The sequence below is a fragment of the Chiloscyllium plagiosum genome, unplaced genomic scaffold (genome assembly GCF_037043375.1).
Source record: "Chiloscyllium plagiosum isolate Xiang-an unplaced genomic scaffold, Cpla_swu_hap1 HiC_scaffold_41, whole genome shotgun sequence".
Lineage (NCBI taxonomy): Eukaryota > Metazoa > Chordata > Chondrichthyes > Orectolobiformes > Hemiscylliidae > Chiloscyllium > Chiloscyllium plagiosum.
The window spans coordinates 7509404-7581492 of record NW_028270179.1 but is presented as its reverse complement, the minus strand read 5'-3'; positions in this window follow the sequence as shown (position 1 = coordinate 7581492).

Genomic DNA, 72089 nt, shown 5'->3' with positions numbered 1-72089 from the left:
CCACATCACTGTCTGAGAACGAGGGTCAGGCAATGCAGGAAAGATGACAGAATGCACTTCTACACTAAAACAGTTCTGGAGGTTTGGAACTCACACCCTAAAATGCTTAGCGATGCTAATTCAATTGTTACATTTAAATGTGAGATTGATCATTTTCATTGAGGCAGAGGAGCAAGGGATATGGTCCCAAGCCTTGCATATGGAGTTGTCTTACAAATTAGACACGATCTTCCTGAGTAGCTGAACAGACGCAATGTGCCAAATCGCCTATTCCTATACCTACATAATTGTGAAAAATTGACTTCACTCCTCGACATTTCACTCATTAATCGGGCCGTTAACTCTGCTCGCTTTATGATGTAAGCGTTAAGGAGATATTTCCAATTTTTCATTACAATTATTGCCCGTCTGAGTGAGTGATCTACACCTTATTAGAACGTAATGTGCAGCCAGTCGCCATTGTATCAATAATTCATACCACCAGTGTAAGCTGTGAACCCATAAAGAAAGGATGATCGTTTCTTCTCTCATAACCACAACGATGATGTTGGCGACACTGTTATTCCTACTTGGAACCCTGGTATATATGGAAGCCACCACAATTGGTAAGTTTTAATGTTTGTCTTAGTTGTAGAGGTTTTTTTAATCTCCGCTTTGGCAAACATGGGAAGCATGGCTTGGAACAGTAACTGATGAGTTCTTCCGATGTATGCTGCCATCTGTGATGTCTCATGTGTGTCTATTCCGTCAGCACATACTGTTTTTGTCATCTTGGAAGAGAAAGAAATTTTGCTAAGACTGAACAAGTCACTCATCAAAGCACTGGTGGAATACTATAAGTAACGGTGGGCATCTTATCTGAGGAAAGACCATAAGATCGGAAGACCACAGAAATTGGGCCATTTCGCCCAGCGAGTGTGCTCTGCCATTCAAACACGGCTGGTAGAGTTTTCAACCCCATTTCCACGCTTTCTTCCAGTAAATTTTGATCACCTTCGCAACCAAGAAACTAACTATATCAATCTTATATGTACGAAATGACCTGACTCCATGAACTTCTGTGGCAATGCATCCCATAGATTCAACACTCCTTATCTCGAAATGTTTATGTTTATCTCCATAGGAAGAGTTCTTCCCTCCACTCAAAGGCTGACTCCTCGATTCCTCGTTTTTTTCTGCCAATGGAAAATCCTTCCAAATTCCACTTTGTCCAGGACTTTCAGTCTTCTGAAAATTTCAATCAGGTATAAGTGATTGTTCTGAACTCCATCGAGTTCAGTCCCAGAGTACGCAAATCCTCCTTAAATGTTAAGTCTTTCATTCCTCGAATGACTCTTGTGAACACCTTCCAGACCTCTGCAGAGCCAATACATCATTACTGAGGTATGAGGTCCAAACCTGTCCACAATAATCCAACTGTGGAATGACCAGATTTACAGTGCCTCAGATGTTCATCCGTGCGTCTTTGTTCTCGTCTTCGAGATGTTTGACAACATTCTATTTGTGTTTCTGATTACCGACTCAACTTGCACGTTTACCTGCAGAGGATCATAGACCAGGACTCTAAGTCCCTTTGAACGTCAGATTTCTGAATTTTCTCCCCATTTATAAAATAGTCCATACTTCTACCTGCTCTCCTAATCTCTAAACCTGTTTGAAGCCCCCATGTCTTCTCAATTTTCCCAGCCCCTCTATTTATCATTGTCTCATTTGCAAACTTCGCCAGAATGGTCTTAGTTGTTTCATATTGATCCCTAATATATGAAGTGAAAAGCTGTGGTCCCAACACTGAGCTTTGTGGAAAGCCACTGGCCACGGGTTTCTTTTCTGTTTTTATCCCACTCTCTGCATTCTGCCAGACAGTCAATCTTCTCTCCATGCTAGTACTGGCGTTTGACAACATCCGGCAGTTTCCTACTGTGTTGTTCCCTTCGGCATCTTATCAAGAACCTTCTGGAAGTGGAGATAGACAACATCGATTGGCTCTCCTTGGTCGAACCTTCTCTATGCCCCCTCAAAAAATTTAAAAATCCCCTTGATAAAACAATACTGAGTTTGCCCTGTTTTACGATGCATTTCTAAATATTCAGAATTCCCGTCCTTCACAATAGATTCTAAAATCTGACCATTGACTGAAGTCAGGCTTTTCATTCTGTAATTTTCTGTCTTGCTCCCTATTCCCTTATGAAGCAGGGGTTTAACATTAGTAAGCTTCCAGTATTCTAGGAATCTCCCGGAATTTAGTGACACCACGAAGATCACTATTGAAGGCTCCACTATCTCTTCACATATCTGCTTCAGAACCGTGGGACGTAGCCCATCTATATCAGGTATTTTGCACATTTCCAGATGTTCCTTTTTTTGCAGCACCTTCTCCTTGTTGCTGACTACCGTCCTAATTTCTGCTGTCCACCCCCACCACCAACAATGTTAGTCGTCCTTTCCACAGCAAAGACTGATGCAAATTACTCATTCAGCTCCTCAACCACTTCTTTGTTTCCAGTCGGAGCAGAATTTGAGGCAATCCAGAGAAGATCACGGAACTGACATCAGCTATGGAGAGATTGAGTAGGACAGGATAATATTGGTGGGAGTTGAGAAGAATGAGATCTCAGCTTGCTGAAACATGAAAGACTCTTAGAAAAAATATTCAGTGGAGAATAGGAGATGTTGTTTACCATTGTGCAAGAATTGTGGACCAGAGTGCATCAGCTCTGGATAAAGTGTAGCCCATTTAAGTCGGCATCGAAGAAGGTCATCTTCTTTTGAAGGGCATTGAAACGGTGAAATTCTTCATCATAGAGTGCATTTTCATTCAGTCCGTTTATGGGTGAGGTTGACAGATTTCCAGTCAGGATGGGAATCGAGCAATTATCCGGGAGTTGTAGGAAAGGGAAGTGGAGATGATCAGCTCATTCATGACACCAGATGCACACACCGTTTTACATTCGAACATACTTACACAGTCCTTTTTGCAGATACACACGCTTTATCAGACACACATTTGCAGATACAGAGATGTACACACACTCCCCCTCTCTCCCACCCACACATACATGCACAGACAGTCTCTCTCTCTCACGACCTCGCTCCCTCACTTGCACACAGAAACACACAAAAATCGATGGGATGACTTCTTTCTTAAATACAACCTTTAATTTTCTCGGGAATACAACTTGAAAGAAGTTCTGGGATTTACATATTAAGGAATCTGAACCTGCAGCCCCATTCTAAAAGACAAAAGACTGAACAGCAATCTCTGTTTGTTTAATATACTGCATATGTGTATGACATCTTGATATATTGCTCTAAATGCTTCTGTGTCCTATAATCCTACTCGATGAGATATGCAACAAAGGAGCAGCGCTCCCCGGTTGCACTTTCGAATAAACCTGTTGTACTATAAATTGATTTCGTGCGATTTTATCTAAAAAAATGTCCACCCCAGTCAAATATCAGCACTGACATATCATCAAATCGAAGAGCAAGTTTGATTGACGAAACGGCCGCCTTCTGCACATCCAATTTCTTGTCCAGTGTCTGCAAATGGATGCAGGTTGAAAAACGTCGTGGAATCTGAGTTTCTCCAAATGGGAATTCTGTTCTCGACGCTTTATTAGTGAGCTGGCATTATAGATCATGACTCAAGACGTCTGTTCTCTGAGGTCGTGTACCTACTCACAGATACCAATCTCATTTAATCCCGGTCTTGAAGCATCCTTCCTTATCGAGACCTGTTGAGTTCTCTATCACATAATCATCATAGAATTGTACAGTTCAAATAGGACATTCTTACAATCGTGTATGTCCTGATGCTGGAAAGTGCTGTCCATCTAGTCCCATTCGCCAGTATTATTTTGATACCCCATCTAAATTCATTACATTGAACTCCACATCCAGCTCACTTTTGAAACCTACTGTGGAATCAGCCTCTGCCACTCTCCAAGGCAACGCATACCAAATCCCAGCACCTCTCTGGGTAAATAAGTTACAGAGTTATTGACTTTGGGATCAGGACATACACGATTGTAAGAATCGTTCCATTCTTACGCTCGCCAAAATTGTCGATGCATTTTCACTCCCTGAAGGCAAGCTGCTTGAGTACATCACAATTCCTCACCCCAATGCCTCACAGTGAGAACGCACTTCTCAGTTGTCAATAGACTGTAACAATATGAGTCTGCATGTGGAGAACTGCACACAGTTCTGGCCTGTTCGAACAATTCACTGGAGGAGGAGGCTCCAGTTCCTCAAACAACCATCACTCGTTATAGATGTGATCGCTATGAACTACAACACAGTCCATTAGCTCCGACATTATGCAGTTACACTGCAATGCCTGGCTCTGTTTCTGTGGCTTGGAGGTCCCGGTGTTGGGCTGGTGTGGATAATGTTAAAATTCACACAACACGAGGTTATAGTCCAACAGGTTTATTTGAAAGCACGATCAGTACGTAAGACTAAGATGATGTGCCCACTGCAGAGACTTGGTTGAGAGAGGAACTGGAAAGGCTCCAGGATTTCGTTGGTTTAGACGAGATAGAGAAGAAGGTAAAAAATATGGACGAGTTGTATTACTAATCAGACAGAATGTTACGGAATCAGTCTGAGAGTAAATGCAGAAGGGCACATCCATTGAGGCAAGAGGGCTCGAGCTGAAAAATGAGATGGGTGCAAACAATCTGCCAGTATTTTAACGTAGGAACTCCAACAACAAATGGGAACAAATATGTGGCCGATTATGGAAAGATTCGATAACAAAAGAATTTTCATAACGGGTGACTTTAACTTCCCCAATGTTCATTGGAACTCCCTTACAGCAAGAGAGGGAAACAGAGTAGACTTCCTTAAATGCATGTAAGTGTATTTCTTGAAACAGTATGTGGATAGCCCAACTGGCAGATGGGCCACAGTGTAACATGTATTGGCTAATGAGCCTGGTCAAGTGAATGACATTTCAGTGGGAGAGTCTTTTGAAAACAGTCATCACAGCTCGTTCTGTTTTAAGATAGCTATGAACAGGAAGAAGTCAGGAGTTTCGGTTAGGTAAAAAAGAAATGGTGGAAGTCAATTTACATCAGCATGACACAGGAGCTAAGGAGCTTTAATTGGGAGACGGAGTTATCGGACAAGGCAATATTTAAACATGTGGGAATTTGTGAAGATCTGATGTGGAGAGCTCCAGAACGACATGTTCCAGGAAGCTGGACGGACAAAGGTAGCAAGGTAAGCGACATATGAAAATGAGGGTGGCTGTGAATTTATTTAAAAGAGAAAAAGATGCATGTGTAAGTTTTAGGAAGCTAAAATAGTACGGGCCAGTGAATAATTTTTGGAAAGCAGGTAAGTACTCAAGCGGGGAACAAGAGAGCAAGAAGGGGCCATGAAATGTCCTTGACAATTCAAGTTAAAGAGAATCAGAAAGTGTTCTATACATATATTAAGAACAGAAATATAACGCGAGAGAAAGTAGGACCACTCAAGAATACAGGATGGCACTAATGTTTGGAGGCAGAGGACGTTTGAGTTCCTAAGTGAATAATTTGCATCACCATTCTCTCCGTAAAACGTCATGGAGGATAGGGAGATATGTGTGGAGCATGCTTATAGGCTAGAACATTAAAGAACAAGAAAGTGGTAGCATTGGATCCATTGAAGAGTATTAATGCAGATAGCTTCCCAAGGCCTGATGATAGCAACTCCAGTTTATTGAGGGAGGTAAGTGAGGCGATTGCTCATGCATTGACAAAGAAAGTGGTCCTCTTGAACCACTTAAGAGATCCGGGAGAATTGGTGAGTAGGCTATATTTTCCCCTATTCAAGAAGAGAAGTAGGGATAATCCAGGAAACTATCAGCCAATAAATCTCACATCACTGGTCGGAAACTATTGGAGTGAAATCATACGAATAGGATTTACGCACGTATGGAAAAGCATGATATAATTAGGCGCAGTCAACATAACTTTGTGCATTGCAGGTCATGTCTCACTAACTTAATTGATCTATCTGACGAGGGCTCAAAGGTGATTGACAAGGGTAAATCAGAGGATTTGCTTACATGGATTTTAGTAAGGCTTTTGACAAGAACCCACATGGAAAACTCATTCGGATAATTAAGATGAATGGAATCCACGGGGACTTGGCCGTTTGGATTGACAATTGGGTTGTCCGTAGAAGGCAGAAAGTAATGGTGGAATGTTGCCTTTCCGGCTGGAGGTCCGTGACTAATGATTTTCTCAAAAGATCCGTACAAGGACCGCTATTTTATGTTGTATGTAAATGAATTAGATTAAAATGTACATGAGTCGGTGAGTACATTTGCAGTCGATACAAAGATCGGTAGAGTTGTGGATAGTACAGAATTTTGTCAAAGGATACAGGGGATATATATCAGTTGCATATATTGGCAGAGTAATGGCAGACATAGTTTCATCTGGATGAGTATGAGGTGCGGCAATTTGGGAGATCAAACCTTATGGAAAAGCATGCAGTTAATATCAGCACTCAGAACAGCATTGGTGTATAGAAGGAACTTAGGATTCAAGATCTTTGCTCCCTGAAAGTGGCCATGCAAGTAGATAGGTGGTAAATTAGCCATATGGTGTGCTTGCCTTGATTGGACAGGGAAATGAGTTCAAAGTTCAATATGTCATGTTGCAGCTTTCTTGGACTTTGGTGAGTCCACACTTAGAATGCCACGTTCAATTGTGGCCGCCACATTACACGAAGGATTTCGTTGCTTTGGCGAGATGCTGCTTGGATTACAGCGTTTGATCGATAAGGAGAGGTGAGCAAAGTCTCAGATTGTTTTCTCCTGAAGAGAAGAGACTGAGAAGGGACTAGGTAGATATCTGTAAAAATATGAGATGACGAGATGGGGTTAACACACAGAATCTTTTCCCCAGAATAGAAAAGCTCTATGCTAAGAAGCAGAAGGTGAGGGTGAACGTTCACAGGAGACGAGGTGGTCATGTTTGTAAAACAGAATGTGGTAGGATTCTGAAATGTACTGGCAGGGATGGTGGTGGAGGCAGTAGTGGTTAGCGTACTTAGGGGACGTTTAGACAAGGACATGAATATGTAAGGAATTGATAGCTATGAAGCAAGGACAGACATAAGGGATTAGTTCCGCTTAATGTTTGGCACAACATTATGGGCTGATGAGCCCATTAGTGTGCTGTGCAGTTCTGTGTCAGTGGTAACAACAGTGCAGCGGATAGAATCAAATTTACAGAGAGAGCAGATCAGAGCAACACTCAGTCGTGTTGGTCTGGAGTCACATGAAATGACGAGCAGGTCGGGGAAAATACGGTGGTTTTCTTCTGGAGTCAGATGTAGAGACAGAGTATGCCATTGGTTCTCACAGTGCTGTGGGTCGAGCGTCATAGAATGATACAGTTAAAAAACAGAACCTTTGCTCCAACTCGACAATGCCGAAAAGACATCCGAAATTTATCGAACCACATTTGGCAGCATTTGACCCATAAATGCTTCCGATTCAAATCCACAACCAGATGCCTTTTAAATTTTATAATTTTTGCAATCTTTTACAAATCCTCCGGCAGTTCATTTCGCGCATGCCCCATCCTCGAGGCGAAAGGAATTTGCCCCTCAAATCTCGTTTAAAACGTTTCCCCTCAGCCTGAAACAAAGACTTTGGTCTCACCTATCGTGGAGAAAAGGCAAACACTTTGCACCCTATCCATGCCCATCATGATATTTTAAACTTTTATAAGGTCACCCATCAGCTCCAGGGAACAGGAAGAATCGGCCTCTTGAGACTGATGCTCAACGGCAAACACGCCAAAAGTGACGATGTACTTATAATTTTTTGTGGTACCCACAGGGCTGTGGGTTTGGAGTGTTATACAGAGACAGATCAGACGAGTAGGAACTGCAGTTCTGTGGACTGGAGTCACGTGTAGAATCACAGTGGATCAATGATAGCCACAGTGCTATGAGTCTGGAGTCACGTATGGAGACAACTTAAGTTGGTGGTAATCACCGTGTTCAGCTTCTGGAGTCACGTGCAGAAGCAGAGTAGATCATTTCGAAGCAATTGTTTCCCACTGTTTTACTTACTGAGACAGAGTTGGTCAATAGTGCACTCACTGCTATTGCCCTGTAGTCCCAGAGCAGGTCAGTCACAACCACAGTGCTGTCATTCTGAAGTAAACTGTGCAGACAGCGCGGGTGGGTACTGACCACATTACTGTGGGTCTGAGTCAAATGCAGGTACAATGCAGATGAGTGGTAACCAAAGCACTATGTGTTGGGACTTATACGGAGAGAAGGAGCAGGTCATTGGAAATCACATTGTGGTGTGGCTTGGCTGACATTTATAGACACAGCAGTTCAGAAATAACAATTATGCTCTCCTTCTGGTGTCACATGTAGAGCCAGAGTCGAACAGTGGTACCCACAGTGCTGTGAGTTCAGATACACAGAGACAAAGCACACAGTGGTAACGATGATGCCGTGGGTCTGGAGACACGTACTGAGCAGTTCAGTGGTAGTCACCGGGCTGTGGGTCTGGAGTCACATTAAGAGATAGGGAAGATCAGTATATTGACAGAGCTGTTGGTCTGAATTCAGATTAGTGATAGAGCAGATTAGTGATAAACAGAGTGTAATGGATCTGGAGTTACATATAGATTGTGCAGTTGACTGATAACCACAATGCTTTTGGTTTTGAGTCAAATGCAGAGTGAAAACAGGTCAGGGGAAATCATTGTGCCGTTGTTCTGGAAGGAGATGTTGAGACAGAGTAGATCAGTAGTACCCATAGTGACGTGGATCTGCAGTCATCATTCATAGAAATGTACAACATAGAAACAGAACCTTTCGTCACCCATGACGACCAGATCGCCTAAATCTATCGGATCACATGTGCCAATATCCTTCCAAACCCCTCTTATTTAAAATCTCACTCAGATGTCTTTTAAATGTTATAATTGTAGCAGACTCTAACACTTGCTCCACCAATTCATTTCATGGTCGCACCACACTGTGAGTGAAAAACATGCCATACAGGTTTCAACTCCTATAACCTGGGATAAAGACATTGTCTATTCACCATACCCATGCCTCTCATGTTTTTGTAAGCTTCTGTAAGCTTCCCCCGAAGCCTCTGACACTCTAGAAAACAAAGCAAAATCAGTGCCGCTATGTGTCTGGAGTCATATGCCATTCGAATCTACATCTCATAAGGTTTTCAGTGAAACGTCTGGAGGAGCTCAGCACTTTTTGTTTGTTCCCTACGTCATAATATTACAAGAAGACGTGTCACTCTTTTTCACACCAGAGATTTTAGACCAATAACACAGATTCTACAAGGGAGAGAATGAATGTAAACTAGATTGATTGGGGGTATTTTGCAGAAAATAATCAAAGCAGCAAAAGCAATGCTGGCTTCAAATCTTGGGACTAGAAAATGAGGGCACAGAAGTTCTGGTTCGATTTCACAAAGCTCTGCTGACGCACGATTTGGACTACTGTGAGCAGATATGTGAACCGGATCTCCAGAAATGTGATATTGACATTAGAGCAAGTAAATTGCATGCGACAAGAATGACGTCTGCACTTCATGGGTTACGTTATCAGGAGGCCTGCATTCTCTTGAATTTAGAAGGTTAAGGGGTGACATAATTGATGTGTTCAATGGGTGATCACTAAACGGCAATGTATACAAAAATATTGTGATGTAGGTCCATCGAGTCGATTACGACCCTCTGAAGTACATCCGGACCAGACGACATCTTCAAACTCCCTCTTTACACTTGGATTCCCCATGGTTAATCCAACAATGCAGCCCATCTCCAAAATGTGGGAGGGAACCAGAGAAATCAGAGTAAAGCAATCAGTCATGAGGTGAATGCGAAAACGCCATACAGCCAGTTGTGCATTCGTGAAATCAAGTCTGTGTCCTGGTGGTGTGAGACAGTAATGCTAACTGCTGAGCTATTGTGCTGCGTAATGAACGAATTTGAGGTGACGTCAATATTCTTGCGGCTGACATGATATAATATAATACAATAACAAAATATAATGATATAATATGGATGTCGGTTTGCTCGCTGAGCTGGAAGGATCGTATCCAGATGTTTCGTCACCATACTAGGTAATATCTTCAGTGAGCCTCTGAATGATTCTTCATTCGGAGGCTCTCTGAAGATGTTGCCTAGCATGGTGACGAAACGTCTGAAAAGAACCTTCCAGCTCAGCGAATAAACCTATACTCAGAATGTCAACCTGAGCTACAAATGTTCTCAAGACTCGCCCTGATACAATTTAATGATATGATACAGTATAATGTAATATGACATGACATAATGTAAGACAAGGTAATATAGTATGACATAATGTTACCTTCTTTATTTCTCCAGTTTTGACCTCCTCATCTGAGGAAGAATGTTCATGGAGACAGTTCATTAAAGGTGCGCCAAACTGATTCCTGAGTTGGTGGGACTGTTCTATGAAGAACGATGTGATCAGTTTGGATAATCTTCTCTGTGGCTCGGACTTAAGCGGCAGAAAGTGGGAATTCTCAGAAAATCAGGTCATGACCTCATTGGATAGCAGATCGAGTCTCGAGGGGGCTCAATGTCCTGAATCTAATACATTTTAATAAGACTATGTTGGTTGAAAGCAGAAAAGGATGTTCCCGATAACCAAAGGACTTCTGAACCAAATGGGGTCTCAGTCTAAGACAAAAAAGTAAGGCCATTTTCGACCTACGCACGGGAACTTTCCTGGCCAAGTGAGTGGGGAGACTGTGGAATTATCTACTGCTGAAAGCAGTGAAGGTGAAAACATTGAACTTTTTGTTTGAAAATAGTTTGATATGGTTCTTGGAGCTCAATTGATCAAAGTGTACGGGGATAAAGCAGTAACAGGGATTGTGTTTAACGATCAGCCAAGGTCACATTGAATGGTGTAGCAGTCTCGAATGATTTATTCCTGCTCATAGTTTCTATGTTTCTCTGTGAAACGAATAATGCTTTGATTCATTCGTGAAAAGCTGAATAACTTAGTTCCAAGCAGACAGAATGGCAACCGACAATCAATCTGTTCCGTGAAATTGGTAAATATTTGACAAGATGAAATAACATACTGGCAACATAAGGTGAAAGTTTCAGAAACTAATAAAAAGTGATATAGCATGTGGACAGCTTTGACTAGGTACATCATTTAATGTCTGTTAACGGAGCAAGGAACAATATTCCGATTCATCTTGTTAGAATGTCAGCAAGAAGGGATTGACACGTTTAAGATTGTCAGCAAGAGAGGTGGGAGTGAGAAGAAAAAAGCAGGGATGCATTTTTGAGGCTTGAAAAGACTCCAGTCAAATTAGTCCACATTTTGACTATTGTGAGCAATTTTGGTCCCGTATGTCAAGAACACTTGTCTCAGGAATGAAAGGATTCACATGTGGGGAACGTGTTGGGACTGTAGTTCTACATAGTGTAGTGTGATGCTGGGGGTTGTGGGGGTGGGAGGGGCGATCTCATTGAAACATATAGAATACTGAATGGCCGAAAACGAGTGCATTTTGGGAGATGTTTTCATTTGCAGGAGAGACCAGAGTCGGAGTGTACAGGCTTTGAGTGAAGTGAAGACCCTTTACCGCGGAGATAATAAAAGATTTCATTCGCCACATCATTGTGAATCTGTGGAATTCATTGCAACAGGAGCCTGCGAAGTTCAGGTCATTGAATATATTTAAGAAAGAGATTGATAGGTTCGCCATTGTTAATGCGATCAAGAATTACTGGGAGAAGGCGAGAGATTTTTTGAGAACCTTACCAACCATGATTGAATGGCAGAGCAGTCTCGATGGTCTCAATTTCTTATGGTCTTATGTTCCTTATGATCCATTTCTTCCAGAACATTGGAAAAATTACATTATATGAGAGGATACGGACACAAATATAACACAACTCTAGTTAGCTTAAATTCTGTCATTTTTAACATGTTAAATTCTATTACAAAGAAAGTAACAGCAAATACTTTAAACATTGACAATATAATCCAATACACTCAGCACAAATTTAGAGTACATTTATTGGTAATGGCAAATGTATTGTTATACAGTGAAAAGTGTTGGTTTCCATGCCATACAGAAAGGTCATACCATCAAAGAAAAGTACAGTAACATAACAGAGTGCAGATTTCAAAGTTACAGCTTCAGACAAGCAGCAGAGGAAACTTGGCATGAGAATTTCAGAGGCCTGCTTAGAGGTCTGTTAGTAAAGTGTAAAACGTTGTTCTTGAATCTGTTGCACGTGAATTAAACAGTTAAATATTCTGACCGTCAGAATAGGATGGAACGCAGTATAACCTGGGCAATAGAGTCAAAATATTTGGGTGTTTATATTGCCAAGTTATTACAGAATAATCGACTGAACAGGAAAACAGACTATTGCTCAGATTCTTCAAAGTCGATCTCTGCCGGGGTACTGCAGTCATGTGTGGCCCAGACTGCGTGATGACTGCAGACGTCATTCAATAACGTGAGCAAGATGGACATTATTTGATAAAGACCCATTATGAACAGGTTTGAGCAGCTATTATTTCCAATTTGCTTAAAATTCAAATATGTCACGAATCAATCGAATGGTGGAGAATACCCAGTGGGCTAATGACCTGATTCTGAACCTACCTTTTCTGCTCTAACTTCCTGCCTGCCTGAGACTTGATCCGATTCTTGTACCCAAAGTGTCTGCCTGCACAACTGGGAGAGTAACGTTGACACGGTGCCACAACCTTCTGAAGGCAGTACGTATCAATGAGTACTGGACACACACAAAACCGTGTCAGGAGTCGAGTGCTGCTGCCGTTGTCCGGGATTTCCCCTGTGCCGTAAAGAAACTGGAAGAGCTCCAACGGTAATCGTGGAAGCAACGATAGCATCTTGAGAGGGTTAAAGAGCAATACATAATATACAGCAGAGACCCTTTGGCACATTGTCCTTCCAAAACAAAATACGAACTCCAGCAAACCCCCTTTCCCACTTGACCTCGAGCCATTACTGTTCAGACGTTCCAGGTGGCTCATCCAAGTGCACTTTCTGGTAATGAAGCTTCCCTTCCCAATTGTCAACCCAGGCAGGGCATTGCAGACTCACCACCAGCCTGTGTTTGAAAACAGTATTTTGAACTCCCCTCTGAACCCCTGCCTTTCACTTTAAAATGGTGGCCTAATGCTATTAAACGTTCGGCTAAGGAGACCAGCTGTCTTCTCATCTTGTCCATGCCACTCATGTATCTCTCTCTTGCCCTCACTCGACCTTCTCTGCGTCTCACAAAACAAACTAAGCTTCTCCAGCACTCTGCATTGCAGAACCTGATCACGCTGGAAAATTTTCTCTACTGATGGGCAGGACATGATTTCTCTGGTGATATCATATCCTGCCCATAACAAGTGAAAAATAACAAATGGCAAAGAAGATGGCACTTGAATCCGGAGTGGATATATTGGAGGGGGGGGGGGGGGGGGAGTGTTGCAGGTAGGCTTTTAACACTTCTTTTCAAGGTACTTGGGTTCACCGCACTGAGCCTAACCATTGCCCATTGATGCGAATTCGCCTGTTTTCTGTTTGTGAACTGTCATTTAACAAGTCGAGAGCTCGCAGAGAAGTGCGATGGTGCTGTTCCTTGCCGAAAATTTCAGAGATTATTCACTACAGAGTCTCTGAACCGCTGAATGTAACTCCTGTTTTTCATCGATCTCACTGGGATATTGCGGACGTTTTGTAGGTGTTAATGAATGCTGTGCTCTTGCTCCCCGTAACGTGGCCTTTTGAGGAGGCGAACACTGATAGCAGGAGGCTGAAAGGTAAGTAAATAGCCACAGGTGGATGCATCCATCAGGAACTGATGTGAACGATTCTTGACAAAGTGAAGACAGCATTCATCATTTCCAGCCAGGCCTGCTGCTGATTCCGATCCTGCTGGGCTTGGAGATACACACTGCACCGCAAAGTAGAACCAAAGAGGAAAGTGAAGACATCCAGAAGAAGGGATAAAAGACAGAGTGAGAGTGCGAAATAAAGGTAGAGTGAGTAATGAGGGAGTAAGAGAGAAGGATAATGGAGATTGAGAAAGGAAGAGGAGAGAAGGGAAGCGACAAGAAATGCAATAAATAAATGTATTACAGAGAAAAATGGAGATGGAGACAGGAATGATGGACAAAGAGACAGACAGTTAAGGTGTTAGAGAGAGAGTAATGAGGAAGGCAGAATGTAGATAAAAGGGGTTAGAAAGCGAAATAGACATGGTAGAATAATGAAAAGCTGAGAGAAAACAGAGATAGGCGTTGCAGTATAATGGACAACAGAGAGAGAATTGTGGTTGAGAAAGAGAATAATGAGGTACAGAGAAAGAAGGTGAAAAGGTTTGAGAGATTAAAAAAACAGGCAGAGATGAATTGGAGAGAGGGAAACCTGCATGGAAAAAAAGAATTGTAAAAAAAATGATATTGAGTAATGATTGTGAGTGTTTGAATACAAACGTCAGAAAAAGACGAAAACAGGTATTGAATGGCAACAGCGAGGGAACAAAAATAGCGGCTGCGATAGTAATTGAGACTGAGAGATTGATGGGGAGAGAGAGAGAGACAGAGATAAGAATAAAATGTGAATAGAAAATCAACTCACAGATAAAGAGAGGGAGAGAACCTTCATGTGATCTGTTTGTTGATTTACGTTCTTCTGCCATCGTCAGGATCCTTGCTTCTTACAGTCATGTCTAAATACTTGCATAAAGTTTGCAGTTTCACTGACAGTTCTCGAGATTGGAGCAAGACAAAGTCGGGGAGGGCAGAAGGACATCCAACGTACAGGTCCGTCTGAAAACACAGCACCATTGTATTCACTCACCCTTCATAACATTTCTTTCGCGGGATATTGGTCTGCGATATTGGCCGTTCCGCCGTTTGTTGCCAATCCCCAATTGTACCCCTTGAGGAGAGTGGGGCTGAACTCCTTCTCAAACTGCCTCAGTCGGTGTACCACAGACAGACCAGCAATCAAATGGCAGGGAGGCAGGTACGGGATTTTGTCTGAGTGACAGCGAATGAACAATCGATATATTTCACTTACACTTCATCCGATTCATTCATGGGATTTGGAAGGCGTTGTCAGACAGCAGTTATTGCTCTCTGTACTTGGCCCCGTGAGAAAGTGGCAGTGAGCTGCTTTCTTGAAATAATGCAGCCGATGTGCTCAGTGCAGATCAGTGATTCCATCAGGGAAGGACTTCCACAATTTTAATCGAGCGGCACTGAATAAATGGTGATATACTTCAGGTCAATATGGTGAGTGTCTTGATGGGGAAAGTGCAGGGGTTAGTGCTCAAATCCATCTGCTGCCCTTGTGCTTCTCGATGGAAATGAACGTGGGTTTCGAAGATGCTAACTAAGGAATTTTAGTAAATTTTTAGAGTGCGTCTTGTAGATTGTACACATTGCTATTGAGCATTGCTGGCCGAGAGAGTGGATATGTGTAGATGTTTTGCGAATCAAGTGGGCTTTATTGTCATGGATTCAGTCAAGATTCTTTAGTTTAATTGCAGCTTCAATAATCCAGACAGGTGGGTTTGGCACTATTCACTTGTGCCTTGTCGATGATGAATCAATTTTGTGGGGAGTGGAGGTGGAGATGAGGAGCAGGACAGTAAGGAGCTGAGAAAGGCGCAGCAGGATTCCTAGACTCTGACTCGCTATTTCGCCAGTATATTGAGCTAGCTGCTCTAATTTAGTTTTTGGTTCAGTTTGAAGGAACTCAATGTAAATAGATGACGCCTGGGGGTCGGGGGGATGGGGCGAGCGAGGTGTACAATAATGATGCCTCGATTGAACATCAAGGCACAATGTTTAGATTCTCTCGTAATGTTAACCTTGAGAACTTTGAAGGTTGGCAGGGAATAAATCAGTTATGGTAACACCAATGAAGTTCAAGCAGCGACAATTACTGAAGGAGTGAGAAGGAGGCCAACTCGGAAGATTATGAGTGGGCATAAGTTGTGAAGGCATGAAAGGATAACCTGAAAGGTAATTGGGTTGATGAAAACCTCTGTATGAATGAGTGAGGGTGGGGGAGTTGAGTAGATGGGCAGTGTCAGCAGTGCGTCAGCATCACCTCCTACTTTTGACTCCAAGTAAAGACAACAAAGCTACATGTTTCCACTTTATTCCGAATCTGCAAAGCATTTGTGCACGACCTGGCTGTGTCCGTGACTGTCTGTGTGTGTGAACGTCCATGTGTGTCTGAATGTGTGTGTGTGTGTGTGTTTGGAATTCCTTAGGTGTTATTTGTTATTGTAAATGTTGATAAGTATGCCTAGCTGTCCCTGTGTGCTTGTGTTGTGTAAGTTTGCATTTGTGGCTGTTTCCGTGAACTTTCCATTTCACGTGCGTGTCTGGGGCGTGTGGTGTGTTTTTTTGTGTGTTTGTGTTTCAGTCTCTGTGTTTATCTTTCTGTGTGCATTTATGATTGTATGCATGTGTCTTTGTCTGTGTTTCTGTGTGCCTCGATGCCTGTGATTCAGTCTCTGTATCTTAGTGCATTCCTGTGTGTATCGATGATTTTGTTTTGTTGTGCACCTCTATTCAATGGGTTTTCTGTAATCGAGTCATAGAGTCCTAAAGCATGCAGACATGCCCTTTGATCCAAACGGATCCATGCCGAACCAAATGTCAATCCACGCTAACCCCATTTCCTTCAAATCAGGCCCATATACTCCTAATCCTTTTCCATCCATGTATTTGTACAAATGACTTTTAAACATTGTTAATGTATCCAATCACGTCCACTGACAGCTCATTCCATATGCAACCAATTCTATGTGTAAAAACGGTTTACCTCAGTTTCCATTTTATTATTTCCCATCTAACATTAAATTTAAGTCTTCCTTTCCTCGATTCTCAAACCCTGAGAGAAGGACTGTTTGCATTCACGCGATCCATTTATCACATGACCTATTAGACACCCACTCAGTCTCCTAAACGCGAATAAAAAAAGACGTTGCTTGTCCAAGCTCTCCCAATAACATAGACTACTGAGACCTGGCAGCATCCTTGTAAAATTTGATGCAGTCTTAACAAAATAATTACATCCTTCCTGCAGCAAGGTGACCAAAACCGAGCACAATACTCCAAGTCCATCTTCACCAATGTCCTGTAAAACAAAACTTCTCAACTTCAATAATCAATGTCCTGGATTAGTGTTGCTGGAAGAGCACAGCAGTTCAGGCAGCATCCGAGGTGCAGTAAAATCGACGTTTCGGGCAAAACTATTCCTGATGAAGGCCTTTTGCCCGAAAAGTAGATTTTACTGCTCCTCGGATGCTGCCTGAACTGCTGTGCTCTTCCAGCAACACTAATCCAGAATCTGGTTTCCAGCATCTGCAGTCATTGTTTTTACCTAGTTCAATAATCAATGCCCTGTATAATGAAGGCGAGTGTTCCAAAAGCCCTCTGTACTGCCCTGGCTACCTGTGACTCCACTTTCAGAGAACTGTGCACCTGAAATCCAAAGTCCCTCTGTGGCAATCCGCTCCTTAAAGCCCGACTATTCACCATGAAACACAGACCATGATTTGACTTTCCAAAATGCAAGATCATACACTTATCTATATTAACTATCATTTGCTATTTCTCGGCTCACTTCCCATGATATCAAAGTTCTGCTTCCATTTCTGACAATCATCTTCACCTTCCACCATATTTTTTTTTTGATTTTAGTGCCGTAGAACTTTGAACATGAAACAGTACAGGCCTTCCGTCCGTCAATGTTATGCTGACCTGTGAAACCCACCTGAAGCCCAATCAAACTCCACCATTCCAGTTTCGTCCATATGAAAACGCAATGACAATTTTAATGCCCTTAAATTTGGCGAGTCCACTACTGTTGCAGGCAGTGCATTCCACGCCCCTGCTGCTATCGGAGTAAAGAAACTATCTCGGGCATCTGTCCTATATCTGTCAACCTTTAATTTAAAGCAATGCCCCCTCGTGCTAGCCAACACCGTATGAGGAAAATTAAAGCACTCGCTGTGCACCCGATCCAACCCTCTGGTCATCTTATAAGTCTCTACCAAGTCCCCTCAATTCTGCTCACCAACGAAAACAGCCTCAAGTCCCTCAGACTTTTCTCGTGAGACCTTCCCTCCATACGAGGCAGCATCCTTGGAAATCTCATCTGAAACCGTTCCCAAGCTTCTATACCTTTCCAATAATGCAGTGACCAGAACTAACCATAATAATCCAAGTGCGGCTGCAAAGGGATTTTGTACCACTGCAGCACGACCTCATGGTTCTGAAACTCAATCCCCTACTAATAAAAGCTAACAATCCATATACCTTCTAAACAACTGCATCAACGTGTGTGTCGACTTTCACGGATCTATGTACATGGACTCCGAGATGTCGTTGCTCATTCACACTACCATAAGCTGAGAACTCTGCATTGCCGGTGGTCCTTCCGAACTTAAACACCCGACACTTTTCCGCATTAAAATGCATTTGCAACTCTCAGCCCAGCTCGGCAGCGGACCTTAGAGCTTCTTAAACCAACAACATTTTCTCCACTATCCACAAATCTACGGAAGGTAGAGCATTAGCAGTTTTAACAACCCATTCTTCTGGGCCGTAATGCAGGTCGTTTATAAAATGACAAGCTGCAGTGGACATAAAACAGATCCTTGATGTATAGCTTAGTAAGAGAACTCCAGGATGAACAATTCCCATGAACCTCCACCCTCTGTCTTCTTTCAGTCAGCCAATTTCAGATCCAGACCGCGAAATCACTCCCAATCAACAGACCTCTGTATTTTGCACAATAGCCTACGGTGGGGCACTTGATTAAATTATTTTTTTAAAGTCATATGCGCCACACTAACCGCTTTCCCCTCATGCACCTATTTTGTTGCCTTCTCAAAGAATTCAATCAGGTTTGTGAGGCACGGCCTATCTTTCACAAAGCCGTGTTGACTATCCCTATTCAGCTTATTCCTTTCCAGATGATTATGGATCCTCTCTCTTCTAACCTTTTCCAACACATTAACTAGGGAACAGGAGAATCGACGTTTCGGGCATTAGCTATTCCTGAAGAAGGGCTAATGCCCGAAACGTCGATTCTCCTGTTCCCTAGATGCTGCCTGACCTGCTGCGCTTTTCCAGCAACACATTTCCATCTCTGATCTCCAGCATCTGCAGACCTCACTTTCTCCGAAACACATTTACCACAACCGAAGTCAGGTTCCCTGGTCTCTCATTCCCAGACTAGTCTCTACTCCCCTTCTTGTACAGGGGAAAAACATTTTCTATCCTCCAATCTGCTGGCACTGTTCCTGTGGAAAATGATGACGTAAAGATTAAAGCCAATCTCCTTCCTGCCTTCCCAATGATTCCTATGATAAATCTCATCCGGCCCAAAGAGCTTATCTATTTTTACATTTGCGAGAATTGCTAACACCTCCGCCTTGTGAACCTTCATTTATCCATACTCGTAGACTCTGTAGCAGTATTTTCCTCAGTAACATCATCTTTGTCTGGTGTGAATACTGTAAAACAAATATTCATTTAGCGCTTCCCCTATCTCCTTGGAATTCACGCCGAACTTCCCAGTACTATTCTTGTTTGGCCCGAGACTGACACTCATCATTCTTTTATTCCTCGGATAATGAGAGATAGCTTTAGGTTTATCCTTGATAATATCTGCCAACGACATCTCGTGTCTCCTCCTGGTTCTGCTAAACTATTCCTTTTGTTCTTTCTTTGCTAATTTGGAAATCACAAACCTAACTGAGCATTCACATCACATTGCAACGTAAGTCTTTTTCTTCCTCTGGATAAGACAGTCATGAGCGAACTTATTAATCATGTCGTATACATTCACATCCAAATCATTGATATTGTTAACAAAGGGTAATGGGCCCAGCACCGATCTCTGATGCACCTCACTGTTGTTTTGAGAATTAATCCATTGGCGTATGGGTCCAAGTCTCTCTCTCTCTTGCTCTCTCCCTCTCTCTCTCTGTTTGTCACTGTTGTATTGGAAGCCAAGCAATGATGCCCTCTGCTGAGCCCACATGACATTTTGCACGATAAGAATAATTCAACAAAGAGTGGGACATTCTAAGTTTTCGATAGAGTTTCTGTAATTCGACAAACTTGTCAATCTTGGTGTAGTAAGCCTGAAAAGGTGCAGACAGGAATTAAAGCGAAATCACTTAACACAGAGAACTGCTCCCTGTCAGCCTTCCAGACTCATTCCGAGAGAACTGAAGTGTGTCCGCAGCCCCTCAGTCCAACAGGTCATGTCATATTCCTGAAGAGACTTGACCACACCTTAATTTCCAAGTAGGCGATTCGATATGTGACCTAAACGCCAGCATTGAAAAGAATGCTTCCCGTTCTTATAGTGGTTAGTAACCCAATCTGTAAGGTGGTAATCTAAGATTCAATTCCCTGAACAGGCAAGTGAAATGATTTCATTTAAACAATGAAAACATCGACATTGGAATTAAATTTTGATCAGGAAATCTTGCCCACAACGCCCATTGGCGACAGACACTGGAAGTTTCTGTTTGAATCAGACAGAGCAGGCCGATACAGTAGCCTGAGAGGAAGGGTACGCCGCTTCAAATTCCAGAGGACATCTCCATGAGCTTTTTTCACACTTGCCTGAATCGGAATTTCTATAAATCCAATGATCTGATCACTTGAATTCACGACCATTTGCTGGAGCACCATCGTATTGAACCGAGAGTCACCGCCATTTCGTGTTAATGTTGATCAATCGAGCAGAATTCACGTATAATCTGACAGTTATCGAGTATCTAATAAACAGTGAAAGGGACATGACAGAGTAAACCAATTGTAACGACTGTTCTCACGTTTTTCTTTTAATTTACTTTTAGATAGTAACCGTTCATTATCATGTCACTTACAGACCCAAATTCAGTTCCTTCACTTCTTTCATTCGTATTAAATTATTGGAGAAAGCATTCCAAGTCCTATCCTGAAATAAAATAAATACGTGTACATAATCCGTCAGGCGTGCAACGAATAACAAGGACCTGAGCGCTGAGTGTATTTCAATCTCGCATACAATACCAGCGACTTTGAAATAAACTCTATCATACGCACTGACAGCCGGTAAGATTCAGAGACAGAATGAATCCCGCAATGAGTGCATGTCCAGAAACAGAATCCCACACTCCTAGGCATTCATGAATCTGACAGTGAGAGGCGGGGAGAAATCCTTAGTCAAGTACAGAAGCAGGCTGTGGATAATGCAGGAGGAATTCTGTATTCGCTTGTACGACCTGAGATTGACACAAATGGGCACAACCTTCTGAACTTGTCAACGCACAAGACAGTTTACACGAATGCCAAACAAAATCCGTTGAATTAATGTCTGTCTCTACTTTTTGATGGTAATAGAGTTCAGACATCGTAGGGAAAACATTATTAAACTATATTACAACTTGTCCTTGACTGTGCAAAGTGTCCCAGAGAGCTTTGGTCCATCCCTGTCTTTCACAAAATTGATTTACATCATCAATTAATATGTGCATGCGCTTCTCTACTTTGCAATCTGCATTGTTAAGGACTGCGAGGACATTTATTGCCCGGAATTTAAGATTCTGACAGAATTGTTCAAGTTTACATTTGATTTCAGTATTACAGAGACAAGCCAGTTTGACCTTAGTCTGTGTGGATATATCTATTTTATTGCTGAAAGTATCAGAGTGAAGCAGCAGAAATTGCAAGAAACTGTAAATAATTGTTTCTCTTGTTCAACGGTTGGAAATTTAGTCCACCAGGCTCTTTCACAGATGTAACAACATTTCTGACGGGTTTCTTAGAACGTGGCTGATATTACATGAGACTATGTAATTCATAATCAAAACTGAGGGCTAGTCCAGTCAGTTCACAGTGACAAAAAATTGCAGAGAGCGAGAGAATACAATAAAATAAGAAACTTGAACGTTCATAGGAGACGTGATGGGCAGGTTTGTCAAACAGAATATGATAGGATTCTGGAATGCACAGGCAGGGATGGTGGTGGACGCAGTAACGATTCGGGTATTTAGGGGACGTTTAGATAAGCACATGAATATATAAGGAATGGAGAGATACGAAGCAAGGACAGACATAAGGGATTAGTTCCCCTTAGTGTCATGTTTGGCACAACATTATGGGCTGATGGGCCCATTAGTGTGCTGTGAAGTTCTGTGTCCTGTATCAGAGGTAACTACAGTGCAGCGGATAGAATCAAATTTACAGACAGAGCAGATCAGTCGCAACACTCAGTCGTGTTGGTCTGGAGTCACATGTAACGACGAGCAAGTCAGGGGAAAATACGGTGGTATGGTTCTGGAGTCAGATGTAGAGACAGAGTATGGCATTGGTACTCACAGTGCTGTGTGTCCAGCGTCATAGAATGACACAGTTAAAAAATAGAACCTTTGCACCAACTCGGGCCATTCCGAAAATTTATCCAAAATTTATATAACCCCATTTGGCAGTTTTTGCCCCATATCACTCTAATTGCTTCCTATTCAAATCCGCAACCAGATGCTTTTCATATTTTATAATTGTTGCAGTATTTTGCACTTCCTCTAGCAGTTCATTTCATGCATGCGCCATCCTTTAGGCGAAAGGAAGTTGCCACTCAGATTTCGTTTAAATTGTTTCGCTTTCAGCCTGAAACAGAGTCTCTTTCCTTTGGTCTCCCCTACCGTAGAGAAAAGACAAACACTTTGCACCCTATCCATGCCCATCATGATGTTTTAAAAATTTATAAGGTCACCCATCAGCTCTCGGGAACAGGAAGAATAGGCCTCTTGAGACTAATCCTCAACGGCAAATCCGCCAAACATGAAGATGTCGTCATAAATGCTTTGTGATACTCACAGAGCTGTGGGTCTGGAGTCACGTATGGAAACAACTTAAGACAATGGTAATCACCGTTTTCAGCGTCTGGAGTCACGTGCAGAAACAGAGATAATTTCTTAGCATGGTTTTGTTTCCTTCTGTTACTTATTGAGACAGAGTTGGTCAATAGTGCACTCAGTGCTATGGCCCTGCAGTCACAGAGCAGGTCAGTCATAACCACAGTGCTGTGAGTCTGAAGTCACCTGTACAGACAGCGCCGGTGGGTACTGACTACATTGCTGTGGATCTGATTCAAATGCAGGTACACTGCAGATGAGTGGTAACCAACGAGCTATATGTTGGGACTTATACGTAGAGAAGGAACCACAGTGCGGTGTGGCTTGACTCTCATGTCGAGACAGAGCAGTTCATAAATAACAACTATGCTCTCCTTTTGGTGTCACATGTTGAGCCAGAGTCGAACAGTGGTACCCACAGTGCTGTGGGTTCAGAGACACAGATACAAAGCACATAGTGATAACGACGATGCCGTGGGTCTGGATACCAGTACTGAGCAGTTCAGTGGTAATCACCGTGCTGTGGGTCTGGAGTCTCATGATGATACAGGGAAGATCAGAATATTGACAATGCTGTTGGTCTGGAGTCAGATTAGTGATAGAGCAGATTAGTGATATACAGAGTGTTATGGATCTGGAGTCACATATAGACTGTGCAGTTGACTGATAACCACAGTGCTTTTGGTTTGGAGTCAAATGCAGACTGAAAACAGGTCAGAGGAAATCATTGTGCCGTTGTTCTGAAATGAGATGTTGAGACAGAGTAGATCAGTAGTACCCATATTGACGTCGGCCTGCAGTCATAGTTCATAGAAATGTACAACAAAGAAAAAGAACCTTGAGTCACCCATGACGACCAGATATCCTAAATTTATCGAATCACATGTGCCAATATTTGGTTCATATCCCTCCAAACCTTTCTTATTTAAAATCTCACTCAGATGTCTTTTGTTTGTAGTAATTGTAGCAGACCCCAACACTTGCTCCGCCAGTTCCTTTTATGGTTGCACTACACTGTGAGTGAAAAAGGAATTGCCCATTTTATGTCTACCCCCTCACACCGAAAAGCATGCCATACAGTTTTGGATTCCAATAACCTGGGGGAAAGTCATGAACTATTCACCATATCCATGCCTTTCATGTTTTTATAAACTTCTGTAAGGTTCCCGCGAAGCCTCTGACGCTCCAGTGAAAAAAAGCAACATCAATGTCGCTGTGTGTCTGGAATCACATCCAAAAGGAAAACGTAGTATTGGCAACCACAATGTTGTGGGTGTGTAGTCGCGTATACAGACACGGAACGTCAGTGGTAATTGCAGTACTGGGAGATAGGCGTCACTTGCGGAGACAGAATAGCGGGTAGTAAACACAATGCTGCCGGACTGGAGTCAATTGCTGACAGATATCCGTCCCTGAAGCGTATTCGGGGAGTCTGAGGAAGTTTTCCACAATGACCTTCAGTAGATTACCATGAAGCAACTATTCCTTCCACAATTTTAATAAATTCAAATTTGCTCTTCGGTCTCGCTGCCATTCGCATCTACATCTCATAAGGTTTTAAGTCGAACGTCTGCAGAAGCCTAGCAAGTTTTCTTTGTTCCCTAAATCAATCTGATGTGTTACTTATTACAAGAAGGCATGTCACTGTTTTTCTCACCAGGGTTTTTAGATCGATAACACAGATTCTACAAGGGAGTGAATGAATGTAAACAGGACTTATGGGGGCATTTTGCAGAAAATAATCAAGGCAGCAGAAGCAATGCTGGCTTCAACTGGGGGACTGGAGCATGAGGACACAGAATTTCTGCTGCGATTTCACAACACTCTGCTAACACACAATTTGGACTCCTGTGAGCAGATATGCGAACCGGATCTCAGAATGGTGATATTGATATTGGAGCAAGTAAATTGTGGGCCGACAAGAATAATGTATGCCCTTCATGGGTTATTTTATCAGGAGGCCCGCATTCTCTTGAATTTAGAAGGTCAAGGGGTGACCTAATTGTTGTGTTCAATAGGTGATCAGTAAAGAACAGTGTATGTAAAAATAATGTAATGTAGGGCCATCGAGTCCATGTCGATCCTCTCAAGGACATTCCGATTAGACGATATCCTCATCCTCAGCCTTTAAACTTGAATTCCCCATGTCTAATCCAACGATGCTGCATATCTTCAAAGTGTGGGAGGGAACCACAGAAATCAGAGGAAAGCAAACAGTCATGAGGTGAATGCGAAAACTCCACACAGCCAGTTGTGCATTCGTGAAGTCAAGTCTGCCTCCTGGTGCTATGAGACAGTAATGCTAACTACTGAGCTATTGTGCTGATGAATGAACGAATTTGAGGTGAAGTCAAGATTCTTGCAGCTGACATAATATTTTATAATATAATATAATATAATAGCAAAATATAATGATACAATATCGATGTCGGTTTGCACGCTGAGCTGCAACGTGCATTTTGAGACGTTTCATCACCATACTAGGTAATATCTTTCGTGAGCCTCTGAATGATTCTTCATTCGGAGGCTCACTGAAGATGTTACCTAGCATGGTAACGAAACGTCTGAAAAGAACTGTCCAACTCAGCGAGCAAACCTACATCCTGAAAGTCAACTTGAGTTGCCAAACGTTCTCAAGACTCGCCCTGATATAATATAATGATATAAAATCGTATAATGTAATATGACATGACATAATGTAAGACTAGGTAATATAATATAGCATAATGTTATCTTCTTTATTTCACCTGTTTGGACCTCCTCATCTGAGGAAGAATGTTCATGGAGTCAGTTCATGAAAAATGTACCAAACTGATTCCTGAGTTGGTGGGACTGTTCTATGAAGAAAGATGTGATGGTTTTGGTTATGTTCACGGTGACTCGGTCATTTTGGGGCAGATGGTGCGTTTTCTCAGAAAATCAGGTCATGACCTCTTTGGATATCAGAACGAGGCTTGAGGGTTCTCAGTGTCCTGAACCTAATTAATTCTAATAAGACGATGTTGATTCAAAGCAGACAAGCACTTTCTCGATAACTGGAGGACTTCTGCACCATCTGGGGTCTCAGTCTAAGGCCAACAAGGTAGGCCGTTTCGGACTGACGCACAAAAACCTTCCTGACCAAGTGAGTGGGGAGACTGTGGAATTATCTGCCACTGAAAGCAGTCAAGGAGAAAACATTGATTTTTTTTTATTTAAAAGTATTTAGAAATGGTTCTTGGAGGTCAACTGATCAAAGTGTACAGGGGTAAAGCAGTAACAGAGATGGTTTTGAACTATCAGCCACGGTCACATTGAATGGTGTAGCAGTGTCGAATGGTTGAATGATTTATTCCTGCTCATAGTTTCTATGTTTCTCCGTGAAACGAATAACGCTGTGATTCATTCGTGAAAAGCTTAATAACTTAATTCCAAGCAGACAGAAAGGCAACGGACAATCAATCTGTTCCATAAATCTGGTAAATATTTGACAAGATGAAATAACATACTGGCAACATAAGTTGAACGTTTCAGAAACTGAAAGAAAAGTGTCATAGCATGTGGACGGCTTTGACTGGGTACATCATTTGATGTCTGTTAACGGAGGAAGGAACAATATTCTGTTTCCTCTCGTTAGTATGTCAGCAAGAAGGGATTGACACGTTTAAGATTGTCAGCAAGAGAAGTGGCAGTGAGAAGACAAAAGAAGGTTTTCACTTCTGAGGCTTTATAAGGCTCCAGTCAGATTGGACCTCATTTTGACTATTGTGAGCAATTTTCGTCCCCTATGTCAGTAAGAATGTATTGAGGAGAAGTATGACAATAATCTCAGGAATGAAAGGATTACCATGTGGGGAACGTGTTCGGACCGTAGGTCTATACAGTGGAGAAGGATGGGAAGGGGACGATCTCATTGAAACGTAAAGAATACTGAACGGCCGAGATATAGTGGATGTTGGGAGATGCTTTCATTTGCAGGAGAGAACAGACCCCGATTGCACAGCTTTGAGTAAAGTGAAGGTTTCTTTACCGTGGAGATAATAAAACATTTCTTTAGCCACAGCATCGTGAATCTATGGAAATTACTGCAACAGAAGCCTGCGAAATCCAGGTCATTGAATATATTTAAGAAAGAGATTGATAGGTTCTTCATGGTTAATGGGATAAAGTCTTACTGGGAGAAGGCGAGAGATTTTTTTGAGAAACTTACCAGCCATAATTGAATGGCAGAGCAGAATCGATTATCTGAATTTCTGCTTATTTGTCTTATGGTCTTATGTTCCTTATCATCCACTTCTTCCAGAAAATTGGGAAAAAACTACAGGTATCATTATATGAGAAGATATGGAGACAAATATAACACAACTATAGTCGGCTTAACTTCTGTCATTGTTAGCGTGTTAGATTATATTAAAAGGAAGTAACAGCAAATCATTTAAACATTGACAATATCATCCAATACACTCAGCACAAATTTAGATTAGATTTAATTGTATTGTCTCATGCATGCATTGTTATACAGTGAAAAGTGTTGTTTTCTGTGCCATGCAAGAAGGTCATACCATCAAAGTACAGTACAGTAATATAACAGAGTGCAGATTTCAATGTTACAGCTTCAGAGAATCAGCAGAGGAAAATTAAGGTGAGAATTTCAGAGGTCTGCTCAGGGGTCTGTTAGTGAAGTGTAAAAAGTTGTTCTTGAATCTGTTGGCACGCGAATTAAAACATTTAAATCTTCTGCCAGTCGGAGGAGGATGGGAGGTAGTATAAAATGTTCGATAGAGTCAAAATATTTGAATATGTAGATCCATAAGGTATTACAGGTTAATCGACTTAGCAAGAAAACAGGCTATTGCTCATATTGGGCATTTGAATGTCGATCCCTGCTGTGGTACTGGAATCATGTGAGGCCCAGACTGCATGATCACTGCACACTTCATTCCCTGACCTGAGCCAGATGGACTCTATTTTAAAAAGACCCACAGTGAACAGGTTCGAGCAGCTATTATTTCCATATTGCTTAAAATTCAAATATGACTTTAATCGATCGAGTGGTGGGGCATACCCAGTGGGCTAATGACCTGATTCTGCACCTATTCCTTCTGCTCTAACTTCGTGCCTGCCTGAGATTTGATCTGATTTTTGTACACAAAGTGTCAGCCTAGACAGCAGAATCCTGAAGGGAGTATTTATCAGTGAATACTGGACACACACAAAATCGTGTCAGGAGTCGAGTGCTGCTGCTGTTGCCCGAGACTTCCCCTGTGCCATGAAGAAACTGGAAGAACTCCAACGGTGATCGTTGCTGTAAGCAGCGATAGCATTTAGAGGGGGTTAAAGAGGAATATATAATATTATAGCAGAGACCCTTTGGCACATTGTCCTTCCAAAACAAAATACGAACTCCAGCAGACCCGTTTTCCCACTTGACCTAGAGACATGAATTTTCAGACGTGTCAAGTGGCTCATATAAGTACACTTTCCATAAGTGATGCTTCCCTTTTCAATGATCAACCCAGGCAGGGCATTGCAGACTAATCACCAACTTGTGGGTGAAAACATTTTTTGAACTCCCCTCTGTACCCCTGCCTTTCACTTTTAAATGGTGGACTCTTGATACTAAAGGTTCGGATAAGGAAACTAGATGTTTTCTCGTCTTGTCCATGCCACTCATGTATCTCTCTCTTGCCCTCACTAGACCTTCTCTGCTTCTCACAAAACAAACCGAGTTTCTCGAGCTTCTCTGCATTGCAGAACCTGATCACGCTGGAGACATTCCTTTACTGAGCCCACTGTCTAGTGAAATTATATCCTGCCCGTAACAAGTGGAAAAGAACAAATCTAAAGCCCAAGATGGGACTTGAATTCAGAGTGGCTAGCTTGAGGGGAGGGGAGTGTTCTAGGTAGGTTTTTAACACTTCTTATCAGAGTACCTGAGCCGAACCATTGAACAGTGATGCAAATCTGCCTGTTTTCTGTTTGTGAACTGTCACTTTAAGAAGTCGAGAACTCGCAGAGAAGTACGGATGGTGCTGCGCCTTGCCAAGAATTTCAGAGACTATTCACTACAGAGTCTCTGAACTGCTGCATGTAACTCTTGTCATTCATCGATCTCACTGGGATATGGCGGATGTTTGTAGTCGTTAATGAAACCTGTGCTCTTGCTCTCCGGAACGTGGCATTTTGATGAGGCGAACGCTGATATCAGGAGGCTGAAAGGTAAGTAAATAGCCACAGGTGGATGCATCCATCAGGAATTGATGTGAAGGATTCCTGACAAAGTGAAGAGAGCATTCACCATTTCCAGCCAGGTGTGCTGCTGATTTCGATCCTGCTGGGCTTGGAGATACACACTGCATCGCAAAGTGGAACCAAAGAGAATGATAAGACATCCAGAAGAAGGGATAAAAGGCAGAGTGAGAGTGCGAAATAAAGGTCGAGTGAGTAACGAGGGACTAAGGGAGAAGCGTTATGGAGTTTGGGAAAGGAAGAGGAGAGATGGGAAGCGACAAGAAATGCAATAAATAAAAGTATTACAGAAAAAAATGAGATGGAGACAGGAATGAAGGACAAAGAGACAGGTTAAGGTGTTAGAGAGAGAGTAATGAGGAAGTATGAATAAAGATAAAAGGGATTAGAAAGCGCAATAGAGAAGCGAGAATAATGAAGGAGTGAGTGAAAAAGGATAGGCGTTGCCGTGTAATGCGGAATAGAGACAGAATTGTGCTTGAGAAAGAGAGCAATGAGGGACAGCGAAAAAAGGTGAAGAGGTTTGAGAGATTAAAAAAAAACAGGCAGAGCAGAATGCGAGAGAGGGAGACCAACATGGAAAAAGAATTGAAAAGAAAATTGACATTGATTGTGAGAGTGTTTGAATAAAAACTTCAGAGAAAGACCAAAACATTTATTGAATGACGACTGCGAGAGAATAAAAATAGCGCCGGTCAAGATGGTAATTGAGAGTGAGAGATTGATGAGAGGAGAGAGAGAGAGACAGAGAGAGAGAGAAGCTTAGTGTGGTCTGTTTGTTGATTGTACGCTCATCTGCCATCGTCAGGATCCTTGTTTCTTACAATCAGTTTAAATGCTTGTATAAAGTTAACTTTTTCACAGTCAGTTCTCGTAATTGGAGCAAGACAGAGACGGGGAGGGCAAAAGGACATCCAACGTTCAGGTCCGTCTGAAACCACAGTGCCATTGCATTCACTCACCCTTCATTATTTTCATTTGCAGGATATTGGTCTGCGAGATTGACCGTTCCGCCGTTTGTTGCCTATCCCCAGTTGTAACCCTTGAGGAGAGTGGGGCTGAACTCCTTCTCAGACTGCCTCAGTCCGTGTACTGCATACAGACCAGCAATAAAATGGCAGGGAGGCAGGTATGGGATTTTGTTTGATGACTGTGAAGGGACAATCGATATGTTTCACTTACACTTCATCCGATTCATTCATGGGATTTGAAAGGCGTTGTCAGACCGCAGGTATTGCTCTCCGTATTTGGTCCCATGAGAAAGTCGCAGTGAGCTGCTTTCTTGAAATAATGCAGTCCATGTGCTCAGGGTAGACCAGAAAGTCCATCAGGGAAGCACTTCCACAATTTTGATCGAGACCACTGAATAAATGTGATATATTTCCAAGCCAATATGGTGAGTGGCTTGGAGGGGAAAGTACAGGGGTTAGTGCTAAAATCCGTCTGCTGCCCTTGTGCTTCTCGATGTAAAGGAACATGAGTTTCGAAGGTGCGAACTAAGAACTTTTGTTAAATTTTTACAGTGCGTCCTGTTGATGGATCCACACTGCTACTTGGTGTCTGAGAGAGTGGATATGTGTAGATGTTTTGAGAATCAAGTGTGCTTTATTGTCATGGATACCGTCGAGATTCTTGAGTGTAATAGCAGCTGCAAAAATCCAGACAGGTGGCTTTGACACTATTCACTTGTGCCTTGTCGATGATGAACCAACGTTGTTGGGAGTGGAGGTGGAGATGAGGAGCTGGAGAGTAAGGAGCTGAGAAAGGCGCAGCAGGATTCCTAGGCTCTGACTCGCTATTTCCCCAGTGTATTGAGCTAGCTGCTCCAATTTAGTTTCTGGCTCAATTTGAAGCAGCTGAATGTAAATAGTTGACGAATGCGAGGCGGGGAGGGTGCTTGCGAGGTGTACAATAATGGTGACACCATTGAACATCAAAGGGCAATGTTTAGATTCTCTCACAATGGCAAACGTCAGGGATTTGAAGGTTGGCAGGGAATAATACAGTTATGGTAACACCACTGAAGTTCAAGCGGTGACAATTACTGAAGGAGTGAGATGGGGGTCAACTCGGAAGATGATGAGTTGGCATAAGTGGTGAAGGCATGAAAGGATAACCTGAGAGGTAATTGGTTTCATGAAAGCCTCTGTCAGAGCGACTGAGGGTGGGGGAGTTGAGCTGATGGACAATGTCAGCAATGCGTTTTCCCTTTATCATGTTCAGGAATGATGCTGCTTTGCTGAGAATGCTGCCACTTTAACAAGGTAACATTGTCCTTGGTTATGTTGAAAAGGGTTGGTAAAGACTGGGATTCTGATATGCCTGGGGATGGCTACCTTCAATAATAGGAGGAGAGAGGCCAGTTCTTCCAATTCATGATGTTTTGTTTTTCGTTTGCATTAGTATTGGCAGGTTGTGTGAAAATCACTGGTAACAGGGAAGCAGCTACAAGGAAAAGAGTTTCCGTGCTTCAAAAGTTGTTTATTGTCACATTCCTCTCGGAAATATCTCCTGCCTAAATGAACCTTAGATTGAATTATCTGTTGGTAAATGGTGTGTTTATGGGACGATGCAGAAATTGGAATAGCTCCTGCGTTAAGTTGTGTCGGAGCTGTTTGGTTTTCTAAATACGTGAAGTTATTTTAAATTCTCTTTTTGTTTAGTCATGTTTCAACGTAGTGTTTAAATAAGTTTTGCTGTGGATCAAGCCAAGTGGTTTGATCTGCTACAGCACTGCTGGAATCTTCATAAAACATCTGCCGAAAACAAAAGTCACGCCCAGGACTACCTTCTTAAAATATTCCGAAGGCGTCTGGCCTGTTAGTAAACAGATGTCACTGTTGGGACTGCAGCATACCCTTTTGCCATCCACGACAAATCCGGCCACAAACTGCTACATCAACAGATGCGAGCTCCGTGATGGGGAGATGCGAGCTCCGTGATGGAGAGATGCGAGCTCCGTGATGGGGAGATGTTTTCCAACGGTACAGTTTCCTAACCTCTAACAGTGGCCATGCCCAATTTGGGCTTTTGTGTGAAGGTGTAGTTCCCATGACCTCTAACTTACGCCAATACCCACTCGCTAGTCCACAGCCACAAGTTACTCAAAAGGGAAGGGTGAAGAAGAGCAGAGCAGCAGTAATTGGGGACTCGATAGTTCGGGGCACAGATAGGCGGTTTTGTGGGAACGAGAGAGACTCACGTTTGGTATGTTGCCTCCCAGGTGCAAGGGTACGTGATGTCTCCGATCGTGTTTTCCGGGTCCTGGAGGGGGAGGGGGAGCAGCCCGAAGTCGTGGTCCATATTGGCACCAACGACATAGGTAGGAGGAGTGCCGAGGATGTTAGACAGGCTTTCAGGGAGCTAGGTTGGAAGCTCAGAGTTGGAACGAACAGAGTTGTTGTCTCTGGTTTGTTACCCGTGCCACGTGATAGAGATTCGAGGAATAGGGAAAGAGAACACTTAAATGCGTGGCTACAGGGATGGTGCAGGAGGGAGGGATTCCGGTTTTTGGATAACTGGGGTTCTTTCTGGGGACGGTGGGACCTCTATAAACAGGATGGTCTACACCTGAACCTGAGGGGCACCAGTATCCTTGGGGGGAGGTTTGCTCGTGCTCTTGGGGGGGGGGGGGGGTTTAAACTAACTCTGCAGGGGCATGGGAACCCAGATTGTAGCTTCAGGGTGCAGGGCCTGGAGTGTAGGGAGGTTAGGAACATGGCATCAATTTCAAAGGAGGGTGCCTGTAAACAGGAAAGTGGCTTGAAGTGTGTATACTTCAATGCAAGAAGTATACGAAATAAGGTAGGTGAACTTGCAGCGTGGGTTGGTACCTGGGACTTCGATGTTGTGGCTATTACGGAGACATGGCTAGAACAGGGACAGTATTGGCTGTTGCAGGTTCCAGGATTTAAATGTTTTAGTAGGGTCAGAGGTGGGGGTAAAAGAGGGGGAGGTGTGGCATTGCTTGTCAAAGATAGTATTACAGTGGTGGCAAGGACAATGGATGAGGACTTGCCATCTGAGCTAGTTTGGGCTGAGGTTAGGAATAGGAAAGGTGAGGTCACCCTGTTAGGAGTCTTTTACAGGCCTCCTAATAGTCCTAGAATCATTGAAGAAAGGATAGGGAAGGTGATTCAGGAGATGAGTGACAGTAATAGGGTGGTTGTTATGGGGGACTTTAACTTTCCTGATATTGATTGGGAAAGCTATAGCTCAAGTTCGTTAGATGGGTCAGTGTTTGTTCAATGTGTGCAGAAGAGTTTCCTGACACAATATGTAGACAGGCCAACAAGAGGTGAGGCCATACTGGATTTGGTTCTGGGTAACGAACCAGGCCAGGTGTTAGAATTCGAGGTAGGTGAGCACTTTGGGGATAGTGACCATAATTCGGTGATTTTTACTCTCGTGATGGAGAGGGATAAGTGTGTACTACAGGGCAACAGTTATAGCTGGGGTCAGGGAAATTATGATGCGGTGAGGAATGACTTAGGATGTGTGGCTTGGAAAAGTAGACTCCAAGGCAAGAGTGTAAATGATATGTGGAGCTTGTTCAAGGAGCAACTATTGAGTGTCCTTGATAATTATGTACCTGTCAGGCAGGGAGGAAAGGGTCGTGCGAGGGAGCCGTGGTTTAATAAGGAATTGGAATCCCTTGTTAAATGGAAGAGGGCGGGCTATCTCAAGATGAGACGTGAAGGTTCAATTGGCGCGATTGAGAGTTATAGGGTCGCCAGGAAGGACCTGAAGAGAGAGCTAAGAGCAGCAAAGAGGGGACATGAAAGGTCCTTAGTCGGTAGGATTAGGGAAAACCCTAAGGCTTTCTATAGGTATGTTAGGAATAAAAGAATGACTAGGGTAGGAATAGGTCCAGTCAAGGATAGTAGTGGGAAGTTGCGTGTGGAGGCGGAAGAGATTGGGGAGACACTGAATGAATACTTTTCTTCAGTATTTACTCAGGAACAGGGCATTGTCGTCGATGTGAATACTGAGTCACAAATAAGTAGAATGGATGGCTTTGAGGTATGTAGAGAAGAGGTGTTGGAAATCCTGGAAAAGATGAAAATAGATAAGTCTCCTGGGCCTGATGGCATTTATCCTAGGATTCTCTGGGAAGCAAGGGAGGAGATTGCAGAGCCATTGGCCTTGATTTTTATGTCCTCTTTGTCTACAGGAGTAGTGCTAGAAGACTGGAGGATAGCAAATATGGTTCCCTTGTTCAAAAAGGGGAGTAGGGATAACCCTAGTAACTATAGGCCGGTGAGTCTCACATCTGTTGTGGGCAAAGTCTTAGAGAGAATTGTAAGGGATAGGATTTATGCACACCTGGATAGGAATAATGTGATCAAGGATAGTCAGCATGGTTTTGTGAAGGACAGGTCGTGCCTCACAAACCTTATTGAATTCTTTGAAAAGGTGACGAAGGAGGTTGATGAGGGGAAAGCGGTAGATGTGGTATATATGGGTTTTAGTAAGGCGTTTGATAAGGTTCCCCATGGTAGGCTACTGCAGAAAATACGGAGATATGGCATTGAGGGTGAGTTGGAGGTTTGGATTAGGAATTGGCTGGATGGAAGAAGACAGAGGGTAGTAGTTGATGACAAAGTTTCTTCATGGAGTGCCGTCACTAGTGGTGTTCCGCAAGGATCTGTTTTGGGACCATTGCTGTTTGTCATTTTTATAAATGACCTGGAAGAGGGGTTAGAAGGTTGGGTGAGCAAGTTTGCGGATGATACGAAAGTCGGAGGAGTTGTTGACAGTGAGGAAGAATGTGGCAGGTTACAGCAGGATTGAGAGAAGCTGCAGAGCTGGGCAGAAAGGTGGCAAATGGAATTCAATGTAGCTAAGTGTGAGGTGATTCACTTTGGGAAGAATAACAAAAAGATGGGGTACTGGGCTAATGGTCGGATACATGGTAGTGTGGATGAGCAGAGGGATCTTGGTGTCCATGTACACAGATCTCTGAAAGTTGCCACCCAGGTAAATAGTTCGGTGAGGAAGGCATATGGCGTACTGGCTTTTATTGGTAGAGGAATTGAGTTCCGGAGTCCTGAGGTCATGATGCAGTTGTATAAGACTCTGGTACGGCCGCATCTGGAATATTGTGTGCAGTTTTGGTCGCCATACTATAGGAAGGATGTGGAGGCACTGGAACGGGTGCAGAGGAGGTTTACCAGGATGTTGCCTGGTATGGAAGGAAGATCGTATGAGGAAAGACTGAGACACTTGGGGCTGTTTTCATTAGAGAAAAGAAGGTTTATGGGTGACTTGATTGAGGTGTACAAGATGATTAGGGGGTTAGATAGGGTTGACAGTGTGAACCTTTTCCCGCGTATGGAGTCGGGTATTACATGGGGGCATAGCTTTAAATTAAGGGGGGGGGGGGTAGATATAGGACTGAAGTTAGGGGTAGGTTCTTCACTCAGCGAGTCGTAAGTTCATGGAATGCCCTGCCAGTAGCAGTGGTGGACTCTCCCTCTTTATGGGCATTTAAGCGGGCATTAGATAGGTATATGGAGGATAGTGGGTTAGTATAGGTTAGGTGGGCTTGGATCGGCGCAACATCGAGGGCCAAAGGGCCTGTACTGCGCTGTATTCTTCTATGTTCTATAAGTTTCCAGAATACATTTAAAATGCATTGGTCACTCGAATGTGTGTACTTCACATGCGTTTTGTGGTAGAGCCATGGTGAGACAGATGGGGTTTCGGCCTTCTACCCCTTTTAGACCGACAGATTCGGGAAGGTTAGGGGGCATTGTTGGTAAATATATGGGTTTCAGGAGGTAATTTTCCTGTGTGCGAACACTGAACCCATCGATCTGACCCTGAATGCATGGACCCAATAGTTAATGTATGGTCTACATACCGAACACACAAACCCCACACAGAACATACGAATGTCCTCTTGAAAACACAGATACAATACTGTTGTTGAACCAGCTCTTCTCCAAATTTACAGCCATTACAAATGTAATCTGTCTTCCTAGTTTTGATACCAAGTAAAGACAATAAAGTCACATTTTTCGATGGTATTCTGAATCTGCAAATCATTTGTACACGACCTAGGGGTGTGTGTGTGTGTGTGTGTGTGTGTGTGTGTGTGTGTGTGTGTGTGTGTGTGTGTGTGTGTGTGTGTGTGTGTGTGTGTGTGTGTGTGTGTGTGTGTGTGTGTGTGTGTGTGTGTGTGTGTGTGTGTGTGTTTATGACTCCTTAAGTATTATATGTTGTTGTATATCTTGATATGTTGGCCTCTCTGTCCCGATTTGCATGTGGTGTGTAAGTTTGTATATATGGCTGTTTCCATGAACCTTCCATTTGACGTATGTGTGGGGCGTGAGGTGTGTTTTGGTGTGCGTGTTTCAGCCTCTGTGTTTATCCTTCGGTGTGCATTTATGGTTTTATGCATGTGTCTTTGTCTGTGTTTCTGGGTGCGTCTATGTCTGTGATTCTGCCTCTGTGTGTTAGTGCATTCGTGTATGCATCGATTATTTAGTTTTATTGTGCATCTCTGTTGAACGGGTTTTCTATGATTGAGTCATAGAGTCCTAAAGTATGCAGATAGTCCCTTTGATCCAAACTGGTCCATGCTGAACAAAATGTCCATCCACGCTAACCCCATTTCCCTTACACCTGGCTAATATGCTCCTAATCCTTTTCCATCCATGTATTTGTCCAAATGGCTTTTAAATGTTGTTAATGTGCCTGCCTCAACGAGGTCCACTGGCAGCTCATTCCATATGCAAACAATCCCATGTGTAAGAAAGGTTTACCTCACTTCCTTTTTATTCTTTCCCTTCCAACATCAAAGTTGAGTATTCCTTTCCTCTATTCTCCAACCCTGTGAAAAGGACTGTTTGCATTCACACCACCCATGCCTCTCATGACCTATTAGACACCCACTCAGTCTCGTAAGCTCGAATGAAAATTAGCCCCAGCTTGTCCAACCTTTCCCGATAACACAGACCATTGAGACCTGCCAGCATCCTTGTAAAATTTTGCTGCACTCTTTCCAGATTAATGCCATTCTTCCAAAAGAAACGTGACCAAAACCGAACGCAATACTCCAAGTGTGTCCTCACCAATGTCCAGTATAACATGACTTCCCAACTTCAATATCAATGCCCTGACTGCAGAAGGCCTGAGTTCCAAAAGCCCGCTGCACTGCCCTGGCTACCCATGACTCCACTTTCAGAGAACCGTGCACTTGAAATCCAATGTCCCCCTTTAGCAATCCGCTCCTTAAGGCCCGACCATTCAACATGAAACACAGACCTTGATTTGACTTTCCAAAATGCAAGACCACACACTTATCGATACTAAACCTCATTTGCCATTTCTCGATCCACTTCCCAAGATATCAAAGTGCTGCTTCCATTTCTGACAATCTTCCTCAACGTCCACCATACATTTTTTTAGTGTCACAGAACTTTGAACATAGAACAGTACAGGCCTTTCGGCCGTCAATGTTGTGCCGACCTGTGAAGCTCATCTGAAGACCATCTAACCTCCAATATTCCATTTTTGTCCATATGAAAACGCAACGACAATTTAAGTGCCCTTAAATTTGGCGAGCCTGCTAATGTTGCATGCAGTGCATTCCACACCTCTACTATTATCTGATACACTAACTAGGACATCTGTCCAATATCTGTCAAACTTCAATTTAAAGCAATGCTCCCTCGTGCGAGCCAACACTGCCCGAGAAAAAAAGGCATTCGCTGTCCACCTGATTCAACCCTCTGATAATCTTGTAAGTCTCCATCAAGTCCACCTCAATTCTTCTCACCCACGAAAACAGCCTCAAGTCCTTCCATACCAGGCAACATCCTTGGACATCTCCTCTGATTTTTTTCGAAAGCTTCTACATATTTCCTATAATGAGGTGCCCAGAACTGTACACAATAATTCAAGTGCGGCTGCTAAACGGTGGAGTACAACTGCAGCATGACCTCATGGTTCCGAATCTGAATTCCTCTGCTAATAAAAGCAGCAAACCATATGCCTGCTTAACAACTGCATCAGAATGTGTGTCAACTTTCACGGATCTATCTACAAGATCACCATGATCTCTCTACTCATCTACACTACAAAGAATCTCACAATAAGCCAAGAACTCTGCATTGCAGTCGCTCCTTCTAACGTTAAACACCTGACACATTTCCACATTAAAATCCATGTGCCAACTCTCAGCCCAGCTGGGCAGCAGACCTGATAGTATCTTAAACCAACAACATCCTTTTGCACTCTCCACATCTCTTCCAAAGTTAGTGTCATTAGCATATTTATCAACCCATCCTTCCTGGCCGTCATGCAGAACGTTTATAAAACGACAAGCAGCAGCGGACGTAAAACAGATCCTTGAGGAATACCGTTCATAAGTGAACTCCAGGATGAACAATTCCCATCAACCTCCACTCTCTGTCTTCTTTCAGCTAGCCTATCTCTGATCCAGACCGCTAAATCACTCCCAATCACATACCTCTCTATTTGCACAGTAGCCTACGGTGGGGCACCTGATTAAACGATTATTGCAATTTACATGCACCACCTTGATCGCGTTTCCCTCATCCACCTATTTTGTTACATTCTCAAAGAATTCAATCAGGTTTGTGAGGCAAAGCCCTGTTGACTATCCCTAATCAGCTTATTCATTTTGGATCCCCTCTCTTATAAACTTTTCCATAAAATTAACCACAACCGAAGTCAGGTTAACTGGTCTCTCATTCCCAGGGTTGTTTCGACTCCCCTCCTTCAACAGGGGAAGAACATTTTCTACTTCCAATTTTCTGGCACTATTCCTGTGGAAAATGATGACATAAAGATTAAACCAATCTCAATCCTGACTTCCCAATGATTCATATGATAAATACCATCCGGGTCAGTGGACTTATCTATTTTTACATTTGCTCGGATTGCTAACATGTCCTCCTTGTGAACCTTAATTTATTCTGTCTCGTAGACTCTGTCTCAGTATTCTCCTCGATAACATTATCTTTGTCTGGTGTGAATACTAACAGAAAATATTCATTTAGCGCTTCCCGTGTCTCCTTGGACTCCACGCAGAACTTCCCACTAGTATTCTTGATTGGCCCAAGTCTTATTCCCGTCATTCTTTTATTCCTCGAATACTGAGAGAAAGCCTTAGGGTTTTCCTTGATTATATCCACCAACAACTTCTCATGTCTCCTCCTGGCTCTTTTTGCCTCTTTCTTTAGTTCTTTCTTTACTAATTTGTAAATCACAAGTGCCCGAATTGAGCATTCACATCTCATTGAAACATAAGTCTTTTCCTTCCTCTTGACAAGAGAGTGATGAGCGGACTTATTAGTCATGCCTAATATCTTCTCTCCCGAATCATTGATATTGACAAGAAAGAGAAATGGGCCCAGCATTGATCCCTGAGGCACATCACTGTTGTTTTGCGGATCAATTCATTGACGTGCTGGTCCAAGTCTGTCTCTCTCTCCCCCTCTCTCTCTCTCTCTCTGTTTGTCACTGTTGTGTTGGAAATGATATAATGATGCTCTCTGCTGAGCCCCCATGACATTACATGATAAGAAGAATGCAGGAAAGACTGGGAATTTCTCCGTTTTCACGATTCCTTCATTCTTCCAAATAAAAGCTTTTGTTGACAGAAAGCAGTTCTGTCTGTCCTTTGCAATGTAATCCAAGGGACTATTAACAGAATAAGATGGACATGGGCAATGCTGACCCTCCTCTACCGTTGTGTCCTTACCAGGAGTTTTCGCTGATGTCTCGCTTAAAATCCGCAAGAGTTCATCAGAAAACATTACAAGTTTTCAGAAATGGCAAGAAATTCATCTCAGCTTCTCAAAAAAAGGCGTCACGCAGAAATGCCTGCATACTGTCGCCGGATAAATACACGGTGTAACAAACAATGCCAAAAGACAAATTGTTTACTTATTGCAGAAGAAGTATAAGCACTTCAGCTTATGGGCATGCTGCCAACTGTCTCCGACCTTACACCTTATTTCTCGTGTGTGTATGTGTGCCTGTGTGTGTCTGTGTCTGTGTGGGTGTGCAGGTCTGTGTCTGTGTGTGCGTGCAATTGGGTGAATGTTTGTTTTTCTGTGTGCGTCAGTGTTTGTGGTCTGTGTGTGCATAATTGTGTGATGTTTTTGTTTGTGTACATGTGTTCCTGACTAAATCCCTTATGTTTTCCGAAGAAATCTGCCACCGGCTGTGAAGTAGTTTCAGAAATCCCCAAAAGGAGTTTTAAATACCAGACAGACAGTCAGTCCTACCCATGCCCCCACAAGCACGCTGATAAAGTAATATCTTGTGATGTAGATCGGAGTAAATTAAAGCTCAAGAGTGTTTCTGCAATTAGACAGACTTATCAATCTTGACTTAGTAAAATGGTAAATTGCAGACAGGAATTGAAGTGAAATCACTGAACACAGTGTACGGTTCCCTGCCAGCCTTGCAGACTCATTCTGAGAGAACTGAAGTGTGCCCGCAGCCCCTCAGTCCCACAGGTCGTCTTATATTCCTGAAAAGACTGGACCACATCTTCATTTCCAAGTAGGCGATTCGAAATGTGACCTTTATCCCAGAATTGAAAAGAATGCTTCTCATTCCCAGAGTGGTTAGGAACCGGGTCTGTAAGGTGGTCATCTAAGATTCACTTCGCTGGACAGGCAAGTGAAAGGATTTCTTTTAAGCAATGAAAACACGACATTGGAATTAAATTTTGATCTGGAAATCTGTCGGGTTGAGGAGACTGCTCATGACCACAACGAATACCCACTGTCGACAGACACGGGAAGTTTCTGTTTTATTCGGAGATTGCAACCCAAAATAATAGCCTGAGAGGAAGGGCACGCCGCTTCAAATTCCAGAGGACATCTCTGTGAGCGTTTTCACACTTGCCTGAATCGGAATTTCTGTAAATGCAATGAACTGATCATTGAATTCACGACAAATTGCTGGAGCAAGATCATATTGAACCGAGAGTCACCGCTATTTCGAGTTAATGTTGAGATATCGGGCAGAATTCACGAATAATCAGACCGTTATGGAGTATCTTGTAAACAGTGACAGGGACATGACAGAGTAAACCAATTATCACGTCTGCTTCCATTTTCTTTCTTTTTGTTTACTTTTAGATGGTAACCATTCATTATCCTGTCATTGACAGACCCAAATTCTGCTTCTTCACTTATTTTATTTGTATTAAAGTATTGGAGAAAGAATTCCAAGTCCCATCCCAAAGAAAATTAAAAAGTGGACGTAATCCATCAGGCGTGCAAAGAATAACAGGGACCTGAGCGCTGAGTGAATCTCAACCTCGCGTACAATACCAGAGACTTTGAAATAAACTCTATCATACCCACTGACAACCAGTAAGATTCAGAGACATAATGAATCCCGCAAGCAGGGCATGTACAGAAACAGAATCCCACACTCCAAGACATTGATGAATCTGACAGTGAGAGAAGGGAGAATTCTTTGTCAAGTACAGAAGCAGGCGCTGGATAATGCAGAAGGAACTCTATATTCGCTTGCACTACCTGAGATTGACAGGAATGCGCACAATCTGCTGCACTTAACAACACAAAAGACAGTTTGCAAAAATGCCAAAGAAAATGCGATGAATGAATGTCTGAATCTCTACTTTTCGATTGTGAAAACGGTCAGACATCGAAGGGAAAACATTATTAAACGATATTACTACTTGTGCTTCATTGAACAAAGTGTCCACAAACCTTGGGTCCATCCCTGTCTTTCCCAAATGGGCCCGATTGACGTCGTCAATTAATGTGTGCATGCATGTACTTCACTACTTTGCAATCTTCATTGTTAAGGACTGCGAGGACATTTATTGACCGGAATTAAGGACTCTGACTGAGTTGTTCAAGTTTACTTTTGATTTCAGTATTATTGAAACAAGCCAGTTTGAGCTTAGTTTGTGTGGATAAATCTATTCTGTTGCTGAAAATATCAGAGTGATGCAGCAGAAATTTCAAGGAAGTGTAAAGGACTTTTTCTCTCGTTAAATGGTTGTAAATTTCGTCCACCAGTTTTTACAAAGACGTAACAGCATTTCTGACGGATTTTTAGAACATGAATGATATTACATGAGACAATCTAATTTGCAATCACAACTTAGGGCTAGCCCAGTCAGGTCACAGTTAAAAAAACGTTTAGAGGGCCATAGAATACAATAAAATAAGAATACTAGGGAATGGCAAAATATAGAAATATTAGAACGTCTTTGTGGAGAAGGGATGCTCGGGGCAACAGTTCAGGGAGCTGCACCTGACAATGGCGGATGTTGGACTTTCTTCCTCAGAACATTAAGGAACTCCAAGTGCAATGACACCAGATTTCCAGTATGTCTCCATTTGTAGATTCCTATCTTGCATGACTCAGAGAGACAGTCATCTTGGCACTTCTGCCTTGCAGATATCCCACACACTTGACAATAGGGCCTAAACTATAGAAAGTTAAACATCCCCCTCCTGATATTTTTTGCACCACCATGTGCAATTGCTGACTTCTCCTCCACCTGTACTCACAAGAACTTGGTTCTGAGAGGGGGGATTTCTACACCAACCTCTCCAGTCTGAACATTTTATCTTTTACGGGAAAAACGAAGTGAATCACATGCTCCCCCATTGCACACAATTCCCACTGCAAAACAATTCCCAAACATTATTATGCAACCGTTGAATCAGTTTGCGAAGGCTCCAACAGACTGAACATACGCTCCTTTACTGACCATGTGTTTTATAAGTTAATTCCTTGTGTAGATTTGCAATGAATCTGTCCCTGGTTAAGTTCCTTCTTCAGTATTCAAAGCTGCTTCAAGAATATATTTAGGCCCTTATACGCGAGGCAGGCTTCCAGCGAAAGAAAGCTAATTGCTGTGTCAGCCATTATTTGGAGATGCTGGTATTGGACGAGGGTGTACAAAGTTAAAAATCACACAACACCAGGTTATTGTCCAACAGGTTTAATTGGAAGCACTAGTTTTCGGAGCGCCACGCCTTCACCAGGTGTTTGTGGAGTACACAATTGTAAGACACAGCATTTTTAGCAAAAGTTTACTGTGTGATGTAACAGAAATTATACATTGAAAACAACCTTGATTGTTTGCTCAGTCTCTCATCTGTTAGAATGACCATGATAGTTTCACTTCTTTCATATGTAAATCAAAAAACTTTTTTAAAAGTCACATTCTCAGGTTAACTGAAACAATTGGTGTCAGCCCAGATAAGATGTTGAGATATTGAAGATGTAAGCCCCCTGTGTTCCCTGTCTGTACCAAAATCTTTAAACTGATTTTAATCTAAAAAGCGAGTTAACAGATTCTTACATGGATTCATGCAGTTTTTGAGCAAAGTACGATATTACTCTGCAAGTACAAATTCACCCCACATACGTATATGTGTCTGTGTGCATGTCGGTTTTGTGTGTGCGTTTGTTTATGTGTGTGTGTGCATGTCTGGGGTGGTGTTTGTGAGTGGCTGTGAGAGAGTGTGTATATATGTGTGTGTGAGTGCAAAGTGATCTAAGTCTGTGAGAGGGTGCATGTGTGAGTGAGTGTTGGAGTGTGTGTCTCTGTCGGAGTGTGTGCGTATCTAGGGTGCGGGATTTGCGTGTCTGTGTGAGAGAGTGTATATGTGTGTGTGAGTGTGAAGTGTCTAAGTCTGTGAGTGGATGCATGTGGGAGTGTGTGTATCTGTACGAGTGTGTGAGTGTCTGTGTACATGTCTGTGCATAGGAGTGCCTGTGTGTGTGTGTGTCTGGGGTGGCTGTTTGTGAGTGTCTGTGAGAGAGCGTGCATATGTGTGTATGTGAGTGTAAAGTGGTCCAAATCCGTGAGAGGGTGAAATGTGTGAGTGTGGGAGTGTGTGTCTGTCGGACTGTGTGTGAGTGTCTGTGTACGTGACTGTGCATAGGAGTGTCTCTGTGTGTATAGTGCAATGGAGGTCACCTGTAGTGTGATGTGAACCCGAAGTCCCGGTTGAGACCCTTCCTATGGGTACCGATCTTAGCTATCAGCCTGTGCTCTGCCACTTTTTGCTGCTGCCTGTCCCGAAGTTCGCCTTGGAGGATGGGCACTCGAAGGTCCGAGGTTGAATCTCCTGGAACGCTGAAGTGTTCTCCAACTGGGAGGGAACACTCCTGTCTGTTGATTGTTTTCTGGTGCCCATTCATACAGTGCAGTAGCCTTTGCTCGGTTTCACCAATGTTTCACACCTCAGGGCATCCTTGCCTGCAATGTATGAGGTAGACAACGTTGCTGAATCGCAAAAGTACCTGCCACGTAAATGGTGGGAGGTGTGCCTACGTGCAATGATGGTATGTATGTCCACACTCTGACACCTCTTGCAGCGCCTACTGTGACAAAGTTGTATGGAGCTTTCCTGCACGCCGGGCGGTGATGTGTTTGAGGTTTGGCAGTTCTTTGAAGGCGAGCAGTGGAGCTGTGGGAAAGGTCTTGGCGAGGTGCTCATTCACGTTGATAGTGTGTAGCGGGTCACGAAGAACATGGCGTAGTTTCTCGGCTCCTGGGAAGTACTGGACAGCGACGAGTACCCTGTCAGTTGGTGCACGTGTCTGTCTCCTGAGGAGGTCATTACGGTTCCTTGCTATGGCCCGTCGGAACTGGCGGTCGACGAGTTGAGCATCATACCCCGTTATTATGAGGGCATCCTTGAGTACTCCCAGGTCCCCATACGTTACTCCTCATCTGAACAGATCCGGTGTATGCGCAGTGTTTTCCCACAGGTGTTGGCTGTTTTAATAAGTATTGGGTGGAAGCTGGAGAAGTACAGGATTGTGAATTTATCTGTGAGTTTGAGGCAGAGTGTGGTGCTGAGGTGTCCAACATTGATGGAGATGCATGCGTCCAAGAATGAGACAGATAGTAGAGAGTAGTCCATGGTGAGTTTGATGGTGGGATGAAACTTGTGGATATCATTGTGTAGTTTTGTCAATGACTCCTCACCATAGGTCCAGAGGAATAAATTGTCGTCAATGTACCTGGTGTATAATGTTGGTTGGAGGTCCTGCGTATAGAAGAAGTCTTGTACGTACCTGTGCAAGAAGAATGTTGGCATGTTGGGGTGAAAATCTAGTCCCCATAGCTGTTCCATGTGTCTGGATGAAGAACTTTCTGTCAAAGGTGAAAACGTCGTGGTCGCGGATAAAGCGGATGAGATGTAGGATGGTGCTGGGAGACTGGCAGCTGTTGGTAAGTTTGATACTGTGTCATAATGACCATTCAGATAGCTGCTTTAAACACAGTGAGCGGAGTGTTGTAACTCTGAAACAACAACGACAATGCTGTATTTGAATTGCGCTGAAATTTGGAAGTTGAGGGCTCCCAAATCATTTGTTGGCAAATGTCATTTTTTTCTGAAATGCGGAAATCTCGAGATTATATGTTTAAATCCCTTTTTGTTGTTATTGTTGTTGAATCACCTAGCCCTTTCTGTCAGAGTTTGACTTCATTCCTTGCCATGAAATATCCTGCAGGCACACAATTTTGATTTCTAATTTCCTAGTATGCCACATTCTTCCCTCAAACAAACTTTTCTATTGATTTTGAAGAACGATGTCGCCTCTTGATCTTGTCCTTCTATTTCTGGCTTGTGAAAATCTACCTGTCCTATAATACTGACCACTTCAAAGTTCATAGTGAATTTAATTCGCGGCTATGTTTCATTTCGAGTTAAGCCTGCTTATTTCTTCCAGGCTGCCATAAAGTTTATATTTGATCTGGGGCCACTGTAACTTTGTTGAATCAGACGTCAGCTGCGAATGTATTTCCTTTGTGCCTTCGTCTTAATCGGTCATCATTCCTTCTCTATTCTTTTTCCTCACCATGCTGTATGGATCCACTCTTTCCGTTTGCTCTTCATTTTTCGGCAGTTCTCAGTTGTTTTCTGCAGAAAGTATTTTTTTATAACTGGATATTTCGCAGTCGTCTTCAACTGCACTCTGAACTTCAATTGAGTTGCAACACAATTAATGTGTCTGTACAGGAGAATAAAATCGGCAGTATTTCTGCAACTATCTCAAACTTGTAGTCATATTCATCATTTAAGTTTTCTTTACACTAAAATTAAACAGAATATACACAAAAACATGGCAGCATAAAACTGCACAATATGGTGTCGAGTATAATCACAGACTTCTATCTGATTTCCAACTATGAGTCATTTTGTTCTGACCCTTGCTCTGACCAGTCATTTCCTTCCCAACTAGAATAGCACACTAAAATGTGTCCACTGGAACGTTCAACAACATAATTAAAGCTCATCTTAGGAATGTCGTTGAAGCTTTATCTAACATTCTAAATGCATCCCAACCTAGGTAGTAAAATAGCTTCACCTATAGAACACTCCAGTCTAACATTGCTATTTATCAGATTGAGCTTAAATCAAAAGAAGATGAGAATGTTTCTTAAACCAAGAAAAATATCGTATATTGCAAGAGGCACTGCAATAGTTTTTTTGGTTGGAATATTTATATATCAGCGTCTTGCAACATATCAAATAAAAATGAAGGTGATGGAGACACAGATTGAAAAGTCCATTCGGAGAAAGTGAGGACTGCACATGCTGGAGATCAGAGTCGAGAGTTTAGCACTGGAATAGAAGCACAAGTCAGGCATCATCCGAGGAACAGTCTATTACAATGCGAACCAGGTGGTAGCAACCTTTAGGCAAAGTGGTCAGTTAAAAAAAAGGTAAAGTGAATTAATAACTATTGTCTCTGTTCAGCATGACCTTAGTGAAAATTGTCAGTACATACACCATTACCATGCCAACCACTTAACGAATGGAGCAGCTGGAGCGTCCCCAATTTCCCTGGGATAGCATCACAATTGCCACTAGATTTGCTGTGAGAGAGAGAGCTGGTAGAATAAACCGATTCTTGTTTGGATTCGTTTAGATATTCGTGACTGGCAGTGCATGCTGATATTTATTTGGAAATGTGCACAGCTAAAGTAGAACTAAGCCAGGTAAATGCTGTAGCCCTCAGTTTTTGTCTAAAGGCAGAGAACTGAAGATTACTTAAGATTCCAATCATATGAAGGTCAGAAGATTTATGATTTCACAGACTAATCATGGATTCCCTACAGTACAGAAATAAGTCATTCAGCCCAATGTATCTACACCAAAGTTCCAAACAGTGTGCAACAGAGGTTCTCCATCCTTGCAACCTCACATCGAGTACTCGCTTCCTCACAACTCTCTCCAACCTCCGTCTCCTCTTCACACCACCCCATATCAAAAACTGTGCATTTCACATAGCTAAACCACCAGCCTGCACATCTCTGGACGCGGTGACGCAATTTGGCAAAGATAATCGAAATAACCTGCATATCTTTAGAATGCCGGAGGAAACTATAGCACCAGGAGGAATCCTATGACAACACGGGAAGAATGTGGAAATTCCATGCAGGCCACCACGCAATGATAGAGTTGAACCCGTGTCTTTGGTGCTGGGAGGCAACAATGCTAACCACTAAGGACGCCATTGTATGTGAGTAGTTAAGTAAAGGTTCTGCAATGTCGGAATTGCTCAGAGTATCGAATCATTCATTCATGCTCAAGATATTTTGATGTGATCCATGGAGCGATACAGAACAGAACAGAACAGAACAGAAACACTCATCCAATGCGTCCATGCCGACCAAGTTTCCCAACTGAACTAGCCTCTTTTGCCGGCATTGTTTCCATCTCCCTCCTCATCTTTTCTCTTTATGCACTTGTGCCTCTGCCTTTTAAATGTAGCAGTGCCTGCTTCGAGCACTTTCTCTGGCAGTATATTCGACATACGAACCGCAGTTTGTAGGAAACGTTTGCCCTTCAGATCCCTTATAATTCTTTCTCCTCTCGCCTTAAAATTATGCTTTCTTGTTTTGAACTGTTGTTTCCTCGGCAAAGGACATTTGTTATTCACCAACATCCTGTGAAACAGTGAACAATATCCCAGCCTATCCATCCCCTCGATGTAACTAAGTCACGGTCACAAATCGTACTCCCCGCCACCCCACACTAGCCATGAAACGTTTGGGCAACATTCCTGCAAATTTTCAACGCACCTTCTCCAGTTTCATAATCGCCTTGGGACAGTACCTGCGAGTCTGGAATCTGGGGATAACATATAAAATTAATTTAATTTAAAGTGAATGGATTTGGCGGTGTGATGCAGATGAAATAATAACATAATTCTCAAGAAGTATGATTACACGAGCATGGCTTTATTGATTTATATGTAAAAGCCAATGACAACTCATGAAACATTAGTCAGGTTTGTGAATTTCAAAGCTGCCAAGAAAGAACGATGCTGTACATAGCATGTGCACATGTCCTCGACAAGCATAATTCCACGTCAGTAAGATAATATAAATTTGAAAGCATTCAGCAGTCGTTGACATTATCCTGTTGTTTGGGAATTATGTGTGGTACTGAAATAGAGACGATTAAGCTTTAATCTGGTTTGTACATGGAATAATTGAAACTTGTGTGAGTGCTGCATTCTTCGTTGCATGCGGCAGTGATCGTGAAACCACAACAGAATAAGTCAGTGAATGCAGAAAATGCAATGACTTACTTGAGATGATGAGAATTGATTTGGTATTCGGTGGAAAATATATGCTGGGCAACTTTTAGCAGGAAGTGAGGTCGACAGTGATGGATTTCTACGTGGATAGATTCAAGTGAAGTACAATTGATTGAAAATTCTATATTCAGTTTACTTCGTGTTAATTCCCGTACATACGAATGAAGAAATTGCCGAATGTAATGCACCTCGCTTTTTTTAAATGATGCTTAAGTATCTGCATTTTGTAGAAACTAACGTCTCCAGTCAAATTAATTATGTGATTGGAATGTCAGCAATTATTTGCAACTGTGTCATTCCAAGCAGTGATTGCAAGGCCCGGGCAGCAGATGCAACCTTGCTAGCCTTTGCTCTCATAATCACAGCTGGCTGAAAAATGCCTCGGTCTCTGCCACAGGCTGCGGTGATCTCTAGCAAAGATGACCCAGTGCATATGCCTATACTTCACCCTCTTCATTTCGGCAATTTAAAAGTATATTTTAAATCTGAAATAATGATGGTGTCACTCGAATATGGGTCGCTCCTGAGACGGTGGATGGGGAGGACTGATTAGGTGGGAAGTAATGGGAGAAGATGTTACATTGTTCGGACCAGAACCATAACGAGAGTAAGAACAGTGGCAATCTCGATGATGAGATTTTCTCACTTCTTCTTGTTCGTTCTTTTGAAGAAGAATGGTGAAGTTCTCATCAGGCCCTTTTGTTCCTCCCCTTTGCATCTTGACTTCCTGGTTGATCTGTCCTCCAGAGTTGATGTCCTGCAATGTAGGACTCAGACTCGTGCTTTGTACAGTCCAAACACGACGCAGCAGATCACCTCTCCGTACAGGCATATCGTTTGAACTAAAACCATAAGACCCAGAATGAAATGAAGGCCTCTAATCGCAACGAATCTGCTCCATCAGTAAATGAAAACCTGTCTTATCCAATACTCCTTAGTGTTGCCTTCTTACCTCATTCCCATACCCCTTGAATCCCATACTGATTTTAAAAAGTATGTCATAGTCTTGAATCGACGTCATTAAACAGCGTTTCCAACCAGCATAATGAAATATTCCAGGTCCATACCATCTGACAGAAGAAAATCCCATACACAGAACAAAGAGCATAAAACACTCCAGCGTATTAAAGGCCCTTCGGCTCTCAATGTTGCGCCTACCTGAGACATTATTCTGATGCCCATCTAACCTACACTATTTCATTATTTTCCATATATATGCCCAATGCCCATTTGAATGTCCTTGCCATCGAGAAAAACTACAACTGCTGTAGGCAGGGCTGTCTGCGCCCCTACCACGCTCTGAATAAAGAAACTACTCCGATAGCTGTCCTAAATCTATCAGCTCTCAAATTAAAGCTACTTCCCCTCGTGTTCGCCTTCACCATCCGAGGAAAAAAAGCTCTCAATGCCCACCCTATCGGACCCTTTGATTATCTTATACGTTTGGATCAATTCACCTATTAACCTTCATCTTTCAAAGGAAAATAACCAAAGTTCTCTCAAGCTTTCCACATCAGACCATCCTTCCATAAAACGCAGCAACCTAGTAATCTGCTCTGAAACCTTTCCACAGCATTCACGTCCTTTCTGGAATGTGGTGAACAGAACTGTATGCAATGCTCCAATAAGGGCCTTACCAGTGTCTTGTACAGGTGAAGCGTGATCTCATCGAAACGAAACTCAATGCATCTACCAATACACACTAACACACCATATGCCTTCTGAACAATCTACCTGGGAGAAAGCCTCGCCTGAACCGTGTCAGCTTCTGGTGGAATGTACAGCATAGTCGGAGATCATTGTCCCCTCCACTCCGTGAGGGCTAGGAGTGGCCTGATGAGAACTTCACCATTCTCCTTCAAAGAACGAACAAGAAGAAGTGAGAAAATCTCATCATCGAGATTGCCCGAACTGAACATCCTGGTTGATTCTGCCATTACAGTATCAGTTTCAGTGGAGCTCAGAAAAGGCAAAGAGAAGCAAATGTTTGTGGGATTGTTGTATCGAGGTGGGAACTGCAGTACAAGTTACGTGCATGTAATAAGCAGATAACTGGATTTGCAACGATTGAAATTGTTGATGAAACTCAGCAAGTCTCACAACATCTGCGGGGAGAAAGCAGTTAATATCTCAATTCTGGCGAGTTTTCATCAGAAGAATTTTGATTTCAGATCTCCAGCATGCTCATTCTTTTCTTTTCATATGGAAGTATTGCATGTACTGCAGTGTGAATGAACCTCTTCAGGAAAATGATCAATCAAAGCTGCATAAAGTGACAAACATCACCACTCAGGTACGATGCAGCTGGCAAATATCTGTTGTGGGACACAACTGGAGAAAGAGAATTGTCAAGCACTGATATCACTGTTGCATGCAATCATTTTAATGCGATATGTGTAAATTCCCTTGCATTCTTCGTGGTTAGGGTGTGTGCAAAGTGCATTACATTGTGATTTCAATGACCTTTCTCAGATTAGGTTGATAAGGAGCTCTGAATAAAGATCCCATTCTAAACACAAGACACAATAAAGGGTTTTTTCCCCCTTTAAAAGCGCGAAGGAGAGGACCAACGACATAGGTAGGAGGAGTGCCGAGGATGTTAGACAGGCTTTCAGGGAGCTAGGTTGGAAGCTCAGAGTTAGAACGAACAGAGTTGTTGTCTCTGGTTTGTTACCCGTGCCACGTGATAGAGATTCGAGGAATAGGGAAAGAGAACACTTAAATGCGTGGCTACAGGGATGGTGCAGGAGGGAGGGATTCCGGTTTTTGGATAACTGGGGTTCTTTCTGGGGACGGTGGGACCTCTATAAATAGGATGGTCTACACCTGAACCTGAGGGGCACCAGTATCCTTGGGGGGAGGTTTGCTAGTGCTCTTGGGGGGGAGGGGGGTTTAAACTAACTCTGCAGGGGCATGGGAACCCAGATTGTAGCTTCAGGGTGCAGGGCCTGGAGTGTAGGGAGGTTAGGAACATGGCATCAATTTCCAAGGAGGGTGCCTGTAAACAGGAAAGTGGCTTGAAGTGTGTATACTTCAATGCAAGATGTATACGAAATAAGGTAGGTGAACTTGCAGCGTGGGTTGGTACCTGGGACTTCGATGTTGTGGCTATTACGGAGACATGGCTAGAACAGGGACAGGATTGGCTGTTGCAGGTTCCAGGATTTAAATGTTTTAGTAGGGTCAGAGGTGGGGGTAAAAGAGGGGGAGGTGTGGCATTGCTTGTCAAAGATAGTATTACAGTGGTGGAATGGATGATGGATGAGGACTTGCCATCTGAGGTAGTTTGGGCTGAGGTTAGGAATAGGAAAGGTGAGGTCACCCTGTTGGGAGTCTTTTACAGGCCTCCTAATAGTCCTAGAATCATTGAAGAAAGGATAGGGAAGGTGATTCAGGAGATGAGTGACAGAATTGGGTGGTTGTTATGGGGGACTTTAACTTTCCTGATATTGATTGGGAAAGCTATATCTCAAGTTCGTTAGATGGGTCAGTGTTTGTTCAATGTGTGCAGGAGAGTTTCCTGACACAATATGTAGACAGGCCAACAAGAGGTGAGGCCATACTGGATTTGGTTCTGGGTAACGAACCAGGCCAGGTGTTAGAATTAGAGGTAGGTGAGCACTTTGGGGATAGTGACCATAATTCGGTGATTTTTACTCTCGTGATGGAGAGGGATAAGTGTGTACTACAGGGCAAGAGGGCGGCCTATCTCAAGATGAGACGTGAAGGTTCAATTGGGGCGATTGAGAGTTATAGGGTAGCCAGGAAGGACCTGAAGAGAGAGCTAAGAGCAGCAAGGAGGGGACATGAAAGGTCCTTAGTTGGTAGGATTAGGGAAAACCCTAAGGCTTTCTATAGGTATGTTAGGAATAAAAGAATGACTAGGGTAGGAATAGGTCCAGTCAAGGATAGTAGTGGGAAGTTGCGTGTGGAGGCGGAAGAGATTGGGGAGACACTGAATGAATACTTTTCTTCAGTATTTACTCAGGAACAGGGCATTGTCGTCGATGTGAATACTGAGTCACAAATAAGTAGAATGGATGGCTTTGAGGTATGTAGAGAAGAGGTGTTGGAAATCCTGGAAAAGGTGAAAATAGATAAGTCCCCTGGGCCTGATGGCATTTATCCTAGGATTCTCTGGGAAGCAAGGGAGGAGATTGCAGAGCCATTGGCCTTGATTTTTATGTCCTCTTTGTCTACAGGAGTAGTGCCAGAAGACTGGAGGATAGCAAATGTGGTTCCCTTGTTCAAAAAGGGGAGTAGGGATAACCCTAGTAACTATAGGCCGGTGAGTCTCACTTCTGTTGTGGGCAAAGTCTTAGAGAGAATTGTAAGGGATAGGATTTATGCACATCTGGTTTGGAATAATGTGATCAAGGATAGTCAGCATGGTTTTGTGAAGGGCAGGTCGTGCCTCAAAAACCTTATTGAATTCTTTGAAAAGGTGACGAAGGAGGTTGATGAGGGGAAAGCGGTAGATGTGGTATATATGGATTTTAGTAAGGCGTTTGATAAGTTTCCCCATGGTAGGCTACTGCAGAAAATACGGAGATATGGCATTGAGGGTGAGTTGGAGGTTTGGATTAGGAATTGGCTGGCTGGAAGAAGACAGAGGGTAGTAGTTGATGGCAAAGTTTCTTCATGGAGTGCCGTCACTAGCGGTGTTCCGCAAGGATCTGTTTTGGGACCATTGCTGTTTGTCATTTTTATAAATGACCTGGAAGAGGGGTTAGAAGGTTGGGTGAGCAAGTTTGCGGATGATACGAAAGTCGGAGGAGTTGTTGACAGTGAGGAAGGATGTGGCAGGTTACAGCAGGATATAGAGAAGCTGCAGAGCTGGGCAGAAAGGTGGCAAATGGAATTCAATGTAGCTAAGTGTGAGGTGATTCACTTTGGGAAGAATAACAAAAAGATGGGGTACTGGGCTAATGGTCGGATACTTGGTAGTGTGGATGAGCAGAGGGAATTTGGTGTCCATGTACACAGATCTCTGAAAGTTGCCACCCAGGTAAATAGTGCGGTGAGGAAGGCATATGGCGTACTGGCTTTGATTGGTAGAGGAATTGAGTTCCGGAGTCCTGAGGTCATGATGCAGTTGTATAAGACTCTGGTGCGGCCGCATCTGGAATATTGTGTGCAGTTTTGGTCGCCATACTATAGGAAGGATGTGGAGGCACTGGAACGGGTGCAGAGGAGGTTTACCAGGATGTTGCCTGGTATGGAAGGAAGATCGTATGAGGAAAGACTGAGACACTTGGGGCTGTTTTCATTAGAGAAAAGAAGGTTTATTGGTGACTTGATTGAGGTGTACAAGATGATTAGGGGGTTAGATAGGGTTGACAGTGTGAACCTTTTCCCGCGTATGGAGTCGGGTATTACAAGGGGGCATAGCTTTAAATTAAGGGGGGGTAGATATAGGACTGAAGTTAGGGGTAGGGTCTTCACTCAGCGAGTCGTAAGTTCATGGAATGCCCTGCCAGTAGCAGTGGTGGACTCTCCCTCTTTATGGGCATTTAAGCGGGCATTGGATAGGTATATGGAGGATAGTGGGTTAGTATAGGTTAGGTGGGCTTGGATCGGCGCAACATCGAGGGCCAAAGGGCCTGTACTGCGCTGTATTCTTCTATGTTCTATGTTCTATGTTCCCCGATGTCTTATATTTGCCACGTTATCAACACGGTGATATCTGCCTGCAATTTCGAGCCAACCTCACCGAATTCCAACTGTGCAAAAAAGGCCATTCCACTTATCACATTTGTACTGACCTTGTTAAGAATTTCCCACCCTGACTCACTCCACACCAGTAAATGTGTTTTTGCAGCGGATAATGTACTTCGCCTGCACGTCCCTGAACACTACGGGGTATTTGGCATGGCAAGCCACTCGAAATACCCCATATTTGGTCTGTGAGAGGAAACAAGTCCACCCAGTGGAACATTTGCAGACATGAGGAAAATGCGTGAGATCCACAGAGGCAGTCGAGCAACTACTGGAATAGAAACTGGGTTCTTGCGCTGTGAAACAGTGGTGCTAAGCATTGTGCCACTGCTGTACTCTTGACTGTTAACCACCTACCAAATTTTATCTCAGCTGTGGACTTCTGACTTTTTAGTTCCATTCAAATCCTAAATTTGTACACTGCTCAGCAAGATCTGCAGCAATGAATGCATCCCCCTGCCATCCCTCTCACAGACAATTTTGTGTTCAACATGCTTTGAGTCCGATGGAATCTTATTATCTTCTCTCTGAGGCTGCATACTGAGTAAGGAAACCCTCCTAAACTCACCTGACAAAAACAGCTCCATTTCTACCATCTGCACTTGGGAGATTCCAGTGGAAATTGGGAAGGTTAAAATCACACATAACAATAACTCTGTAACTTTTGCATTTTTCCAGAATCTGCTCGCCTATGAGATCTTCAATCGCTCTACTGCTATTAAATGGTTTGTAGAAAGCCCCCAAAGCGGTGGCTGGTCCCTTGCTGTTCCTAACTTCCAGCTATACTGACTCAGTAGGCAAATCTTACTCAACAAATTACATTTCTGTAGCTGTGATGCAATGTTCCACCGCCTCCTCTTTTGCCACCCTCCCTGTTATTTCTAAACGCTCTAAACCCTGGAACATCAAGCAACCATTCCTGCCACTGTGAAACCCAAGTCTCTGTTCTAGCCACAACATCGTAGCACCGAGAACTGATCCAGGCTCTAAATTCGTCACTCTTCTTTCGGATACTCCTTGCATTAAAGCAGACACACTTTCATCGCGTGAGAAACCTTCCTGATAGATTCCATGTATCCTGTCTTTAAAAATTCTCAGAATTCATTCGCTCCCCCCTCGCACCTCTTGGCAAATGGAGGCCCCGTCGCCTGAGGTAAGTCTTTTAAAAGGTCAGACTCACCTTCCCCGAATTTCTTCGCTTCTCCTTTGCACCTCTCAGCAAATATATGCCAATTTTGGAAAAAGATGAAGTTATTAGTGATAAGCAGCATGTTTTTGTGCAATAAGGTTATGCCTTAGAAACCTAATAGAAGTCTTTGAAGAGCTGACAAAGTTAATTGATGAAGGAAGGTATGTGGATGTCATATATGTGCATTTAGAAAAGCGTTTGTTAAGGTTCCCCATGGTAGGTTGATGAAGAAGTTGAAGTCGCAGGGGTCTATGGTGTTCTAGATGGATGGACAGAGAACTGGTTGGAAAACAGGAGACAGAGAGGAGTCGTGGTAGGAAGCTTCTCAAAATGGAGATTTGTGGTATTCAACAGGGAGCTGTGCTCGGACCACTGTTGTTTGTGATATACATAAATTATTTAGACGAATCGAAGTTTGCCAAATGAGCAAGTTTTCAGATGAAAGTAAGATTGTTGGAGTCGCAGATAGTGAACGGGACTGTCAGAAAATAGAGCAGAACATACGTACATTGGAGAGTTGGACAGAGACATGGAAGATGGAGTTCAATTTGGACATGTATGACGTGATGTATTTTGGAAGATCCAACTCAAGAGCGAACAATAGAGTAAATGGAAAAGTCCTGTGTAAACTTGATGTACACAGGGGTTTCAGGTCCATAGTTCCCTGAAGGTTCCAACAGAGGTCAGTAGAATCATTTAGAAGGTATACGGAATGCTTTCCTTCATCGGAAGGCGTATTTTACAAAATTTGGCCGGTCATGTTACAGTTGTGGAAGACTTTGGTTCGGCCACATTTAGAATACTGCATACAGTTCTGGTTGCCACATTACGAAAAGGATGCGGATGCTTTGAAAGGGTGCAGAGAAAGTTCACCAGGATATTGCCTGTTATGGAGAGTGCCAGCTTTGATGAGAGATTGTTTAGGTTAGGACAATTTTCACGACAATGAAGGAGTTTGAGAAGGGACTTGATTGAGCCCTAAAACATCGTGAGATGTGCAGACAGGGTGGGTAACAACAGACTTGTCTCCTTCCACTCGGAAAGATGTTGTAGAACTTGAAATGGTTCAGAAACGATTTATGAGGATATTGCCAGTGTTGGCTGATTTGAGCAATCGGGAGAAGCTGAACAGGCTAGGGCTGTTTTCCCTGGAGTGACGGAGGCTGAGGGCTGACCTTATACAGGTTTACAAAATTATGAGGGGCATGGATCGGATAAATAGACAAAATCTTTTCCTTGGGGTCGGAGAGTCTAGAACTAGAAGGCATAGGTTTAGGGTGAGAGCGGAGACGGGGGGTTATTCGCTAAATTGTGCAGAGATACCTTCTGCTGGTTCTTGAATTGGAGTAGTCAACCCACTCATGTAGACAAGGGACATCAGTGTAGTCCTAGAGTTTCCGTGAGCACATGTCAAGGTTAATTTTTGAGAACAACGTATTCAGATAGCATTTAGCAAGGAGACGTGATGATTCTGAAGACTCCGCGTTATTCATGAAATCAGGGGTAGTTCGACGCATTGTTATCAACACCCAGAAAGGAAAATGGGAGGACAATGCATGATCAAGGAAAGCAGCATCCTCTGTTCCGGGAAAAATTGAGTTGCGAGTGGGATGATGGTTTGGACTCGGCTCTCACCCATAATCTCTCCAACAGCGGCTAAGGTGACCGAGACTAAAGGAATGAGGATGTGGAATGGTATTTAGGGATTTACCAGTTGGACACCTGATGTTGCAACAAAAGTAACAACATCACACAAGATTGCTGGCGATTTGTCATCGGGAGACATGCAGCTTAATTTGCAAATTACATTGCTGGAGGTGCAACATGAATATCATCTTGTTTATTCTTCACTTCAATTCAAAATCATTATGCTGCAACCAAGAATATATAAAAAAACAACATACATGAAAGAATGGCAAACCATTTTGATTACGGAAGCCATTTCCACTAGCTAAGAGGGACATACTGACAATATCAGTGATGATTCAAGATATACTAATGAATTGACTGTGAACAAGCCATTTCCGGATTGGTCGAAATACGTTAAATTGACGACCTGCTAATAGGATATTCTCACTGACTGGACAACACTTCACCTCCACACGCAACTGCATGTGTCCCGAAGGCTTTCCATCTCTCCGGGTAACCTGAGCAAAATCAATGCCCTTGCAGAAAATATTCAACCGAAAGCTTGATGTTGATGACCACAGAACATGACATACTGTGCACGGGATGTGAGTGGTTATTAAAATATTCGGTGCTATGAAACCAGTTGCATTGTTAGCCCTTTTTGATATAATGAACTATGTATTGGAGGAAGATCTGTATCCTCTTGTAATCAACAATCAAATATTTGTGCGCCATTACAATCTGAATATTTCTGTAACGGAGCAGAGAGGTGACAACTCATCAGTACGGAGCGGCCATTCTCTAACTGAACTGTATTTGACCTTTTCCTATGTTATTGTGAAATATCAAGCGTATCAATTTCACAAGGTCTGCAACCGAGCTTTATTTGAAATTGAACAGTTCTCCAACCCATCGAATTATTGATGTTGGAAAACGGCAAACAAAAACATATATTGCTTGCAAAAATTTGCAAACTTAATGAAGAAGTTTTAAAGAGCTAACGCGAGAACTGTGCTTTCTCCCCACAAATGCGCACAGACCCGCTGTATTTTCGCAGCAAAATCTGTTCTTCTTTATCATTGCTCTCTAATTCCTTCTCCTTCAGGTACTTGCCCTGATGGATTCTAAACGCGCTTTATAGCACAATTTATGTTTCTATCATGTGAGAGTTGATGGCTTACATTCAGAAGAAATGGACAGAAAGTTGATAAGGAGATAAGGAGAAATGTTTTCTCTCAGAGAACTGAAAATCTTTGGATCTCCTTGCCAGAGAGCAATGTGCGTAGAATGATTGTGCCGATTTAAGACAGCGTTGAATATTCTTGATCAGGATGTCAAATTAAGAATTACCGTGAAAGTGCGGAATGTCGGATCAGACATGATAATGTTGAATGGCGGAGCAGTCTCCAGGGGCCTGATCCTGGTCCCATTCCTTACGTGCTCATGGAAAACTCCAAGCAAACATGTATTTTTTTCGCAGCTGGAGCTGCGCAAAAACGTCAGATTAGACGACCAAATGCAGATTGACAAATTTCTTTCAGGGATTTTCATTTGGTATTTCCTCTCTCAACCTCTTCCTTTAAATCCAGACTCAGTCGTCGTTGATACATCTACCATGGGGAATGGTGCCTTATTGTCGAATTAATCTCTTCAACAAGACAGCAAACTGTCCACCCAGTAGAGCAAAAGTGACTAGAAGGCTTAAGTAGCCAGGTGGGAACCGCAAGGTTGAAAATCTTAAACTTTTCTTGTAAGATTCGAGTGCTGATACCTAGTTCCATTGAAAATAGAGCATGTCTCCCATAGAGAGATGTGTGAGACAGGTTGGGAAAGATAGAAGGAAATAGCAAAGACATTCATCCGTCTGATTAATGAGAAGCAGTACGGGGACAGAGCCAGTCTTTGATTCCATTAATGCTTTGCTCCTTTCAATTGTCTGTTGTGAGAAGAATATTTGGCCTGCCACTTATTATTAGCTGCAGAGTACATTGGTTGACAATTTAAGGAGCGTCTGCTCACCAGCCAGTTCATTACAATCCCGAGGAGGAGAAAGATCAGGATGTGGAAAGTTTTCACACTCTCCTTGGAGTCGGTGTTCTGACGAAATCCACGAGGAGCGAAGAAGGAATAAGAGTGGGGGCGCATCTTGAAGGTCGGAAATGTCTCAAGAAACAACCGATGCGGAACCATTAAATCTTCCAATCAATTAATCAACGTTGCTCTGTGCTGAACTACACATGGAGTGTGGTGTAGGGAGGGATACTTGCTCACATATGGCAATGGATTCTACATCAGTTATCAATTTTACAAAGAAAAATCAAAGATTATTTATTTGTAAAGCAAACATAGTAAGGGTTATGTGCAAAAGGCAATAATATGGAGGGATAACCGCATGATCTCATTGAAATGTGGATTCAGCTGGAGGGACTGAACGGCCTATTGCTGTTCGCATGTTCCTCGTACTCCATCAGTATTTCTTCGTTCTGTAGCTTTAAAAAAAATGTTGGGTACGTGGAAAGCCTGCTGACTCAAATTGGAAATAATTTAACTTTGTTTTGATTAACCAAGGGAAGCTTGGATTGCTGTTTTTTTTTTTTAAATGACTTAATTCCAAATATCCCAGTGACGAAGTGAACGTTTCAATATTTCTGGGCAAGAACACTTGTTTTCAAATGCTGCCTGCCTCACATGTGCCCTAACATTTCTGAACGATTTTGATAAATACATTTACAAGAACTATTTACAAAGGAGTAGCTTTACATTTCCCATCCACATGAAGTATCTCTGAGCCATTTTCGAGTAATCATACGGTCTTTTGCAATTTCATCTGCTCCCTTTGTCGTTCCTATCCTTGTAATTTGCTCCAGTCCAAACGCAGAATCCCTGCACTCTGAAAATTGGCCATTTGGTCTGACAAGGCCGCAGGGCCCTTCCAAACAACATTCTACTCAGAATAGCACCAGATCCTCTGAACCCTACACTCACCACGTACAGTGCACAAATTCTGCACATCGTTGTTCTGTGGGAGGACACAACTGAAACAAACGCAGACGCAGTGAGAACCTGTAAATCTACATACTCAGCCATCGGAAAATGAAGTTGAACTTGGTCCTGAGGCAGCATGCTAACTTCAAAACCAACGTACCTTCAGGTTATCTGCAGTCATCTAACACTTCATTTCACCTGCAGTTCAAGACTTACTGAGTAGTAACCATGTATTTGTAGGCATACAACTGTCTGGGGCGAGATTTGTGAAATTCCCTCCCTCATCCCATTCATGAGTGTCTCGGAAACTTCATTAAAAGATGTATTCCAGCAACTACTTCAGTGGGCTGCCCCGACTGCCTGCTGATGCGCAAAATGCAGCTGTGTTTTACAGAAACCAAGATTTGATTGCCTCAGACCGAGCATCCCTGGAACCCACCTCTGTGTCGCTTTGTCAGAATGCCCATTGACCAGCCGGTTATGTTTACTTTCTTTGCAAGCCTTGTCAAGGCGAGGCCTGACCAGAGGTATCGAAGAGTCTGCTTTCCCTATTTTTTTTTTATTTGCAGCTTGTGAAAGACACAAAGGCACCTTGTGCAGACAAGGCTGGTATTCCTCAAATGAAGACAAATGCCATGGAAATGCTTAGAGAATGTCTGTTGTTCCAAGTTTTGTCCTGTTCGGGAACCTTACTTTTTACGGTGAAGAGGACGGTCTTACATTAAACTCCATTGCTAGCGATGACAGCTGTGTGTGTTTCCATCAATCTGAATGAACGTGTGCACACAACCTCGTGACCAATCTGAATAAAGCTCGTTGCAATGAAGTCTGCATCATTTCCTCATCTTATTTCTGCTTCACACTTGCAGATTTCATTGTGGACGTGGAAGACAGGTTGTCTACATGGACCTTAGTAAAGCCTTTAACACGTTTCCGCACTACAGATGGATCAGTGAAGCTCGATGTCGTCGGTTTCAGGGAGACCCCGCCTCTTCGATACAAAATTAGGGTTGATTGTCAGACTGGAGGCCTGTGAGTAGCAGTTCTCCACATTTTTTTTTTATTTTTGCTCCACTGTTGTTCTTTATTTGTAGAAGAATATAAGAAGCGATAAGAAGCATGTTTCGCAAATTTACAGATGACATCAACTTTATTGGCAGATGCGACAGTGTGGAATATATTATATGATGACAAATGTATCATGCTCAATTTTCGCCCACGGGCTGAGCAGTGGAAGATGGAGTTCAATCCACGTAACTGTGAAGTGCTACATTTTGAGAAAACCAAATCAGGTTAGGACTTTTACACTTAAAGATAAGATCCAGGGGAGTATTGCCCAGCAAAGGACTCTTGAACTGCAAACTCATAGCTCTACGAAGGCGGAGATGAATGTAGTAAAGAAATGAAAAAGACGTTTGGTTTGCTTGCCTTTAATGGTCAGTGCATTGAGTACAGGAGATGGGAGGCTATGTTCCTGCTATATGTGGCATTCTTGAGGCGACGTCTGCAATCCTACATTCAATTCCGGTCTCCTTGCTATCGGAAGAAAGTGTTTAAACTTGAAAAGGATTCAGAAAGTATTTGTAAGAATACTGCCAGTTTTGGAACGTTTCATCTGTACGGAGAGGCTAAATAGGCTTGGAACATTTTCTCCAGAGCATCAGAACTGAGGGTTTTATTCACCTTTTAAAAACATGAGGGGCATGGGTCGGCCGAAGAGTCAATGCTGTTTCCCCAGGGTAGCGGAATACGAAACTAGAGGGTATAGGTTTAAACTGAGAAAGCAAATATTTAAAGTGGACCTAAGGGGTAACTGTTCTCTGCAGAGTATGGTGCGGGCATGACGATGTGACGGAGGTTGGTGCAATGACAACACTGAAAGGCATCTGAATGGGGATATGAACAGGAAGGATTTAGAGGCATGCAGGCCAAATGATGGCAAATGGGTCTTGATTAATTTCGGACATCTGATCAGCATGGCATGGATGAGTTTGACTGAAGAGCCTGTTTCGGTGCTAAACAGAGCTATGAGTACATGACGCTAAACTTTGAGATATTACACTTTGATGAGGCAAGAAAAGGAAGACTAATACATCTCATGGCTGGGACCATCGAGCAGAGTGATATAAGCGTTCAGATGCATAGTTCTTTGAAACATGCGTCTCAGGTCGTCAGGTTGTTGGAGAAAGCGTTCAAATGGCTTGAGTTCATTGGTCTGACCATTGAGTGTCGAAAGTCATGTTACAGTTGGAGAGAATGTTGATGAGGCCACTTTTGGAGTACCAAGTACAGTTCCGATCGCCCTGTCATAGAAAGGATTTTATTAAATTGAAGAGCATGCAGAAATGATTGACAAGGACCTTTTCAGGATTGGAGGCTTTGAGTTAAAGGAGGATGCTGGATGATGTGACAATTTCCCACTGAAATGCAGGAGTCAGAAGGTCGACCTTACGGAGCGTTATAAAATCACAATGTGCAAATACAAGTTGAATCACAAATGCCGTTTTCCTATTTTTGGGGACATTAAAGTAAATGACGTAATTTTATCGTGCGAGAAGAAAGATTTTAAAGGGAGTAGTTCTTTGTGCAATGACCTGGCAGAGGAAATGGTAGATGCAGGTTGTTTCAATATCTAAAATGTATTTGGAGCAATACATGAATAGAAATTTTTGAAAGTGACGAGAACTAAACGCAACCAATCGAGACTAGTTTGGTTTTGGAAACTTGCATCACATGGATCAGCTGAACTATAGAGTCTGGTTCTGTGCTATATGACTCCATGAGTCTAAACGGCAGTGTTTCGTTGACATCTTGTTGCTCCAAAGCAATTGCACTCAGATTCACTAGTTACACATCGAAAGCTGTTGCATTGCGCTTGACCACTGCTTTGCTGGAACCAAAACGAGATGATGGCAACCTCAGCCCACAGTCCGGGAGGACTGCACCTAGAAGAACTCAAAATTGACTACAGACTCAGTGAAGCACCTGTGGCTTTGGGCAATAAGTCGAAGAGAAACAGCGTTCCTGACGCAGTGCAACGTTCAGCGCAATTACGTTATTTTTCTTTTGATTGACTCGTGAGACGGGGGCTTTGCCAAAAATTGTTATTCTCCTCAGTTTCAACCATTTTAAAGGCGGTGAGTGATCTGTTTTGATGATAAAGGTTAAACATATGTGTAATGCTTCAGTGTTGAGCCATTGAAGATCCTGTAGAACATGGAAACGTATTTCATAGTTACAGGCCCTTCGGTTCAAACCTCTCCGCCAAACATAACGTCACCATACAACGAATGTCATCTGCCTGAGCCTTCTTTGTATTCTTCAATTATCTGCCTGTTTATTTGATTTTCCGCTATCCTTGTCCTTATACATGGAAATGCTAGCGTGCTTTGTAATGAACCTTGAACGAATTTCTGCAGAGAATTTGGAGCCAGTAAAAACTCACGGGCGCAACTGAGAGAGAGACAGACAAAGACAGAGAATTCTCATCTCCGCCCTGAAAGGGTGACTGTTCCACGCCACTAATTTTAAATGACTGCTCCTCTTGATCGCGGCTGACCCAAACCAGGAGTAGACCCTACCAACGCTTGCGTTGCTCAGACAGTTCGGAGTATTCACTTCAAACCCAATCCCGTCACTCTTCACAAATGTTGTGGGAGCACATCCATTATGTCGGAACTTCCTAATCAAGCAGCCGACTCATTTTAGGGATCAATCAGGGAAACTGCTGTGTGTCTCTCCATCACCCTGCATAACTGAAGCATGAGATTTATGTTTAACCTTGATCATCATAACGGAAACCACTCAATCAGTTTCCTTCTTTTTCTCTATGTTTATGCATTAATACTCGCAATTCTTGCACCTAAACATGTAAATCCCTCCGCAACTCTGAATTTTGCATTAGCTTTTTTGTAATATTATTTGAACTTACTATTAACATTACTTACTTAACAGATCAACTTGACATTTTGCCACCTTATGATCCAGCTCCTGGATTTCCACCCATTTCTTTAAAACTGCCTTTGCGAAGATACAACCTCTTTGTGTATTTTTCACAACATCTATCCTTGCCTATCATGGTGTCTCTTGCGAAGTTTACTGCTACATGATCTTTCCCATCATCGCTATCCATGATTTGAAAAAAAAGTCTGTTCTCTGTTTCCACGCGGTTTTGTCTCTAATTATCTCCAGTTTGTCTGTTTGCAATTCTTGACAGTTGCATTTGGAATATTTTAGGGCACCGTTTGTCAGCTGTGAGTCTTTTCTCATATTTCCCCGTCGTTTCTCGACTTTGTTTTTGTCAATTACCTTGAATCGTCTGTCTTCCACTTAGTTTTCATTTGTATTTCCTGTGGAACAATTGTCATCCCTGCACATTTCTTTCATTATCCTTTTTCCCTTCTCAACGCAGGCGCCCTACATTAGTTTGTCTTAAACTTTCAGCTTAAGTAAGTAAGTGTTGATCCGACATATATATCATCCTGTTTTTAAATGTAGCCCATTGCTTTATTTTAGAATAGACTATGAAACACTCGTTGCAATTTTTCCACTCCCCCTCTGTTCCTGCCCCATTCAAGACATCTCTCGAAAAAGTCATATTCTCAAACGGGCATTGTCGTTTTCAGCCTGAACCTCCCAATGCAATAATCACTATCTCCTAAATGTGATCACATTTGATTCACTTGGTCAAACAAACCCAAAACCAAATCTAACAGCGCACCCATTATTTCTGGAGTGGGCAATGATTGTACACATAATTACAAGATTATACCGTCGGGATCTTTTTCTAATCCCCCGCCGGCCTCTTTATTTAAATTCCCCTGCATCCTTCCTACAATTGTGTGGACGTGGTTAATTGGCAAGGAGGTTCTGCTGTAATTGTTAATGTTATTGCTGAGGTGGCAGCTGCATATTATGTGCAATTCTGGACTTCTCACTAGAGGAAGGATATCTGGCATAGGATGAGCCTCCTCTGCATCGCCTCCCCATGAGCAAAGGTTGAGCCACATGGAGTATTCTCTCTAGAATTTAGAATAATGGGTGGCATTCTTATCGAGACATACAATATTACGAAAGGAGAAAATAAGATAGAAACAGGCGAGTTGTTCGCTCTCTTGGATGAGACTAAGACTCAGGGACATGGCCTTCAAGATTAGGTGGAGCAGACATAAAGCAGAGATGAGGAGAAAATGATTTTACCAGAGAGTAGGATCCCATGGAATATTCTAACGCAAGAGGCAGTAGAGGTACCTTCTTTAAATATGTTCAAGACACAGTTGGATGAGTGTTTCCTCAAGGTAGGGGAATAAAGGGTTCTGGAGGAAGGAGGAGCTGATAGGATAGGCAGATTAGCCATGATCTTACTGAATGGTGGAGCAGTCTCGACGGACCAAATGGGCTAGTCCTGCTCATTTTAAAAAAAAAATATATGGAACTATAAAGTTCAAAATCATACAACACCAGGTTATCGTCCAATAGGTTTATTGGGAAGCAATAGATTTCGGAGTGGTTCGTAATAAACCTGTCGAACTGTAACTTGGTGATGTGTGATTTTTAACATTGTACACCTTAGTCCAACACCAGTATCTACAAATCACAAAACAATAATTGTTTCTTTCTTGTTCCTTCGATCTTCTCAGATTACTTCCATCCTTGAACAGTCTGAAACTTCCTTTCCTCCCTGCACGAAAATGCCATTCTTTATTATGACTGTTTCCGCTCCTCCTTTCCTTCATTGACCATCTTTGCTGGACATCTTGTAACGAGGAAAACTTAATTGTCGGTCTGCTCTTCCTTGCACTTCAATTTATATGTCTGCTCCATCTCAAATTGTCAGTCTTTCCCCCTCACTCTGTCTACTGTCCTATCACTTTCAATCAGTTTCTTGCTCTCTATTCTTGCTTCATCTCTCTGTATGTTTTTCTCTGTTTCCCCACAATTTTTTTTGTCCAACCTCCAGTTTCTCCATCTCTCTCGCTCTCTCTCTCTCTCTCTCTCTCTCTCTGGCTGACTCTTTCTTTTTTATCTCTCTCATTCCCAGTATCTGTTTTTCTGTGCCTCCTCACTACCGAGGTTTTTTTTAAATCTTGCTCTCTGTGTCACTCATTCTCACTCTTTCAGCTCTTAGAATCTGTTCATTATTGCATTCATTTCGTTCGTTCTCTCGTTTTTTATTTTGCTGCAACTTTTAATTCTGGAGTCAAATTAAAAGAAAAGCTTGGTTAAGAAAATCAGGACTGTGGGAAGAATGGCTCCACACTTTAAAACCTTTTAACTCGGTGTTCACGGTAAGGGTTGTTGACACAGCAGCTGATGTCTTCAGACGTATTGCTCGGGGACAAAATATGCAGAATTTCTGGGATGGGCTCTATGCTGAAATGGAGATTCCGTGTACTAGTCTTTGTGTAAATAACATTCTGCCTGCCAGCCACTGACATTGACAGCAGGTGACAGATCAACTTATGGTTTTGAAAGTTTCGGCAGAAACATTCCGAACAGCTGAAAGGACATTGCGATGTTTATCTGGGCAATATAACCACCTCAAGCCTGGCGCTCACCCGGTTTCATCGCCCTGTCAGTCGCTATAAGTACACAACCTGTTATAGTGTACAAAAAGAAAATAAAACAAATGCATTAATTCAATGTCTGAACTGATTGGCAACTGCTATTAGGACATTCCGCAGTTTGCAAAGTGTGTGCTGTCTCTGGCAAGCCAACGTCTACAGTGTTGGACCCTGTTTGCAAAATCGACATTGTGTTTCTGCATCCATAGAAAAGCAGCGCCTTTAAAACGTACCACCTGATATTTTGACAGCCAACAGTTTGCAGCTTGTGTGTTGCAGCGAACACATGAGTGCACAATGAGATGCTGGACACTTTCCTGACTAAACTGTCAGACAACGCAGACTTTGTTCACCTCTGAGAGACTGTGTGGAGTGTTGTGGCTGGTGAGGTGCGTGTGAGGGATAAATACATAACTGACCAATCGCCTGTCCAAGGTGAGCAGAGACATGTTTCCCTTCATATCCCTGAGATGGAAGTATTTCTGTGAATTGTGTCCATCTCCAGACCTTTTGACTGCTCTGGTCTCCCTGAGGAGAGATCAGCCTCCAGCTTGTAATAACCCACTGGATTAATCTCAGGGATGTAAAAACAATGGGCGAGTTACTAAGGGCTCTTTTGATGCCATGGAAAAATCCCCATCGTTGATTAATGAGGGCACGTTTCATCTTCCATATCTGATGAGAACAAGCATCACTTTGAAAATAACCTCGATTGTGCTGTTTGCCACTATCACCGTGTGAAATGGGACAGACTTAAGAAAGATCTGTCAATTCAAGACTCAGAATCTGCAAAGTACTGTCGGCCAACAACAGCTGAACAATTATACTCCAGTAAAACCTGTTACCTCATGGCCCGGCATTTTCCCCAGGCAGCCATTACCTTTCATCCTGAGGAATTAGCCCTGGCTCAATGAAGACTTCAGGAATGCATGTCAGGAGTAGAAAGCTGCACAACTGAAGATGAGGAGTCAACCTTGTGAGGTCAACAAATGACCTGCATGCATGCCAAGCAACATAAGCAATTATTGCTAGACAGTGCCAAACGATCCCACAACTGCAGAATTGCAGTCCAGCACATCCAGTCGTGAATGATGGTGAATGGTGGTTAAACAACTCACTGAAGGAGGAGGCTCTTCAGACATCCCCATTCTTTCTGCAGCTCTGATGTTCCCCTGATTAGGAATGCCGCTCCCCTACCTCATTTACCCCCATCTTTATTGCTTTTGAAGAAACAACCCTGGAATATTCAAAAACCATTACTGCTGCTGATATCTAAGTCAACATAATGGCCACAGCATCATAGCTCCAAGTACCGATAAGTGCTCTAAGTTCACCACTCACATTCTGAAAATTCTTGTGTTAAAATAGACACACTTCAAATCATCACACTGACTGTAACTTTGCCCTAGCAATTGCCTATCCTTCTACACAGTCTCTCTGTGCGCTGCATCTGCCATTTCATCTGTTACCCCATCCTCTGATCTTTGATGCGGTTCACATCTCTCTGGCAAACGAATTTAAACACTTCTGAAGAGCTTTTGCGGATCTTCTGCCAGGGATATTGGTGCCCCTGCAGATCCAGTTCCCTAATGTGGTCTGTGAGGAGCTAGATTTTGGGGCACTTCTCGCAGGGAAGTCAGCAGGGACACGAGCGGTGACCCTTCCTTCCCACATTCTGCAGGAAAAGCATGCAACTGCCCGTGCCTACATCTCCTATGCTCTAATTTGTCAAAAGAGGTTAATAAAAATGCAACCTTACCTCACCAACCCTCCCCAGAGTATCTTCATTTATTGGATAGAGAGGAGGACGGGTGCCAGACAGGAGACATGTCGTGTTCCAGATTTAGCTGTTGCCTGAATATACTAATTCACTTGCCGAGCAGTTGACGTGTCTGCTTACGTTGTTCTTAAGATTGTACGCCGACGATTCATGAAGTAATTATTTAATATTTAGTCTAAGCTTCCCGGCTGTGCCTGGCTCGTGCTTTCTCGACTCTCGCTGCTGAAATATTGTAAATTAATCTCTTCCCCTTTGTCAGTACTTAACCCCTGACCCGCTGTTCATATGCTAACACATGGGTGTTTAAAATGTTGCAATCGTATCAGTTTCTACGACTTCTCTGGCAGCTCATTCCATGCACGCACCACCCTTTCTGTGACAAATAGGCCCCTTAGTTCCCTTTAAATATTTCCCCTCTCATCCTAATCTTACACACACGAGTTTTGGACTCCACAACTCAGTGGAAAGTCCTTGCCTACATATCCCCTGTCTCCGTGAGTTTCCTCCCGTTGCTATGCTTTCCTCCCACAATCCAAAGATGTGCAGGTTACATCAATTGGCCATGGTAAATTGCCTATCGTGTTCAGAGGTGTGAAGGTTGGGTTCTTTATTCACGGGTAAATATAGGATAATCGGGTAGGAGATGCGTTTGCGTGTGACATTCGTTGGAGGGTCGGTTAAGACTTATTAAGCTGAAGGGTCTGTTTGAATTCTGTTGGCATTCTGTGACTCTATGATTCTCTGTCCCGCATGATTGCATAAACCTCTATAAGGTCACACCTCAGTCCAGGCCTATTCAGCCTCTCTCGATAGCGTAAATTTTCCAACCCTTATAAACAAAAATATGTCACGAAACTCCTACATTTTCCACCATTTGTTAATTCTCTCCTTCCCCCAGCACCCCCATACTACTGACTGAAACTGAAAATTTCTCTGTCTAAAATTTGGATTCCTATCTCCTCTGCAATTCTGGTGACAGAACGTTCACGGCCTTCCTACAGATCAGAAATACCGCTCAGATCCGACTTCCTCAAGCTCTCCCATGTCCTGAGGAGTGGTGACCTTCTGGTTAAACATCAAACACTTGTATTCCAATGGTTAAACATTTCATATGATCTGCTTTTGTTTTCTTCACTGTTTACCTCCGAAGCGGCACCAGTCGCCAACCTGTCCAAATCTCTTTCTCAAAGCTTTTTGCAATCAGTATCCTCATTGTGAATCACCAGTTTTCTCACTGCCTGTTTTGCAGCAAGCCATGAGTAAGGCACATGGTATAGCGGCCGTTATTTCAGTAGGGCGGGAATTCAGCCGGAGCGATGACACATTAACATTACGAGTGGTGTGAGTGAGACCACACCTGGAATATTATCTGTACTCTCAAAGACGACATTCTCACCATAGTCACACTGGCTATCAAGACTGCTCCGCGACTTAATAAGATCACGGCCGATCTGATCATCCTCAGTTCGATTTTCATGCCCATAACATCGATTCGCTTCCTGATTAAATCTTTCTCGATCACAGCCTTGAATGGACCCATCATCCACTCCCCGTGCGATTAAAATTTCCATTCGTTATCCTCTGAGAGAAGAATTTCCTTTGCATGTCTTTGGGCATCTCCTTTTGATGAGATCAAGCCCTCCCAGCATGGATTCACTCCCACAAAGGAAATGACATCCTTTCAGTTTCCCTGACAAGTTCTGAAACAATCTTGTGTATTTGAATAGAGTTACTTCTTCTAAACTCCAGTGAGTACAGGTTCAATCTACTCAAACGCTCCTTATGGGACATTCCCCCATCCCTTGAATGAACCTGGTAAGTATTCTCATAAGCAAGATTGGAAATTAGGCTCCAAGCCACGGGTGAAATCAGGAATGAGAGTCACCCCTCAGGCATTGATCGGCCTTCCACGAATCTGGTCTCCAAGTAGAAATAACAACTTTTGACGGAGCTTCTATAAAACTGATCAGGGCTCCATTTGATTCTCAGACTGTGCGTACGGGATTGAGCAGTTATCTAAATCGGTAGTGATGCCTCGAGAACTATTCCGCTGGAACATTGAAAAACATTGTTCATGTCACAGGAAGAGTACTGAGTGCTCTTCTGGAATGCATAATATAGGAGCAATGCGATAGCACTGGAGGTAGCATACTGTTGGGGTACTACGACATGCATGCTGCCTGTGCTGAAGAGATTTAGTCATGAATTGAGATTTAGCAGACTGAAGTTGTTTTTCTTTGAACAGAGGAAATTGGGAGGACACATGACTGACGTGTATATACGATTAGAGGAATAGACAGGAAAGACAAGAAAGGATCCCCTTGATGCAGGGCTTAATGACGGGCAGCATAGATTTACAGGAAATGGGAGAATTTACATACTATATCGATTTTCTTTTAGCCAGAGCATGTTGGGAATGTACAAGTCACTGCCTGTCCGGATGGTCGAGAGGCCAAAAAAAAAAATCTGAAGATGGTGTGATCCAAAATGCACGGACAGAAGGCTGGAAAAACACAACAATCCAGGAAGCATGCAAGGATAGTCGAGGCAGAAATCCTCATAACATTGAAGAAGTTTTCAGACAATACATTATAAGTTTTCAGACAATGGTACAAGTCATTAGCTCCCTGAAAGTGTAGTCAGCAGGTTTGGCGCCACACCTTTGGAAGAATATTTTGCTCTTGAAGTGAATGTTGTTCACGTTCACAAGAATAATCCCAGGAGTTCAGAGGATATATTATGAGGAAAGCTTAGACAAATTATGCTTGTATTCTGTAGAATTAAGTAAGTATTTTTGAAGAATTGGTTGTCGGGTTGTTTGTGAGATTGCAGATACATTCGCTGAGCTGATGTGTTTTCTTGCTGGGTAAGATCATTAGTGCGCCTCGGGTGAAGTGTTAGTGCTCTGTTAAGGCTGGTATTGACGTGCCGCCAGAGACGACCAACACTGTCTCATGTCCAGCCACACAGACAAAGACGGACACAAATTCAATTGGGACAACCTAACCATCCAAGCACAAGCAACGTAGCGAACCGCAAGAGAGTTCCATAAAGCCTGCAAGTCAAACCGAAACTCTATCCATCAACGTATTGAACTGGATCACGTGGACAAACCTTTCAGATGCATAACCGGAAGTACCAGAAAACTGACGCACAGAAACAGCAGGCATGACAACCCACTAAAGCTTCACTGCAGGTACACTTACGACTTGTCAAAACGTCGGCAGAAAAACACATCAGCTCGCAAATAAATCTATGAACTCGGAATTTAGAATGTTAAGGGGTATATAACGAAAGGCTTCTCGATAGTAACAGGGAGAGATAGGATCGGTAAACTTATAGTATTTCTACTGAGTGAAACTGAAGTCAAGAACGAGCAGTGACAAGATCCTGGAATTGTCTCTGTAAGGACATTATGGGTTTACGTG